The 72,089-nt window shown below is 40.3% G+C and overlaps 1 protein-coding gene and 1 pseudogene across 6 annotated transcripts; one reads left to right on the top strand and one right to left on the bottom strand.

The window, feature by feature from the left end:
* The first annotated feature begins 2,091 nt into the window (after positions 1–2,091).
* On the top strand, positions 2,092–2,331 carry LOC112415070 (transmembrane protein 258 pseudogene; annotated as a pseudogene).
* Positions 2,332–29,577: 27,246 nt separating this feature from the next.
* SSX2IP (SSX family member 2 interacting protein) lies at positions 29,578–54,761 on the bottom strand. 6 transcript variants are annotated; one of them, XM_024767873.1, is made up of 13 exons: positions 54,630–54,757; positions 53,868–54,037; positions 53,189–53,401; positions 52,157–52,267; positions 50,424–50,559; positions 47,844–47,919; positions 47,585–47,774; positions 44,353–44,503; positions 42,350–42,486; positions 41,825–41,998; positions 38,333–38,447; positions 37,697–37,862; positions 29,578–33,482 (listed from the first exon to the last, which is right to left on the bottom strand). In XM_024767873.1, the coding sequence occupies exons 1-13, from the start codon at positions 54,670–54,672 to the stop codon at positions 33,308–33,310; spliced, it is 1,857 nt and encodes a 618-aa protein (XP_024623641.1). In that variant the 5' UTR covers positions 54,673–54,757; the 3' UTR covers positions 29,578–33,307. The 6 variants fall into 6 exon arrangements, with proteins under 6 accessions (XP_024623641.1, XP_024623642.1, XP_024623646.1 ...); XM_024767874.1 differs by having other exon boundaries at positions 41,825–41,995; XM_024767878.1 differs by having other exon boundaries at positions 41,825–41,995; positions 47,585–47,762.
* Positions 54,762–72,089: the final 17,328 nt, after the last annotated feature.

The raw sequence follows: 72,089 nt of genomic DNA, 5'->3' as shown, positions 1-72,089 counted from the left end.
AATTTTGTAAGCTAGTAACTGTTGGTAGCTCAAAATTGGCCACAACAGAAGTATTTATATTATGGAAGATCGCAAATCAATCAGCATTGTTTTTGTGTTTTGTTTTATGTATTTTTTGAGAACCATTTATCACTGATACTGAGGTACAGGAAATAATAACCTGAAATTCTTTGTTTGCATGTTTATCTTGGCATCAAATTCTATGCGCAAAGTTATTTGCATTTTTTAATGGAGTTCAAGGTCATTTTGTTGACAGACATGATTACAATGGTGTGCCAATGTCATCTTCAAAAGAGAAAAAAGACGGCATGTTAAAATATCATATGAACATCATTTACATTTCACTGGCATTTTGACCCAATTTAAACTGAACAACGAGATCCCTACGTTGTATCTCAAATATACATAACATCTTCTATCTCAGTAGCTTAAGCTAATCTAGCCCTCTCAAATTATAAAACCCCTCTTGTTGTCATGATGCATAGATAATAACAATTTTTACATCCAGATTAGATGTAGAGTCTATGCATAAGCACAATGATCTTAAAACTCTTAGGAAATCATTTAGGGCAAGGAGGAAAATGCCCCCAATTCTCCTCACCATGAAGTAACATTAAAATGCACATCCAAGGCAGATGCAAGCAGCCCTGAGAGGAAGAAGCTTTTGCTGATCAAGAGCAATGTTTTAAGTTTAACTGAGGAAAAAAAACACTGTCTAAAAGTGGCAACATTCAGTAGCAAAGAAATGCTGTGTTTCTCGTGAATATCTCTGTTCACCCATTGCTGAGACCTAGAATATGACAAGGGGGTGTAAGCTTTGCGTCAGGGGAAACCCTGAAACGTAGAAATCATATCATCAAGCATGACGAATGGCTGGGTCCAGAGCAAGGAGAAGCTTCTACCGAGAAGGGAGATCACTTTTTTCTGCTTTTCTGTGGCTTCCATGCTTTTCCCTGGGTCTGCAGCGAGTTCATACACCAGGTTATTTATGTGTTCATATATTTATTCAGACTTTTAAAAATTGCTGTGCAAATCCTCCACTCAAAGTTTCCAGAAATACATTTATAGATTTTAAAAACAACTCACTGAAAGACAACATTTTTTGGCGGTATAGTTGATTTACAACATTATATAAGTTTTAGGTATACAATATAGTAATTCAGCATTTTTATAGATTATACTTCATTTATAATTATTATAAAATATTGGCTGTATTTCCTGTGCTATACATTATCCTTGTAGTTTATTTATTTTATACATATTAGTTGTACCTCTTAACCCTCTACCCCTATCTTGCCCCTCCCCCTTGCCTCTTATCACTAGTAACCACTAGTGAGTTACTAGTTATAAGTCTGTCTGACTTATTTCACTTAGTATAATACCCTCCAGGTCCATCCATATTGTTACAAATGGCAAAATTTCATTCTTTTATATGGCTAAGTAGTATTCCATTGTGTATGTGTGTGTGTGCGTGTGTGTGTGTGTATACCATGTCTTCTTTATCCATTTATCTGTTGATGGACATGGGTTGCTTCCATATCTTGGCTATTGTAAATAGTGCTGCTGTGAACATTGGGGTGCCTATACCTTTTGGAATTAGTGTTTTTGTTTTCTCCAGATATATACCCAAGAGTGGAATTGCTGGATCATATGGTAGGTCTATATTTAGTTGTTTGAGGAACCTCCATACTGTTTTCTAGAGTGACTGTACCAATTTACATTCCCTCCAACAATGTACAAGGGTTCCCTTTTCTTTACCTCCTTGCCAACATTTGTTATTTGTGGTCTTTTTGATGATGGCCATTCTGACATGTGTGAGGTGATATCGTCATTTTGATTTGCATTTCTCTGATGATTAGTGATGTTCAGTATCTTTTCACATGGCTGTTGGCCATCTGTATGCTGAAAGACAACTTTTGTCTTGTCTACCATCTTTACCATTCAGAGCTCACTTTTTTTTTTTTACAGGATCATTCTGGGTAGTCTTCCTGATGCCATCACAGCCTCTGCCTGAACCCCAACAGGAAGGTCCAAAGCAGCAGATGCAAACCCAGACGGGGCAAACTGGTGAATTACTCTGTGTCCAGAAAAATGGAGCTCAAGGCCGCGAACAGATACACCATCCCAGGGAACCTGGCTGTCTTCCCCTATCTGACCATGGGGCTGCTGGCTGTTGGCTGGTTCTTCACTCGCTAGTACTTTGTTTATGAAGCCACCTCCACCAAGCACACTCATGATATGTACAAAAAGCTTCTCATCTCCTTGGTGGCCTTGCTATCCATTGACTTTGGAGTTCTCTTCCTGTTACTCTGGGTTGGCATCTACGTATGAGCTCCTAAGGGATCCAACCAGGTGGATTCGTTGAATCTTGGTTTTTGTAAATTAATTTTTTTTAACTGTTGCTGGAAGTGTCCCACCTGCTGCTCAGAGTAAAGGCAGATGTGGAAAGAGAAAGAAAAAAGAAAGAAAGAAAGAAAGAAAGAAAGAAAGAAAGAAAGAAAGAAAGAAAGAAAGAAAGAAAGAAAGAAAGAAAGAAAGAAAGAAAGAAAGAAAGAAAGAAAGAAAGAGAAAGAAAGAAAAGAAGAAGAAGAAGGAGAAGAAAGAAAGAAAGAAAGAAACAGAGAAAGAGAGAGAGAAAGAAAGAAGAAAGAAAGAAGAGGAAGGGAGGGAGGGAAGGAGGAAAGAAGGAAGGAAGGAATTAGGAAGGAAAGAAAGAAATCCTGAATAGGAACTTCAGAATAAGTTTGATGCTGGTAAGCTGCCCAGCATTGCCCCTGACCTTCACAACTAGGACCACATCATCCTCATAGCATTTACTCAGGGCCACAGCTGCAAAGTTATGGAAACCTGCAAAGCAAGCCCATCATCAGGCAATAAAAATCATAATAGCACTTACGATGTGCCAGACACTGTTGGTTTAGTCATTAAAAAAAAACAAAAAAGCAAAACTACCTTTTGTGGTAATGCTATTATTATCCCCCATTAGAATTCTCTAAAAAGGCCCCCCAAATACCCATAAGTAATACATGGATCAGAGTTTATCCAAAATAAATGTCATAAGCTTCCGGCTAGCCCTACTCTGCACTCCATTAAATATGGCTTTGCCTGTGCTGATGACACTAGTTGTTAGTTAATTCTAAGGGAAGGAAACCGAGTCAGTGTTTAGGGTATGAACTGACAGATGGGTTAGCGAGTCAAATCTTTCTCAAGTCAGGGGTTTTTATTTTATCTCCACAGCCACAGCCTAGGTACAGCACCCCACCTCTCAGTCCCCCATTTCTAGAGCTCTTCTGTGGCTTAATTTTGAATGACTTGTCTTGGGTCATCTGTCTTGAGTAGTATTTGTATAGTATCAGCATCTACCAGCAGGTGTCTCTAGGTCGCTGAAGGAGCTTGATTAGATTTTGGAGAAGGAAGGAATAAAAAGGGTATTTGGGACACAACGAGGCATGAAGCAAATACTGAGTGATGCCCTACTCCAGGACCAACCCCAAACCTCCAGGTGGCAATTATAAGTGAGTGAGTGTGTGTGTGTGTGTGTGTGTGTGTACACACACATCCACCCTTCCCCTTCAATGCACATATAAGGAAAAAATATAACTTGGAACATTAGGAAACATTTAGAGCAGCCATAGAACAAATTGCAGAAATATGGATAGATGTAATACAAGTCATCTTAAAGCCTTCAAATGCCCTGCTTTTGTCTGATGTCTGTAGAAATTTTCATTTATAAACAAGAGAGTCTTTGAATGAGTATGTTAGGCTAAATCTCGCTTTCTCTGATCTTCTTGGCATGGACAGCTAAAGACAGACTCCAAAATTAGTTAAAAATCAGGGACTGTGCCTTGGCTACACTGGGTGTGCACTGTACAGATTTGGTAGGACAGAGATCATTCTGTGAGCGTCCAGTTTCTGGAAACTCAGAGTAAAGACCCTGGAGATGAAGCAGGTTCTGGACTCTACATCTGGATTTCCAAAGACTCACAACCACTTTTAAAAATCTATGATTGATATCTGAATGATACCAATCACCCAAAGAATAGTGTTAGGACAGGATGAAGTCACCTTACAATACTTGAACATAGAGGATCCATATCCTACAAGAGCCAGTGTGTGAAATGGAGTCTTTCCAAATGAGTGGGGTAGTCACCAGTTCCCACCAAAGAGAGAGTGGGGTGGTTGAAAGAAGGGCCTTGAGTGGCTCACTCATGGTCACTCTTAACTAGATAACACAGATAATTTGATTGAAACACTGGCTTTTCCGACCAATACTTAACAATGATGGCTATGAACAGATACTATTTTATTGTTGCATGGTAGTTAGTAATGTACAGTCAGAACCAGAAGAACTCGGTTGAATTGCAGATGGCTCATTTGGTAAAGCACAAATGACAAGAAGGTGGGTCTTAGAAGACAACTGAATGGACGTGTTTCTAAGGAAATTCACTGGTACATCCATCAGGAAGGCTTCACACCAAACTTCAGGTGGAGGGAAAGAAAGCTGGACAAGCAGGTACAGTGGAGGAGGTGATATGACAGAAGTCAAGGGCCAAACAATTGCCCCAGGTTTCTGAACAGTGTAGTGTAAAGGTTCACCTTATAGGATCCAGCACCAGATTGCCTGGGTTCAAATATTTGCTTTACTTATTATTGATACCTGTGTGCTTTTGGGCAAGTTTCATATACTATGTGCTTCATACACTATGTGACTCATCTATAAAATGAGGACAATAATAGTACCTAGTTCACAGGGTTAAATATGTTAATAGTGTATTAAGCTTTTAGAACAGTACTCGGCTTATATTAAGAACTCAATATGCGCTAAGCTGTTGTTAGTGATCTTATGTAAAGGATGACGAACCACTGTTGGTGAGCTTTCAAGAAATCACGGGAGCATAAGCTGTGCCAGAGGCAGCAAATATCACAAATATTTTTCAGTAATAAAAGATAGAGTTTGGGAGATTTAACAGATCAATGAAAAATTAATCAACAGTCAATCTAAAACACAAATGGAAAATTTTATTCACATCAACCTGGGGATTATAACCAAGGAGACAATCTTTCAGAAAGCTCTGAGGACTGTTCCAAAGATGTAAAGGGGGAGGCCAGTATATATGTGATTTCAGAGAAGGGGTATGTACGATCAAGCACACGTCTTGGTAGAAGGTTACTGCTATTCGCAAGTTTTAGTGCTTTTCTAAGTATGGGAAGGTTTTAGTGCTTTTCTAAGTATGGGAAGATGCAAGAAACTGGGTTCATAAAATTTTCTCCTGAATATATCTATGTGAGGCCCAGTTCTTCCGTTTTTCCCAGAACACAAATTACCTCATCCTGATCTTTGCTCTGAATTCTTTCAGGGTGTACTGTAGGTCAGTGACTGCAGTGGCTAATGACTTGATTCTTGTAGAACTGGATGGTGGACAATAGTCTTTATGTTACAGTTTCTTCCTTTTTGGTCTTAATTTCAATCAAGGTTTGGGAAACATTTTATGACAGGTTTGTCCCACGGTGCTAAGAATGCTTATTCCCAGATCAGGCAAGGATTTCATTGATAGATCATTCAATGTACTGTTACTGGACTCGGCTCTATTAACAGTAACTAAAAGCCCCTGGAGAGCCTGTTTTGGTCCAGGAAATGTTTCCCTCTTGTTGCTTCTTCCCATAACTAGAGGTACACTGTTAAAGTCATTGCTCTTATAGAACCCTATATTTGGTCAATCGTTTCAAGTCCTCTAGTCATTATTTTTTTTATCGGTGGTTCAGTCACACAGCTGATAATGCAAGGAGCAATAATCTTGCAAAATAGGCAGAATACAAGTAATATAGCTAGTGACATCAATAAGGTCATAAGTAAGTATTTAAGCTAAGACCATCCAAAAGATGTGGCCCCGTGTCTCCCCAGGTCATCTGACCCATCTGTTCTGCACCAATCACTATCTTTAAGGGAAGTGAGATGTTGGCATTATACATAAAGTTCACCAAAGAGTCTGCACGCACAAGGTGAGTGGTGGGTCATCATGACCCCTTACAGGATTGAGAAAGGAATGTTATCTTCTAAGGAGTTACATGGCTGGAGAAAGGAGAAAATGATCTTTGTGGCAGGGCAGGTATTTCTGCCATTGGGGAAGTCTGGTTAATGAATAATGCAGATGAACAATGCACACTGTAGGGAAGAGAGGAGGCCCAAATGGGCTGAGAAAAAATTTTCTGTTTAGATTTCTCTTGTCTTGTTTTAAAATATGAATTTTATTTCATCAAGCACAATATCCATCCCTCACAAAAAATCTGGGGTAGATTTTGAAGCTGATGGTTTCAGAGCATTTCAGAGTTAATCACTCAAAACCAGCAAGGGTCCACTGGCTGCAGCTGGTCTGAACAGCTCTATAGCTGTCCCCTCTCCCTAGTTCTTCGTAAAATTTTTCAAACAATAATCTTCTCCCAACGTTGCAACCTCAATACCTCCAAAATTCAAAGCACAGCATAACTTATCCTCATAAAGATGTAGTGTCCTTTGGAATAGAGCACGATTTTAAAGAGTTAGCTAGAAAACATATTTTGATCACTTGGCTTTGAACTCTCATTTAAAAACCATTTCAAAGTTAAAGGAACTATTAGTTTCCCTGTTAGTCTATACTTTTTTGAAAAGGTGCCTAATTAGGATTTATCCACTGTGGCCACGTGTAGCAGTTGATCATCAGCCTTGACAAGATCATAGGTCATGGAGAAGAGCAAAGTTGTTTCCATGTTGTTAAGTTCACCACCATGTAGTTTAACTTTCAAAGCTTTGAATGCGTCCCAAATTCCTGCTAGTAGCTGTGCACTTGGCTGTCAATGCCTCCACATCTGTAGAATTCTGTTAATTTATCTCATCATGGTCCATTACAAGAATCCCTGATCAAGTGATATAACCCTAATCTAGTTTTACCTATATTGAATCTTATCCCCAAATTGCTTCTAAATATTATCTAAGGTCTCCCAGGTAGATCTGTGAGTGAGAAGTACCAATTCTAGGTAATTATGTACAACATCTTTATGGATTCCATGGTGATTATTCTCATCTAAATGTTGAAAGGTTTCCACCATCTAATTTTTTAAATGAAGAAAAGTAATTAAATTGCTTTATTGCTCTGGTATCACATGATAACTTTCCATCATCAAAGTAATCACTCAAAGATCTTATGTATCCCAAACTTGTACAGTATTTCAGTATATTTATTAGTTTCATTGGCATCTGGCCAAGTTCTGTATGGACAGAAATATGAAGGCTAGGCCTCCTACCCTGTTTATGGAAATCAGATGTGATTGGTCCATCAATTATTTCCATCAGATTAAGTGATTTCGTGGCCGGAAAAGAGGGTCAAAGAGAATAAGGTCGGGACTTCCCTGGTGGCGCAGTGGTTGAGAGTCCGCCTGCCGATGCAGGGGACATGGGTTCGTGCCCCGGTCCGGGAAGATCCCGCGTGCCATGGAGCGGCTGGGCCCGTGAGCCATGGCCGCTGGGCCTGCGCGTCCGGAGCCTGTGCTCCGCAACGGGAGAGGCCACAACAGTGAGAGGCCTGCGTACCACAAAAAAAAAAAGAGAGAGAGAATAAGGTCTACTGTTTACATGAAGGGGAAGAAAATAAAGTGAATATTCGTTGATCCTACTATGTGATAAACAATTTACCCATCTTCTTTCATTATATCTTCACCATACACTGCAAAATAGGTGGATTTAGGCTCATTTTACATTTGAGGGCAAGTAACTTGTGCAGGATCACACGTCATTCATTTAGTCATTTATCCATTCAACAACATGCATTGAGTGCTTACTATAAGCTAGGTGTTTGGTAAACAACAGGTGTTGATTTGGGTAAACAACAGCAGAAAGACATGGGTGACTTCAGGTTCTTTTCAGTTTTCCTACAGTGAGTCACAGGAATGGAAACTCAGTCCCAAATGTTTCAATTTGGAAATGAAGTTCAGAGAAGGCAGTGCCTCTTCAATTGAATGAGCATGTGTTAAGTGCCTATAGGAAGCAGAGTCCCATGTTAGAACCATTAGAACCCAAATCTTTGGCCTCGTGAGCTATCATTGTTGTTTGAAGAATGGAGCATTACCTTCCCATAAAAGAGCAGAAACCTAACATACAAAATCAATTAAAAAACAAAAAGTGGGGCTGTTCAATGTAGAAGAGGGGATGCTTGAATTTTTGCTCACACACCATCCCTCACCATGGTTCCTGGGCAGAACATCTCAGATTGTGTAGGACAGAGTTTGAAAACCACTGATCAAATCAGTACAACATTGATTAAGGAGAGTGGGTGCTGAGTGCCATGCCCCCTGGGGTGCTGGTCCTGGGAAGCTCTCGTCCTGGGACCCCCGGAGCGTAGACTGAGCAGCCATTCATGTTCCAGTCCCACTGGTCTTCACAGCCTTCTGTTGGCAAGGGCTGAGGTCCTGTCATCTGATCATCTCCATCTCACAGCTGGGAGGAAGGTCAGCAAGTACAGGGAAGCACTCACACCCACCTCTGCAGTTCATAGACTGTTTTCTTGGTGGTCACAAGCAGCAGGTAGAGAGCCCTGAGAATATTATAGTGTTCGACGTATTTTCAGGGGCATAAATATTTCCAACCTTCCCACTGGCGTGCTCAAAGTTAAGGGGGGCAGAGAGATGGGATGCCATCATAGCAGTCAGCTTTGATGGTATGAAGGCGTATGAAGCTTTAATGGTATGAAGGGGTCTTTGGGCCAGTAACCGTCATGTTCATAAACTTGGGGAGATTGAATCTGGAAACAAGATGGGGGAAATGGCTAAGACATTTTTCAAATCAAAACATTTGAAAGAAAATATAAAGAACATCCCTAGTGTTTATGTTTAGTTCATTCTAGCAGTGTGTCTATTCATTCATCCTGTAAGTATTTATCCAGTATCTGTCTGGTACCAGGCCCTAATGTGCTAACCTTGGGACAGCTCTCAGAGAGCTGGAGAACATTTCCATGTTATACCTGAGGACATTCAGTTCATTTTAGGTCTTCACTTACCATAGTTTCCTCCCCAATTCCCTACCAGTGCAGTTCTGAAAAACTATGAGCTTCAGGAACCACCAGGCCCCGGGCAGCAGCCTAATTGCTCTTTGGGATCATCCCCGTGTCCCCGTGGTCACCCTTGCTTTCAGCCAGCCTCCCGAGCTGGACTCGGAGGACAGATCTGGTGCGGACATGGGGCAGGGTTTTATCATCTGTAGGCAGAAGTCCGACGGGGTTCCTCCCAGATGAGAAAGAGAGAACTGAGAAAGCCAATTTCAAGTTGGCAGGAACCAGTGTTAAGGAGAAAATATTCCGGTGGCTTTTAAATGACCACTAAAGATTTTGCACTTGAGAAAGCAACGCAACCGGTAAGATAAAGGCCTGGATTTCACTGAATTGCCTCAAGTGTAAAAATAACACAGCCAATTTTCTCTTTTGGCTTGGGGATGATCGCTGGAGTTGGGGGCACAGAGAGGCCTCCTCTTCTCCTTTTCCTGCCCCTCCCCCAGCTGCATCTCAATGGACATCTTGGGCTCCTTCAGGAATGCGGCACAGGCTCGGCTCTACCTGCACACTGGGAGTTAGTCTCCGGGGGGTCCAGGGGAAGGGGAGCGTGGGAGCTAAGATCACAGGCTTTCTGCTCTGTGCCCCTAATCAAATCAAGTAAATGGACCTGGAACTATGTTTAAAAGAAGAAGTTGTTTGCCTTAAAAAGAGAGAAGCCCTTAACCTCAGAAGATTCTGATCATCGTGGAAGAATTGGTGGTGTTCCCACTGATTAGAAAAATAAAGTTAGTTTCATTCTCAGGGAAGTTGAGAAAGCTATGTATTTTTGCAAAGTCACGGCAGGAATAAAGTGGAGAAAAAACTTTTAAAAAGGAGCAAACTTATTGATAGGAAATGGACCTCTGTTTGCTTCTAGAACTTCCTAGCTCTTCTGACTATTGACATTATAAAAGGCATTCTGCCTGAGTTAGAAATTGATTTTGGAGATACTTCAATTCCCTCACTGTTGGAAGGTACCTGTGAAAAGACTATTTGACATCAAGGATTTGCAGCAGATATATAAATGGTCCAGAAGAGAGGGAAAAGTTCAAACAGAAGTGTGAGATCTCTGGCTCTAAGCAACACTCAGAAAACTGCCTGTTCAGGAAGTAAAACAATCCCTGTTGTACATCCAAGGGCTTGAACTGGGTTCAAGGGCTGTTCCATGTTTGTTTACAACATTTGAATAAAGAACCTTTAAGAGTAGGCTTTGCTTATGCTCCCAATACCCAACAGGCCCCACTTTTATCTCAAACCTTTATTATTTTTTCTTTCTTTCTTTCTTTTTTTTTTTTTTGGCCATGCGCTGGTATGGAACCCGTGCCCCCTGCAGTGGAAATGCAGAGTCCTAACCACTGGACGTCCAGGGAATTCCCCTATCTCAAGCCTTTAAAAAATTTAAAATGTAGAAACAAGTGATGGATAATTCATGGACACTTCTTACAGTAATTAATACAAAGGTGGATAAATCCTGTTTCTAAGGAACATAGCTCTAGACAGACCAGGAAAGCTTAAGACATACGTCTCTATGGAATTATACTTTACATAAGTCTCAAATTTTTTTTGACTCCATCAGTTTAGACAAATTGGATTATGTTGTTCCTAACAGGAAAATAATAATATATTCTGTCACATGGATTTCCTATAAGCTGTCCTGAAGTAGAAAGGTTCATAAAGTCTTGGAGGCTTAAAAATTCAGTTCTGTTTTGGCATTTTCAACATTTATTAACTATGTTTACTGGAGCTCTTGATGTAGGGTTCTCTTAAGAATTTTTGGTAGAAGCAAGGCTGAGGCAAGTAAAGCAAACCAGAAAAGCAAGTTGCTATCTCACTGCTTAGGCTGGTGCAGAATGAGACTCAGAGGGTAGGTACCGGGTGTGAGGAAATGGGGCAGGTGATGACCATTCATTGAAATGTTTTTGGCTTAAAAAAATGTATTAATAGTAGCAGCCGAAAGGAGCTGGGTAGTGTGATTCCTGGAGTGCTGTACGGTTGAAGGTTTGTCTTAAACTATGCCCATCAGGAAGGGGTGTGCAGAAAAAAAGGCTGAAGATATCTGGAAGAGGATGAGTCCAGAGGAGACGGTGATGGCATGGAAGGCAGGAGCAGAAGCCCTAACCCTGGAGATGAGAGAAGCACCTGTTCCTCTGCGTTCAGGAGAAAGGAGCAGCCCAGGGAGAGAGGCTTGCGCTGAGCGGCTGGGGACTGGGCTCTGTGCCAAGCTACTCACAGACTACCCACAGCTCACCTGGATTCTACTCCTCACGAGTCTTCCCTTCTGAAGTCGTAGGCCCTTAACATCCACTCGGGCCACATAGATCTGATTGTGTACTCTTCTCTTTAAGTATTGTTGTCATTGTTTATAGAATCTAAATGCCTGAGCTAGCTTGTGAAGCCCAGCTCTCCTTTTCACTATTCCCTGCTCCCCACTCCCCCATCATGCTCTGGCCCCCCAGTGCTCTCAGAGCGTGGTCCTGGACCAGCAACGCGAATACCCCCTGGGAACTTGTTAGACATGCAAGACCTCAGGCCCAACCCCAGATTTAGTGAAGCAGAAACTCTGGGAGAGGAGCCCAGCAATCTGCATATTTTCCAGGCTTCCTGGGCATTCCGATGGAAGCTCAAGTGTGAGAACCATTGGTCTAGTTTTACTGGTAGTCCTCTAAGCCACACTGTGTGTTGAACATCTCCCTGCCTTTACACACGTTATTCTCTCTGCCCAGAAGTCTCCTCTTCCTCCCACGCCTCTTTTAAAAGCCATCGCAAGAATCACCACCCCACTCTGTAAATCATTTGTCCTCCCCCCACCCCGACCCCCTATCCACAGAGGCGACTGCCTCTCTCCCCTGTGCTTCCATGGAAACTGGTGAAGCCTCCTATCATTCAAGTGCCATGCTTTGCTGGGGCTCATGGTTTGTGTCTGCCTTCCTAAAAGCCAGCAAGATCCCCAAGGCTGTGTTTGTCCTGGCACAGCGCTGGGGCTCGGAAAATGTTCGTTGTGTCGAAATGTTACTGATAAGCAAAGTACAGAGAGAGGAGAAAAAAAGGGAAAGTGAAAAGCACGCAAGAGAGCGACACCCACAAAATGATACTAGCTGATGTTTGAGTTCCATGTGTGTGCTGGGTGCCGTACCACATGCTTCACAGACGCCGTCGTTTAATCCTCCCAACAACCCTGTGGGTGTTATTGAACTCATGTCACAGAGAAGGAAACTAACGCACAGAGATGTCACATAGTATGCCCGGGATGCCCCAGCTGGGACCCGGCAGAGCCGAGATTCACACACAGCTGGTTCTACTCTGGAGTCCACTTTTTTTTCTTTTTAATGTCTTATTTTATATTGGAGTATAGCTGATTAACAATGCTGTGATAGTTTCAGGTGCAGAGCAAAACGACTCAGCCATACATATACATGTTCTGGAATCTACTCTGAACCCTGCAGTCTGAGGGAGGAGGTAGCTTAGTTTGGAGCCATTGTCAATGTTCACTAGTTCAACAAACATTTCCTCAGTGCCTGTGCCAGACTGGGATAGAAGTAGGAGGCAGAAGAGGGCACAGATGCGGCAGTCGCTTATCATTCGGTCCTTGAGAAGCTCACCTTTTAGTGGAGAAGAAGGATCTGTGAGCCAATAATATATTTCACTTAAGGACAGTCAGTGACTGGATTATTCCAAGCACTGCACAGATCCCACAGCAGGCAGGATGGATTTGCTCCGCCAGGGGTTGAGAGAGAAGCGTAAACTCACCGGGGCAGAGGGGTGAGGGAGGGGGAAAGGCAAGATTCAAGGCAGAAGGGATTGCAGAAATGATGTAAAGAAGGCAAGCACGTCCTGGCAAGTCTGCTGAAGAAGAGCTGTCGTGCGGGGCTGGATTGAGGAACACGTGCAAAATGAACAGTCTGGACTGATGCACTCCACGTGCCTTCCCAGGGTGCTGCCTGCACTGCAGAACCGGAAATAAATCCATATTTCCAGAATGCCTTGAAGGTATGGTTCTGGATGTGATTCTGCCAATCAGACGCACTTGCAAAACGTACCAGTGTGCGGTATGCAGCGGCGGAACAGTTACGCAAATTATCCCTGTGCTCACCTGGGGAAAAAAGTATCTATGAAACCAGAATGTTGGAAGGCCAAGTGGCTATGGTAATAAGAGAGTGAAGAATTTAAACACTGGGGGGTTGGCTGGCTCCTTGAGTCCCTCTGGAGCATAAAGAAAGAAAAAGATAAGCGTGTGCTTACCTACAGCATCCCCTCTCCGGTACCAAATTCTAGATCAGCTATGATTAGGTTCAGCAGCAAGGGACAGAGACTCAAAATGACAATGGCTTAACCGCGTTAGAAGTATATTTCTGGCAGAAAGTTCCAGAGCTTGGTAGTCAGGGCTCTGGCAGTCCTGCTCCATGGCACCATCCAGCTTGCTGCTCTTCCTCCCCTGGGGTGTGTCCCTCATCTTCATGGTCCAAGATGGAATCCATCACATCTGAGTTCCGGGCTGGAGGGTGGAGAGGGAGCAAAAGAAATGGAGCAAAAGGTGCTCACCAGCGCCCCCTGGAAAGGTTTTCGGAAATTCTCTCATGATACTTCTGCTAACATTCCGCTATCCAGAACTTGTCACTCGGCCACATCAAACCTCACAAAAGACTTGCAAATATAATTAAGAATTATTATTTTAATCAGGAAGGAGGGGAGAATGTAAATCAGCGGATTATCTATAGTCTCTCCCGCAGGATGCCTGGTAGAGAAGGTCCCAGGAGGACACTAGGGTGGATGGGAGTCAGATGGGAAGGACCTGATCTGACATGGCAAGTATTAACACTTTGGACTTTATCCAACTGACAATGAGGAACTACCAGGTAGGTTTAAGCAGGAGAGAGATGGACACAGAACTGTGTTTTACAGAGATCTTCCTGACATCTATGTGGACAGGTTCTGGTGGGGTGATACCGTGACCCAGAAACCAGTTAGAAAGAAGTTTCCCCGGTCCAGGTGAGAGGGGCTGAGGGCCTGGACAGGGGAATGGAGCAAAGAGGATGGAAGAGCGAGGCACGGTAGCGTAGGAGAGGACAGACCTCGGTGGCCATGGGGAGACTGCAGTGAAGGAAGAAGATGGAGTTTAGGGTGACGCTGAGGTTTTGGCTCGAGCAGTTTGGTAAATGACAGTGCAGCTGCCCAAAGTAAACCAAGTGAGGGAGGATGCTGCTGGGGGGGAGAATGTGGTCCATTTGATCGGGGATCTGCTGAGTTTAAGATGCCTGTTGGGTGGGAGACAAAAATATGTGTCTGGAGCTCTGGAGAGAAGTCAGGGGCTGTAGTGTGTGTGTCTGAGTGACAGTTGCAGACACAAATCTGGGATAACTTGACCAGAAAAGAATGGGGGAACCAAGTCAAGGATAAAGCCTGGGGAAGTGCCAAGGTTGTATGAATTCTCTGCAAAGTCCATTCTGATGGAAGGTTCTTTGGGAATTGCAGCTCAAGAAATTCGAGGCTGCAAATGAATCCCTTTCCCAGACATCCAGGACCTGGCTCAAATCTCTGGGTCTCAAGACAAGATAAAACCGCTAAAGGCTTTTCATTTCCCTGGCTGACATACTTTAACTTTTCAGTTTGAAAAAAAAAAAAGTCATATTCAAGGTTGAGGTTTCCATTACTACTCTGTAATACAGTACAGCCTGTGCCCTGAAAACCTCCTGCCCCCTTATTATCCAGGGAGCTGCCTTGTAGTTATTCCACCAGGCCTGGGGCTGGACAATGTCAGCAGGTTGAGATATATGTCGTAAACACTGACAGATGAGGGAATCCTCTCTGACAAACCGCTTCCAACTTCTGGGTGATTTAATGCCTTTCTGATTGCTTTCAAGAAATAGGAGGTTGATTCTTGGTCCCAGAATCTGCTGCAATTCTAGGAAAGGTTAAAAAAATCTGTTTGTATACAGCACCCTTTTCATCTCAGTTGACTTTTGTTGTCCTTCCCCTTCTCCTCTGCCTCCATCCCTTTTTTCTTTCCTTGCCCTCCCCATCTCCCTGCCTCCCATCGTCTCCTCCTCCCCCATTTCATTTTAAGGCGTTGGCTAGTATAACCCATCTTTGGAGCATTGGTTTCTTGAAATTCAACAATTGTAATTTGGAAAATACTTTAGGCCAAAGAATATGATATCAGAGCGCTCAGTTCTTTGGGTGGTCACTAGCAGAGAGTCTTCAACTGACAAGAATCCAAGTAAAAAGACCTTCAATTATCTAGGAAGTATATAAATCCAAACTCAGCACAAACAACAAAAGCAATCTAAAATTAAAATAAATGGTGGTATGCTTACCCATATTGGAAAGTTTGGGTGCAGGATTAGTATAGGATCCTATGATTAGTATAAATTCAGGATGAGTGTAAATTCGGCCAAATAGCTAATATTTCTCACCTCAGTGTACTATATTGTTCAGTAATAGTCATCATGACGGCCCTAAAACAGTGTAAGAATAGCCCCCGTCAAACAAGATTAAATTACAGTCCTTGTGCTCTTGGAACTAAGACAGGAAAATGGGCAAAAAGTGAAAAGCTAAGGAAAATATGGTAAAATATTTTATTATGCAAAATTAATTTTTAAAACACACTCCTCTATTCTGAGATCATGTCTTTTGTTGTCAATGTGTCCTTTCTTTTATAAAAAACAGTAGTGCCAGTAGAGGACAGGTTCTTTTTCAATGACATTACTTGGCAAAATTAAAAGTTGGCATACTTCACCATCCCTAAATTTATTTTGGAATTTTGTCTGTGCGATGTAAAAGTCTAGGAATCCCTGGACTAACGCATTTCCCACAAGCTTGGAAACACGCTGGGATTTCTGTCAATTCCCTGAGGGTTGGGTGGGTCTGCTTTCCTATCCTCTCTTTCCCTGCCCAGATCATACTGGCTGGTGGTGAAGCAGGTGTTTATTCAATCAGGCTCCGGACGCGCAGGCTCAGCGGCCATGGCTCACGGGCCCAGCCGCTCCGCAGCATGTGGGATCTTCCAGGACTGGGGCATGAACCCGTGTCCCCTGCATCGGCAGGCGGACTCTCAACCACTGTGCCACCAGGGAAGCCCTAAAATTGTGATTTTTAATACACGTATTTTTAATAAATCTATTACACAGGCAAAAGTCAAACTACCCCTGCGTGGCAACGTTGCAGGGGACCCTCTCAGGCTTTGTATGTCTGCCCCTCACAGACATCCCAGAAATGGATGTTGGGTGCCATGTGTTCAGGTTAGAGCACCAAACCCCTTTCTGCTTTTCAAACACTGGGAAGGAAAGGAGGAACCTTGTAATGGTTAAGCTACATAACTCCCAAAGACAATAAAGATTCAGGATTGGTTAGAACAAGCTTTTAAATAAGAACTTGGGTTCTCTGGCCTCCAAAAATCAAAGAAAAATTTCAAAATCACTTTTCAAGAATCACGCACACAAAAAATACCTCTTCGTATAAGTTCTTAATCCACAGATAACACTATCATCGTGATTCTATTGCTATTTCCCAGAAGCCAGCAGCGAACATTTTCCGATTAATCGGCTCTCGAAACTGGTAAAATCGTAGGCAGTAGCCAAGTCCATCATAGTCATTAATCACCGAGACACAAACCTTCAGGTCTGTTACCAGGAGACCAGAGCGCTGCTTGGTGAAGCTGGGAGATGGTGATGACGATGATCTCTCCAGTAAGATGGGGAGACTCAGAGATGCCCCTGAGGGTTAGTTCATTTATTGTAGAGGTGAGGACAGCCTTAAGAGAGGAAATGGATTTAAAAATAGTAACAGCTCCCCCTGCACCCATATTTTCACTGTAGGACATTCAGGAAATAAGAATCGTTTTAATTCTACCACCTAAAAATTACCACCGTTAACGTTTTGATTAATATTCTTCCATGGGTGGATAGATGCATGCATTAAAGTATGGATGGATGGATTGATGGTCGGATGGACAAACACACTAATATCCACAACGGTATACTTATTATATGTATATGAATGCATTTAAGAACCTATCGCTAGTAACTGTTTACGGAAAAGGGAGTTGGTAAGACGGTGGTGAAAGGAGACTGATTTTTTAAAATACACACACGGGTTATTTGGATTTTTCACAACCACGTATTACTATGTGTGTATTACTTCCCTTTTTGTTAAAGTTTGTTTTTGTTTTAGTGTGAAAAGCGATGCAACCACTCTTGGGGGAAGTGGCATCTTGTCATGCACTCCCCTGGGTGTGCCCTGGTGCGCAGAGGTGACCCAGAGTGGCCTCTGGGCGAGGCTGGAGCGCCCGGGAGGGGAATCGGGCGAAGGAGCCTGGCGGGGACGGGTAGGAGGAAGCCTGGGCCGGGATCTGCCTCGAGGGCCACCCGCAGCTGTGGGCATCGCACCCAGGCCGGGCGAGGCTGCCCGCTGCGCTCTCTGCGGGGAGATGGCGGGGCCGTGCGCGCGCCGGGCTGGACGGTGTAGAGCCGCGGTGCTCGGCGGGTGAGTCGCGGGTGCGCTGTGCTGCATCCAGATCCCGCGTCACTGTGCACAGGCGCTTCCCGTTCGCCCGCGGCCCGGGAGCGCTCTCTCCTCACCCAGCGGAGAAGCACCCAGAGAAACGCGAAGGGCGAGGACGCGGCGGGCCGGCCCCAGGGCGCCCTCTGGCGGGGCCGAGGGGAGGGGCGCGCGGGTGCGGGGCGAGGCGGCCGAGGGGCCTCAGACTCCCCAAGCCGGGATGCAGGTGGAGCGAGTCTGAGTGGGCCCGCCCTGGTTTTCCGAGACCAGTTTTGGGTTTTGATTTTCATTTCCCACCTTCTTGCCTCTCCATCCATATCTCCCTCCACTTGTGTTGTTTTGTTTTTTGTGTTTTGCAATACCACTTATTTTTTTCTCCTCTCCAAAGTCATGTTTATTCATTGTAAAAAACTTTGGAAAACACTTAAATATCATAAAGATGAAAATAAATAAAACATCTTTAATCCCATCATTTTAGAAATAAGCACATGATTAAAGTACTTCTTTTCTTCTAGTGTCTTTTGCTATACACGAGATTACATATAAGATAAGCCAAGAGGTAGCCAGGCCTTGTTTCTAAGGGCTGGAGGCCCTTACTCTGCCGTTTGGCCTTTCTGTCTTCTCTTTCACGAGCCCGTTTCCACATCAGGGCTGACTCCTCAAATAGCATTACCCAGTTTGTTGAAATTACCTGACCTCAGTTCGTTCAACTCCGGTAGGGAAGAGTAATATTTGCTTGGAGGTTAGGCTTCCGTGATTGCTATGAGACTCAAATGAATCTCGAAGCTGCATTTGCAAATTGTCTAACCTTGGAAATGCTATACCTCCTTATGATCCTCCTCCATCGGTGTTGAAGCGCCCCCTGCTAGCAGGATGGGGAGCTTCATGGGGGACATGACTCGGCATTGAACTAGTGTGTGGCTGACCAGTTTGTCAGCTCCGTCGCAGGACCCCAGTCCCGCCCCCTCCCTGAGCACTAAACTTTAGCCTAGTCACAAGAATTGTGCCCAAGCTAGGTGAGTTCACTATCACCTTTTACCCTCACCTTCATCTGATATGAAAACTGGAAGAATGCCTTTTGCTAACACAGATGGTTAATGGTCATGAGACTCCCAGGGGGAGGAAAAATCCCCAGTTCCAGTCAGCGCCAACTGTGCTTCTCACTGGGTAGTCAGATTCTATTTTTAGCTTTGGCTCCTTTAAATCCTGCTGTACCCCCCTGGTGGTTCGGAGTGCAACTGCTAATATGTCTGCATCATCTGTCCGCCCCATCCTTCCTGCCTGTGTGTAAGTTACCCATAATAAGCTTCATATTGCACTTTATGGAGTTGCCCGCTTCGTTTTTTCCATCTCAAAATTCCTTCTCAGTTCAGAGGATATTATTCAATATCTTTGCCTCCCAACAACTAGACAGTCCCTCCACCATGTAGTGGCAGAGGCTTGGAGAGACCAAACAACTGGCGCAAAGGCACACAGCTTGACCGTGACAGGACTGGACTGTAGCCCATAAGCTTCTAACCCACCTGTCCATGCATCATCTCCAATAGAAGAAGATAGGGAAGAAGCGTCTCCTTGGAATTGTTCCAGGGCGTGCCTCTCCCCATGCAGGGGACAAGGAGAAAGGGATAGAGGTTCTCAGACTCTGCTCTAAATGTTCAGGAGTGGGAGAATCAGCCCCTTATTCTTCATGCATTTAGAATCTTTTTCTTTTCTTTTTTTTTTTTTTGCGGTACGCGGGCCTCTCCCTGTTGTGGCCTCTCCCGTTGTGGAGCACAGGCTCCAGACGCGCAGGCTCAGTGGCCATGGCTCACGGGCCCAGCCGCTCCCCGGGATGTGGGATCTTCCCGGCCCGGGGCACGAACCCGTGTCCCCTGCATCGGCAGGCGGACTCTCAACCACTGAGCCACCAGGGAAGCCCTAGAATCTTTTTCTTTTCTTTTTTTTTTTTGCGGTACGCGGGCCTCTCCCTGTTGTGGCCTCTCCCGTTGTGGAGCACAGGCTCCAGACGCGCAGGCTCAGTGGCCATGGCTCACGGGCCCAGCCGCTCCCCGGGATGTGGGATCTTCCCGGCCCGGGGCACGAACCCGTGTCCCCTGCATCGGCAGGCGGACTCTCAACCACTGAGCCACCAGGGAAGCCCTAGAATCTTTTTCTTTTCTTTTTTTTTTTTGCGGTACGCGGGCCTCTCCCTGTTGTGGCCTCTCCCGTTGTGGAGCACAGGCTCCAGACGCGCAGGCTCAGTGGCCATGGCTCACGGGCCCAGCCGCTCCCCGGGATGTGGGATCTTCCCGGCCCGGGGCACGAACCCGTGTCCCCTGCATCGGCAGGCGGACTCTCAACCACTGAGCCACCAGGGAAGCCCTAGAATCTTTTTCTTTTTAATAATGTTCTTCATGTTCCATAACAGAGCTGAACATGCATCCTAAATGGCTTCTAAAGCCCTTTGAAAATTTTATATACTGGAATTTCAAAATAGACAACTTAATAATTTGCTTCGATGTTAAATGAGTCACTCAAAATTAACATTCTATTTTTCAGAACTGGTGGGATGATTATCTCTGTCAGGGAGTGTTTGTGGAGATGCTCTGACCTGAGCCATCATAAATATTGAATGGCCAGTTTGACGCTAAATACTTTCCAGTGTACAGACTGCAGCTTTCTTGATCAGTTTCAGAGACTAAGCCCTGAGGTGGGTTAGGACATGGAAGCAATCTGTAAGACCTGAATATTTATACTTGATCCCACAGAAGAGATCACCTAATATTGACCTGCCTGAGCAACCAGTAAGAATTTTTCTATTAAGCCACATAATTTATGTCTTGCCTCATTCTTATTTATGTACATCGTAGCTGTTCCTACAGTACACACTCAAACATACGGGAATCCCACCCCTCCTGTTAGCATGATTGATCGTGTTATCCTAAAGGGCAGTCTGACTGGACCACCAGGGCACCTGTAATCTGCCACCTTCCCCCACACCCACGTTTCTCCTGAGGTGCACATGGACAGGGAGGAGACAGGCCTTCCAAACCTGAAAACAAGAACCGGAAATGTTTTGAGATGACCGTTGGGGAACAGAATAAGGTGAAAATGCAATGCCCTGGGAGCAAAAATAGACGTAAGAGTTCTTTTGTAATCCTGTTGGGGATTTTATTTTTGCCTGTTTATTTCATTAACTCACCTCAAGTGAGAGTTTTCACCTTAGGAGTCTTGTCTGTGAAACAGAAAATGTTAAGTTTGTTCCCAGGTGCAGGGGAGGATAAACGGCTTTCTTACTCCCCTGTCAAGGGCTCCATTGTGTTCAGGGGTGCATCGTGTAGGCTGTGGCTCCTGTCCCGGTGACCACAGGTTCAAGGACCAGTTGGGATACCCAGTCACTGGAAATGGAGCTCAAGCCACCCTGCAAGGTCCCTGGGGGCAGCCCTTCTGCTGCTGGCTTCTGGGAGCAGCCCCTCTCCTGAGCTCCTTCTCTAGCTGTGGTCGGTGACAGTTGGGAGGGAGAACGCTGCCTGCACAAAGACATCATGGAGTACACGACCTACCAAACTGAGCCAATACCACTTCCCCCTATTTCCCCAGATATTAAATGGAGCCAATTCCATAACACAATAATTCATCTTCTGAAAATTCACTTAGCTTTAGGGAGGTGGAGATATCTGATTTCTGCACAGGAGGTTGAGGAGACAGCCCTCCTCTCCCCTCTGCACGTAGGCAGAGCAATAGGTAGAGTTTGAAGGCAGAAGTGCCAAGGCTGCTTCTGTCACTCTTGGCATCAGTATTACCGCCCCCATCCTTGTCACTTTACTTTGCCACAGTGCATTAGGAGAGGTCTACCGGGAGGGCGACACACACAGGCAGCTTCCAGAAAGTAAATCCCAGTATATCCTGGCTTTGGGGACCTCATTTCTGACCCCTTTCCAGGGTCAGGCAGAACATTTTCTGAGGAACTCTAGGAGAAAATGCAGGCAGAAGAAGAGCTTTGGATAACTCCTCCCAGACCTCAGTGGAAAGAATACTTTGTAACCTAGAGGCAGAAGAGATAAACTTCAACCTGTCCGCTGAGAACCATCGAGTTCTGGAGCAAACCTGACCAATACCGGCAGCCCATTGGTAGCCTGAGATCAAGGGCTTTTGGGGGTTAGAGTTTCTTGCATCTCCGTCACCACAGTCTCCGCAGCGGTGGGCTCTGGGCTCCCATGGGATGGATTACCACGGTGGGTCTCCTCTTGAGAGCCATCTTGCTGCCCAGCAGGAACGGTGACATCCACATACACAGCACACACCCTTTGTGCTAGCAGTTAGCCTACACCCTTCTATTGCTCTCAAGACATCTAAGGAAATGCAAGTATGTGGGAATGATAGTAAAGATAAGCTTAAATTTGCTCCAAATAACATTTTTAAAAGGAATTCATTTGCAAGCATTTATACTCTATTGTAACTAATTTCTTGCCACATAGCTGTGGATGAGAACCACTGACCTGTCCCTGGGATTGGGTTTCTGCTCAGATGCCTTGGGAACTGGAGTCTGCCCATAGGTCTGGGGTCCTGACCACATCCATAGGCCTTGCCAACTCCTTCTCCCTGTTGGGTGGACCCCTTGCTCTGTATTTCCAACTACAGGTTGGCATCTTGTTCTGTTGGGACACATTGCTAACACTTTTTCAACGCTTACATGAGTTGCCAAATTGTTTTGCCTAAGTCACTTCCAGCTGGGTTTCCATCATTTGTAGACAGGATCAGACATGACTTTGCCATGATGGAATTGCTGGTTACACCCCTTGAGGACCAGTCTAGCAGCTGGAACGGTGACCCCAAACCTGGTCAAGCCCACTACTGTCTCCCTGAAAAGAATATTTTGAGGCATGTAAAAATTAAATGAAATTCAATTTCAGTGACCATAACCTAAGTTTTATACTAACACCACCATTTTTATTCATTTATGCCCCATTATGACTGCTTCCATGTTAACATGGCAGAGTCAAGGAGATGTGATGGGCCGTATGTGATACCCTCGTCTCTTTGCATGGCTGCTCAGTCATAACTGGGCACAGCAGACTGCAGCCACACCTTGTCCACATTTCAAGTGGCACAGGTTACACTATACAGTGACATTTAAAAATTCCTTTTATTACCTGTGTATACTCATCACGACAAATTGAGACAAGAGGAGTGAACTTTGAATGTTGTATTCTTAATAGAATTTTGCTATCAAATTAGATATCAAAGCACGGTTTTAGACTCGTAGACATAGAAAACAGACTTGTGGTTGCCAAGGGGGAGGGGGGATGGAGGATGGATGGATTGGGAGCTTGGGATTAGCAGATGCAAACTGTTATATATAGAATGGATAAACAACAAGGTCCTACTGTATAGCACAGGGAACTATATTCAATATCCTGTGATAAACCATAATGGAAAAGAATATAAAAAGTAATGCATATATGTGTATTACTGAGTCACTTAGCTGTACAGCAGAAATTAACACAACACTGTACAACTATACTTCAATTTAAAAAAAAATATTTTTTAAAAAACCATGGTTTTATTATGCAAGGATATGATCTGTGCTGAAGGAAATACAATGTATGTTAACATTATTAGATAAACGTTCATCACAGGAAAGCAGTGGTCAGAAAATTTTTTAAGTTTAAAATGGAATCTCTTATTATAGCAGAATTTCTTCACAAAAATAAAAAATGAAAACGAGTCTGCAAGCAAACTAAGTTTCCAAGGAGTTCATTTGTTATCCAAGCAAGAAGTGTTTACCAATGATGAGTTAATCAGATAGTATTTGATTACTGCAGCTGAAGACATGTGTTATTCGGTTTTGGCAAGAAGTTACTTAAAGAACTGAGGACATTATGAGAAACATCGACAGTAAATTTTAAAAACCAAAGCAAGTGATTTTCCTTGGCACTTGATGAGTCAACAGATGTTACAAATACTGCCCAGCTGTTATTTGAGGGGTCAACAGCAGGTTTGAAGTGATGGAAGAATTAGCCTCTGAATAGTTGGCCTGGAACAATTACAGGTGAGGACATTTTCAAAGACATTGAGAAAACACGAATTCAGTACAATTCGAAGTGGACTCTGCTAAGACAAGTGATGGTAACGTGTGAAGAAGCAGGTACTTTGCAGAAAGATGTAAATCTATTTGAATTTATTACACAATGACACAAGAGCTGTTTGTTATAGAACCAGTGGTCCCAGTGGTGAATGTCCTTCATTCACATAGACTTAAACATGGTCAATTCTGTGAATTTTTGTCGGCAATAGGAACTGACTATCCCAACTTTCTTGGCCACACAGCAGTTTGGTGGCTTAGCAGGGATAAGTTTCATTGTGATTATTTGAGCACAGGACCAAGAATGAAACTTGTCAAAGCCGGAGGAACCACCTTCATCCACTGTTGTTGAATACTGAATGGCTTTGTAAATTCACTTTTGCTGAAGACTTGATGTTTCTCAATGAATTCAACCTCTTTGCCTGAACTTCCTTAAAATTCTCTCCTTCCTAGGGACGGTCGATAACCAGACTCCTGGGTCTTCTGCTTACACACGTGCCTTTTAGATGCCAGTGATATCCAAGTCTCTACCTTCTGCCTTTCATTCTTTCTCCTTTTGGACCTCATCTGTGCCTACATGTTTTCTCAGAACTCAGTATCTAGCCCAGACCTCTTTGTTGATATCCAAACCCGTATTTCCAGTTGCCTACTGGACACATGAACTTGGATGCTTCAGACACCTTAAATTCAGCACACCCAGAACAATTCATTATCCCTGCATCAGGGATCCCCAAGACCACTCTCTTAGGTTTGATGATTCACTAGGACTCGCAAGTTGAGAAAAGCTGTTACACTCATGGTTATGATGTATTACAGCAAAAGGATACAGATTAAAATCAGCAGAGGGAAAAGGCACATGGGCAAACTCCAAAGGCCCAGGAGAAATCAAGCACAAGCTTCCAGGTATCCTCTCCCAGTGGAGTCACACTGATGTGTGACAATACCTGTGAAGTGTTGCCGACCAGGGAAGCTCACCCAGGCCTTGGCATCCAGGGGTTTTATTGGGAGTCAGTCACATAGGCGTGGAGCACCCATGTGAATGACCTCAGCTACTCAGATGCCAGCCCCATGGGGCAAAAGCAGGCATTCACCATGAGTCACATTGTGAGAATGAACTTATGTGGTCACACCGTACAGCACGGCCCAAGGCTTCAGGCATATAAAAACATTCTTACTGGGCAGAATATTCCAAGGCCTCAGAGGTTATTTCCCAGGAGCCAGCCAAGGGCCAATCCTAAAGACAGAAGTTTCTTGGGAGTAATGTACAGGTAGCCCAAGGGTACTGAGTTAACTCTTTCCCACATGACCTCCCGAGGCTGTCCTCCTTTACACTCTATCATCTGCCATTACCTGAGTGGGAAATCAGCCTAGAGTGCTTTGTTTAACTCCATCATCCAATCAGATCTACCTGTAAATCCATCCCCTTTCTCAATCACTTCTCGCTTGGGTTACTGCAAACTGGCTTCATCTCCACTTTGCTTTTCCAGCAATTCTCCATGTTGCTTCCATCTGGAAATTAAGATCGCGACAAATCCTGCGACGGAGGTATGCACAATCCAGGCATTTGTAATAAATGCTATAATAGAGGAATGCTCATGGCGCTGTGACAAGGAGAGAGGAGGAACAGTCTGCTTGTGTCACGTTCCTGCTTGATTTATTCAATAGCATCACCAAGCCTTTAGGATAAATTCAGAATCCCTTATATCCAAGACCCTCTTAACCTGGTCCCTGCCTACTCTCCCACTGGTCTCCTTTACTCTGTGCAAACAGAACCACTTGTAGTTTCAATAAAGGTTCTGTGGTTTCACACCCTTGACCTTAACTGTTCTGTTTCCTTTACCTGGAATGTCTACTCTTCAATATTTAGCTCAAACATCCTCTCTGATCTCCTACCTCCCAGTCAAAGCTGCTGCCCCCCTTCTCTGACTTTCTGAGCGCTCTGACACCTCTATTGTAGGGCTTGTCCCACTGCCTTCAATAGTTCACTCACTTGCTTCCCCTGGTAGATTGTTAGTTTCTGACAATGACCAAGTCACCTTCAATGTTACAGCCCCAGCACCTAGCACTGCAATCCTACTAGGAACTCAATAAACATTTGCTGAGAGAATAAAAGAAAGTTCAATTCTGATAGCAGAGAGGTGACTGCCTGCTTATAGAAGCTTATAGGGAAAGCTTTATAGGCATAACATTTAAGTTACTATAAAGGAAAATAGATGTTATCAGATTGAGAGAAAATGCTATAAAATAATTTTAATATGATTCCTATGCTCAACTGTAGCTCTACCATATATTAGCTGTGTGGCAACGGGCAAATTGCTCTCTCCTTGCTTCAGTTTCCTCATCTGTCGAGTGGGTATAACTATAGCTCCTACCTATAAAGTTGCTGGGAGAAATAAAAGAAATTGCTTATTATGGCTTTAGTGTGGTGTCTGGAACACAGCAAGGGCTGTTTAAAATGTAGTAAGTGTCTACCCACAAAAAGCAGTTTGATTGTGTCACAGATGTGTAGATTGAGGGAAGTTGGCATGGAATTTTGAGAGGCTCTCCAGCAGTCTGAGTTATAAATGAGTCGACAGAAGGCTGCTCTTTTCTATCAGCTCTGCTCTCATACAACAAATGCACTCCTAAGACCACCATGTGCAAAATCGCCCAGTAAATAACACAGGGGGTTTGGAGAAAATAGGATTATGGGCACAGCACTCAAAAACTTTATCAGTGACTCAAAAAAAAAAATCCTAATAAAACCAGCAGCAGAGTTTTATACATGTTAAATGGTTAAGAAACACATAAATACCACAACAAATACGGCACTTGACCTTGGAAAAGACTGGAAGTTTGCTTATGGAAGGGGTGTCGGTAGGTTGTAGCTTGTGAGTTATTGTAAAGTGGCGGCAGGAAGTTGCCTGAATTGGAAGAGGAAGTTGTAATGCCAGATAGGGGTGGCTGTTGCTCGTAACACATGTGGTAAACTGAAGTTGCTGGTGGATATTTGAGGTGTCTATGTGTTTTATGTGTCTCTACCCAGCTCAGTTCAGCTGGGGGTAGTTTTCCGTATCCATCTGGTGTTTCTCACAGACAGAATCACGCATTAGCAAATGCAAATTTTGCACTACGCTTAAACCGTCCCCTAATGTATCAATCACACTGGGACAAATCTGATATTTTGCATTGCACTTCTAAACCAAGTGTTTTAGGAGAACTGACTGTACATTAAGACAGACAACAACTTGACTCCATCTTTTATTGATAGAAACCGTACCTGAGGCATGAATTAAAGGGAGTAGTTTTGAAGGGATTAGGGTTCAACAGTCGAAACTCAAGTCAGAGTTCTGGTTACTTGGAAGAGCCTTCAGCCACAAGTAAGGTGACCGTTCATCCCACTTTACACCTCTGGTATGGGCCTCATTATGAACAGCTCCCCTTTCACTACTTAAAACAACTCAGTTTGGACAATAATTTATAGATTTTAAATTAAAAGCATGAACTGAATTTGTCATTTCCTCAAATCTTTGCCTTTGATAAAAATGAGCAATCCCGTGTCAGAAATAAAGGATCAAAGCTGAATTTTCTAATTCCAGTTAAAATCTCCCATGGTTTCTTTAAGATCAAAGTAGTTTCTTAGAACTAACATGTGACATTGTTTTTTATGGCTAGTTGTTGACGGATTTCTCTTTTTCTTTAGGGCATTAAGCCTAGAAGAAATAACTGTTTGGGAAAGTTTGATTTCACTAAATTCAAATAATCTATAGAGATTTTCACTATTTAATTCCTTTTGCTTAAAAAGGGATGAAACTACCAAAAATAATCATCAATTAGTTACTTTTCAAGGTAAAAGCGACTGATAAAGAAAAAGGCTAAAAGAGTTTAGCTGATCCTCCATAAACGCATTGCATTCCTGGGCAACTCTTTCAGAACCGTTTCATTGAAACTTTTCACTGACATAAAATCAGGAAAAAAGGTTATCCTGAAAGAGTTAGAGCCACAGGTATTCGGGGTAAGTTAATTACGATGTTGTAATCAAGTAATGACCACACGTAGGGGCTGGAGAGGACTAGGTGCCGACACTTGTTAGGGTTGAGAACCAGCAGTGTCTGACCCCATCCCTAGCTGGACAACTTCCGCCTCAGCTTAGACACCAGGTATATTAGAGAATTGGGTCCAGAGAACTGGAATGGAGGGCAGGTTCTGGGGTCTCAGTCTGAGGGCTTTAGGGAACGTGCAAAAAAGTCTGCTTTTTTCTAATGAGTACACTGGGCTGGGGCATGGTTTGCTACAATGGAGCACTGTAACCAGGAAACTGTCTTGACAAACCAGAAACAAGAAAACGAAATATCTAAATGCAGACACAGCAGGGAAACTAGAAAATCTCCAGCTGCCCTGCAAGCAGCTGTTCTTTCTAAATTGAGTAAAAATATTCATACACGTTACTTAATTCTACTACTTTAACATTCATTTTTCATGGTGATATCTGCAAAAGATTACTGGACCATTGGACAAAACAATGTTTTGGGTCACCGTGACTGTAGTCACAGAGGGACGTGGTACACACACTACGAGAGAACAAAAGACACGGCAGAAAAAGCAGGCTGTCTAGGTATATCTTGGCATTACTCAGTGACCTTTTGTTAGAGTATTATTTGCTATTAAATTGGCTATCTCAATTAGATCCTTAATGCCCTAAACTTGAAAAGGTAGAGATTCAGTTCTGAATAGGACTGCCATGGTCACCATTAACAAAAACAAGGGTGAGCTTCGTATGGGGATCAAACAATCAATACCTTTGGAGATGACAGGGTGACAGATTATGGGTTAAGAACTGAACAATTTCACTCAGAAAGCCATACCAAAAGGCACTACAGCAGTCTGGAGTAAGTTGAAATTTAGGGATGATAAGATCTGGGTTTTTCAGTTCTGATTTTGTCACTTATAATTATGTGAGCTTGCATTTGTCCCTTGACATCTGAGTCTGTTACCAACTCTCTAAAAATAGGAAGGTTAATATTCTATTTTGCAGGGTTGTTGAATCAAAAGAAAATGTGTTCAGTATACTATATTTTAGTAAACGTGTAAAATTACCACTTAAACATTAAAAAGCTTTGTATTATGAAAAGGTTAGAGAAGGCAAGAGAAGCCTTAAAATACATTCCTTCCAAAAATTAAGACGATTTGAAGCTTTAATAAATAATCAGTAAAAAAATCTCTTGCACAGAGTAATATGTTTTGCTGGTTATTTTTTTTTTTAAAGTAAGTAACACAACAAGCACATTTTGTAGCAGAGCTATCAGTGCTCACCAAATAGCCTCATCTTCTGCATCTCCCAGTCGTTTGTTGTTAGGTTGAGGCTGTACGTCTAGGTTGTGGACAAAGCAATGTGCATGTCTCTTTCAGATCTGGCTCTTAATATCCACCATCACCTGCCAGTCTGCTCTTTCCCCGATTTGACAACATTGCGGGCCATCGAGCAGATCGCCCAATCCACGCTGGTCATTTCATGAGCAAGAATTCAATTTTTGTATTGAACCACACAAGTTTGGTGTTTTTCACTGTAGAATGGCCTACTCTATTCCAATTCTCTGTGCGAGGAACCAAGCTAGATAGGGCTGGAAATCAACCAAAACAAAAGGCTCCTAGCCCTCCGGAGAAAGAAGAGTTTCAGGATTTTGACCTGAAATGTGGTCCATTCATGCCAATGAAGTAATGTGCTACTTGTTTCATTAGTATTTCATCTCTCTCATTAATAAATATTGTGTGCTCACTACGGGTTAAGCGTCATATGAGGTATAAGTATTTCTGAATCTAAAATATAAGAGGGTCTCTACCAGGATCTTTATGTATCACTGGCATTACAGTACCTCCTAAGACCTCTGAAATCAGGTATTTGTAAATGTTAAAAAAACAAAAACAAAAAAACCAACCAGTCAAGTGAAGTATTTTTATATAAATCAAATAATTTAATCAGTCCATTCCACTTTAATCTACATCCAACCTGAAAAAAACATCATATTTAGAGAAATGACTAGAATAACCTATTTCATTACCCTTATCTACATGGCCCAAATCTTTGTAGATTCTTTTTCTATTAGATAATAATACATGTTCTTGTGGGCAGAAATCCTTAATGCTGCTTTGCAGGTATTTTGATTGTAGAAAACAAAAACAAAACCCAACACCCAACAAAAACAAAACAGTAATATATTAATTACATAGTTCTTCCCATAGGAAATAATGCAAAGACTCTTTAACTAGAAGCTCGCCACGTCACTGTTAGGAGACGGATACGTGATCCTGGAGCAGAACAACGAGTCCAAGTTTTATCACCAGACCGAATGTCTGAACAGCATCTCCCATTGTTTATGACAATTTAGGTTTATATAGCTGGTCTTCCACTCAACCCAGAGATTCTCAGTGGTAGGGAGCGTGCTTAGTTGTCTTTCCCTCCCCAGTAACTAGAAGGTAGTAATAAGCCCTGACACACAGCAGCTACTTTTATATGCTTATGAAAAGAATGAAAAAAATTAAGGACAAACATAGGGAGAAGTATATTTACTAGACTTCCAAGACCCATACTTAATTTAAATCCAATCTAGAAATAAGAACATGATTTACATCAGGCAACAGGTGTTCAAGACTTTTACAACAGGGCAATCACATCAGGGGTTTGCTAGCTCACAGCATTCTGTGCATACACACTGCAAAACCTCTCCTGGCATTCCGGGCGTTCTCAAACGCTCCACCAGGGCAGGTCAAAACTGGATTCTAGGGCGCTCTCCTTCTCACCATGTACCATGGAATATGTTTCCCCCAAAAAAGTGTTACCACGGGCCTATGAACAAGTCTGGTCAGCAAAGGTACGAAAAATGCAATTCTAAGTAACGACAGTATTTTAATTATACCATGAGGAAAACAATTTGCCATGGATTGTTCCGTGAATCTACACATTTAATACATTGCTTCTACAAGAAAGTATCTATTTATTAAGCTTAATCTTAATTTTCTGGTAGGATTGTTCTTCTATTAAGTTTCTCATCATAAATTGAAGATATAAAAATTTAAGAGTAGGAAATAAAATCTCTTAAATTTTCTTTGCCACTTTTATGCTTTGAAAATTCAAAATGGATAAAAACAAATAAGGCACAGAATGTTTCAGATCTGCATCCTGATAAAGAAGAAGACACTGAAAATGGTCAGGAAGACTTTCAAGCAAAAGCGAACATGGTTCTCTCTCACCTCATCTTGGCTAAATGCAAGACTGCAGCACGGCTGTATTACTAGTAAACTGCAAACACCTAGAGAGGGAAGGCAAATAAAATCTAGGAGTTTTATGTGTGGAGTCAGGAGTTATCCAGCATGGAAACCGTTTCAACATTCTAGGAAGTTTAGCGTGCCTAGGAATCATCATTGGAGCTGGAATGTAAAGCAAACTCTACGCTGTTAAGTAAAACATACAACTACTGGCAGATCTTTTATCAAAAGCACAATGATCCTGGCTTTCATTTTACTGTTTCTTTCACACCTTAGATTTCAAAGTAAGTCTCAAGGGAATTTCTCTCTCCAATATGAGAATTCAACCAACTTTAAAATGAAAAAAACAAAAAACTGATGCTGCTTTGTAGAACTTCATCATTGTGGAATGCAATATTCCTAAAATAAGAGATTACTCTGAAAATTAGAACACTGTTTCTAGCCAAGTATATCACGGAAAGCCCTGAAAAAAACCCCCCAATTCTTGACAAATGTATCACTGCCTATTTAGAAAATCTGATTGCTTTTCTTTGATCACGTTATTGCTCAATAGCAAAAGAACGATATCACAGCTGTTTCTTCCTTTGGAGTATGGTACTACTTCTGAAATTCTGCATCATTTCTAATATTTTTAAATGGTAAAAAAGGGGCATGCACCAAGCTGAATGCGGTGACTAATTTGCTTTTGCTCAAGAGCCAGCTTTTTGAGACTATAAATGTGGTACTACTTTCTCATGAGCACTTTCACTAATGTCTTACAAGATACTCAATAATATGCTATTAACCCTGAAAAAATGGCTGCTGCTATGCAACTCCAAAGTTATATATATAGTGAGTGAGTGGATGACAAAAGTACTTTCTTTTTTTTTACAGTACATGGGCCTCTCACTGTTGTGGCCTCTCCCGCTGCGGAGCACAGGCTCCGGACGCGCAGGCTCAGCGGCCATGGCTCACGGGCCCAGCCGTGCCGCGGCATGTGGGATCTTCCCAGACCAGGGCACGAACCCGTGTCCCCTGCATCGGCAGGCGGACTCTCAACCACTGCGCCACCAGGGAAGCCCGACAAAAGTACTTTTTAACATGACAAACTTAAACTGAACAGCCACAACCAGGTGAGTGAATACAAACGGTTAAACTGCTAGAAAATGGGAAGGCAGATGGGCCTAAACTACAATACCTATAGCAAGGACTGGATATGTGTAGGCTTCTACATGCAGAGACAAATAGAGTTAGGTACTTAAAGCTTTCTGATGAAAATTCTAGGAAAGTGCTTGGGCCCACACTTACATTATTCTTACTATCAATAATAATAACAATGACAACCATGAAGAATCATGCAATCAGTCCTGAAAGTGAAATGACAAGTTTGTCCAGAGTACCATATCTGGACTATAAAATCTGATGCTTTTATGTTATCAGATTTCCCTATCAGTAAATATCTCATTGAAAAATTATTAAAGAATTATTGGCAACTGTACAAAGCCTTTGCTGGTATAGGTGTTACGGTATGGGTACCCATCTGGTAGAGAAAATATCACCATCCAAACATCTTAAATATCTTAATATCTTCTATCATCCAAATATCCTAAGCCAATATTCTTAAATTGTTTCATCCAAAGGTACTCTTGACTCACCTCTATTACGCTAAAATCAATAATCCTTTGAAAAGTTGTAATATCCTGCATATTAAAAAAACCTAATGCTGTAGAAATCTCCAAAATGTAACATTAGTAACGTTAATGATCTAAAGATCTTGGCTTCGTGGAATACCTTTTCAGTATTTATTGCTCAGATGGGTTCAAAAAATTCTTAAACATAAGGTGGCAATGGCTCTAATACATCTGTAAACAGAATGTCACTAATAAAAATTTTATTGGCATGAAATACTATAATTATGGATGTGTAAAATCTTTAAATCTTAAAGCCTCTTAACATAATCATGTATATCTATGTACAAAACATACATAAATTTCACTTTATTTAAAACATATGAAAGAGGGTATTTCAAATCACACTAAACATAATACATATATAACTTGCTTTGTTAAAAAGCTACAGTATACATTCAAGGAAAGGCTAAACTTCCAATGCCAACTATATATGAGACAAAATTAAACATTTACAATAATCAGTTTCCTAAAAGTGCTATTTTTAATACCTATAAGAGGAAACTCTTTCTAGTGCTTTGTTTGCATCCAAACGTTCATACATTCCTTTATTCACAGAACCAGGTGCTTCTGTTACTAAAAATACATATCCAAAGCTTTTATATCCTTTTAAATAGATTTAACATTTTAGCTCTTTGGGGGAGGAACAGGGAAGTCCAAACAAACAACACAGACCATTTAAAATTATTAGAGATGATTGACTTTATAACACACCCTGTTTCAACTCAGATGTGAAATTTGATGAACATGTTAATGAAGAAAAAAAAAAATCCCAGTTCACAAGTCTAAGGTAAGTCATCCTTCTCTATGTGAGCGTCTGCGTGGGTCGAGGAGCATCCACTACAGCAACCTTCCTGTGAATCAGGCCTTGATGCCACGCTCCACTTCTGATTTGTACATTCTCTTCCAACCTGATTTGGCTTAGATTCTTCAGGGGTTGTATTTAGTACACTGATTGAACTGTTGGAGAAAGAAAAGGGAGATCTTAATCATCATCTCCTCCTCCTTTCAGACCTTAGATATGCCTGAATGTCTGAAATCTGATTACTCCCTTGTCTCATGCTAAGTAAATTTCGAGGACACACTGGTCAAAAACACAGAAGTGTTTCAACATGGTCACTTTTATCTATCCATCTATTTATTTTATTTATCTGTTCAGTCTACTGTGAAGGATGCTACCCAACTAGAGCCTAAGGTAGATAGAGAACATGTGAGTTTTGAAAGCTAATGTTCCCCATACCCCTGTCTTTCTGTCACTAGTTTCTAATCTCTTTATAGTTTCCTTCTTCACTCATCCATTTGTTCATGCATGCTTTCATCCTCCATCCGTTCACTCATGCAGATATTTAATGAGTGCCACAAAGTGGTTGGGCGTCCAGACCCTGAACAGATGGTTTATGTTCATTTGCCAGCTGGACCACTTACTACGTCACTTCTGGCAAGTTAACCCTCCCTGTTCTTCAGCTTCCTCAGCTGTAAAATGGAAATAATAATAGAACCTACACCTCACAGGGTTGGGGTGGGAACCAAATGAGTTAACACACACTAAGCGCTTAACGATGATGCTCAATTAACTTTAAGTGTCGGACAATAACAATCTAAGTGTCTGAACACAGACACAGTCCCTAGCTTCAGAGATACAGTCCGAGGTATGCTCTGCAACCAGCCTCAAAACAAGGAAATTTAGTTAAATGATTACTTGCAAATCATGGGATTGAACCAATACATTTTTATCAACTGAATATCTTATGTAATTTTTTTCACAAAACTTCTTTTGCCTAAATGTTCATTTTTTGGTGTGACTTTGGTTAACTAACTCAACCTTATAATGTGGCAATCCTAAAAAAAATTAAGTTGCTTTAATTCTAAAGCGCTAAACCAAAAACATAATTGACAATTTTACTTACACTTACTTGCTTAAAAAAAAAAGGAACTTGCTTATAATTCAGATTCAGAATCCCTGCCGTCTCAGATGAGATGAGATCAATGATGAACTAAGTTCTCTATGCAACTTAGCACAAGAGGTACTTTGCACGGAATCCAGGCACAGCCCGTATGTAACATTCCACTCTACAGTGAAGGAGCAATGAGGTTGTTGCTGTAGAAATTAGCTACAAATATTCCTAATTATTTTGTCGTAATCTTATTACGAACCCAGATCCAAGGTGCTCTAGGAGCAGGAATCCAAATATACCAAATAATTAAAAATTTCAAGAACGATGTCAAGCTGCACAGCTTCTCTCCTGATAACCAGTTACGTGACTCTTTTGTTTTACCCTCAGTGGCCAGCATCTGTGAATAGCTTAATGAAATTTCTTTAAGCTCCAAAATTCTGTTTCTGTGCCACTGACATTGTTCAGTGCAGCTCTCGAACACAAGAAACAGAAAAGCATTTTTATAATCCACTTATGTTTACATATATTTTTATTTTTATAGCCTGTTACTGAAGGTTTACAATGGACCAAGTACTGTTTTAAGTGCTTTACATATATTGGTACTGAATCTCACAGTACCCTATGATGTAGGTACTAAATGTTGGACTTTTTATTAAACACAAAACAAAGTCTTCAAGGAATATTTATGTTAAATACTTTATAACTAAAGATAATTATGTAAAAATTTTAAATACATAAAAATAATTGAGGCAACTAAGCTATGTTCTCTTTTAGGTACAGAATGCATTACAAGCATACTTCATTTTATGGCATTTCAACTTATTGCACTTTGCAGATACTGAATTTTTTTTACGAACGGAGGAGTATGGCAACCCTGGGTTGTCAGACTGACGAGCATGTTTTAGTGATAAAGTATTTTTAAGTTAAGGTGCGTACGTTGTTTTCTCAGACATAATGCCATTGCACACTTCACAGACTACAGTACAGCGCACACATAACTTTTAAATGCACTGGGAAACCAACAAGTTTGAGTAGCTCGCTTTGTTGCGATACTCGCTTTATTGCAGTGGTCTGGAACTGAATCTGCAACATCTCCGAGGGCTGCCTGTGTTTGTAAATGGTGAGCAGAATGTCTGTCTCAATCTATACACAGAGTTCTGACTGGTCAAATTTGGGGGCTTCAATAACATTCTATGTGAGAACATACCCTGAGCTTATATTATCTTTTGATCGTAAATTAAACAAACTTTAACTTCCCTTATTTCACACATCAACCTATTGGCTCTAACTGCAAAACACAGCCTAAATCCAAGCACAGTTCTGTCTTCATGTAATGACCGTAGGGTGCAAATTACCACATCTCTCACCTCAACTCCACTAATGTTTCTTAACTGGCTCTCCTGGCTTGTGCTCCTACAATCTGTTTCTCATATAATAAAATGAAGTAATCTTTTTGTTTGTTTTTGGTTTTTTTTGCGGTACGTGGGCCTCTCACTTGTCATGGCCTCTCCTGTTGCAGAGCACAGGCTCTGGACGCGCAGGCTCAGCGGCCATGGCTCACGGGCCCAGCCGCTCCGCGGCATGTGGGATCTTCCTGGACCTGGGCACGAACCCGCGTCCCCTGCATCGGCAGGCGGACTCTCAACCACTGCGCCACCAGGGAAGCCCCAAATGAAGTAATCTTTTTAAACCTTGGATTTTTAAAAATATCATTATCTCACTTAATGCTTTTCCATTGCCCTTAGAACGATATCCGACTTACAAGTACAGACTAACATAGTTGACAAATGAAATCTCAGGTGCGTGGTGGGAGCACAAGCAGAGTGGGGCTGTATATAAACAATATTAGTTGTGAGTTGGTAACTGCTGAACTTGGGTGATGGGTACACAGGGTCCCTGACCTCATTCCCTCTACCTGTGTATACATCTGAACTTTTACATAATGTTACCTCCCACCCTCACACCTCCTGGTCGTGCTCACTAACTACACTCGCCATCCACAAACACACCCGTGTCCAGCCTCAGGGTTCCTACACTTGCCTGGAGGACTCTTCCCCCAGCTCCTTTTTTGCCCCCCAGTGTTTACTTAGGAGTCCTAATCCTTTTAAAGGCCAACTACAAATGAGAGTGCCTTGTCCTTTTTTAAAACTTCATATTTTTGTTTAAAAATTTATCTATTTCGGGCTTCCCTGGTGGCGCAGCGGTTGAGGGTCTGCCTGCCGATGCAGGGGACACAGGTTTGTGCCCCGGTCTGGGAAGATCCCACATGCCGCAGAGCGGCTGGGCCGGTGAGCCATGGCCGCTGAGCTTGCGCGTCCGGAGTCTCTGCTCCGCAACGGGAGAGGCCACAACACTGATCACCCCAAAAAAAAAAAAAAAAAAAAAAAAAAAAATCTATTTCACAATTCTTGGTCCAAAGGCTAGCTGGTGTCTTCAGCACTTAGCTCCACACCAGTCTCTCTCTCACTACAACAGGCCAACTGTGCTGCAGCCCTGGCTCCTGCTTTTCTAAGGCGCCTGGGAAGGCCCTCGTGCCACTGTCTCCTACGTTAGTGAAGAGGAGAGCGATCACCACCACACTCTGCGACATGTCCCTTTGCTCTTTGCTACTCCTCTCTATTTCCCTAGGAAGGTTCTATCTGCTTAGTTCAAAATCAATCCTGGAATAGGCTCTGAGGTAGAGTACTGATATTATACCTTAGAAAATGATGTAACAACTTCAGACAGAGGAGAATACCACAATGCATCAGTTAAAAGCAGTATCTGGCTCTCCTGGGGGTGGGGAGCAACTCTGTCTACCCTGTCATCCCTTGGGCACAGATCCTCTTCACCAGTCAAGGGGAGGGGGCTTTTCTCGGGTCTTTGTCCTTCCACACCAATAAAATGGGCACACCACAAGAAACTCTAAAATAGGTACTCTACAGAAACTATCAAAACAATATCCTTCTATTCAATACAATTAAGTTATTAAGTAACTCCTGAAATAAGATTGTATTTTAAATTGTATTTTACATGTGAAATAAAAAGAATCACATTATATGACTTAGCTCCCAGAAGACAGGGACCAGAGCTACCTTGTTCACTGCTGTATTCCCAGCACCTAACAGGTGTCTACACATAATGGATAGCCAATAAATATTTGTACAATGAATGAGTCAATCTACTCAATTCCTCTCCAGAGTCTCTACTGTTGCTCCTCCTAGACACGCCAACTTTTCCTTTGCAACGCAACTCTAGCACTTTAACAAGTATGTAAGAAGATCACCTATAGACCAGTACCTATATTCAGATACACAGGAACGCGTCTGGCAAAAGTCTGAAGTAGAAGGAGAAGCAGGAAGAGATTTAGTAAGTTTAGACGTGCAAACTGGAGACCCACTAGGTGCACCGTGAGGCTTCTTTTGCCGTGGCCTCGAGTGTACTGTAGGGTTGTCCCAATCAGAACCTGTTTAAAAAAGAAAAAAAAAGGAAGGAAAAAAGGCACTACATATGGAAAAGCATTAAACATAGTGAAGGTAATTAACTAGGGTCCTAGACTAGATTCATTTGCAGTTCTAAGTGAGGTGTGAGAGAACAAATTAAATATCCACTGTAGCCCTTTGAGTCTAGTCTAGGTAATCCGGTGATCTTTGTTATGCACAGTCCACAAACATTTAGAAGGATCTAGCTTAAAAAATATTTCTAGACTGTGAATTTTCAAAACTTGACATTATTACATTCACAACAAAAGTTGCTCTGGGCATGCAAAGTCCTCCTGTCATTTCTATTTTGACTCCAGCAAATAAAATATCAAAGTTAATTTTTAGTTCCAATTAGAGAGTTCTTACTGGTGACTGCTAAAGTTATATATTAATAATAATCTACAGTACTTTATTTACATGCATTTTCAGATTAAAGAGTTTATGAAGTACTCACTTCCTGAGAAGGCACTGAAAAGTTTCACATTTTCTGAGTTCTGGTGGTCAAAGGTAGTCATATTTAGAAACTGTTGCTTTAACCAACTGGCTCTTTCTTCTTCAAATGCCTTTCTCTACCATCACAAGCAAACCAAAGAAATACCGATCAATACTTCAACGTTCACACAATTGCCATTTCACACGATTTCTCTAGCTATTTGTGTCTGGCTCTCTGATTATCTCTATAGATTTAGTCAAAGGAATTAACCCTAGAAAACTAAGAAAAATTTCAGTTAAGAAAATTATGTTTAAAAAATAAAAATTCACCTGTGTCTGCTGACAAGCCAACTACTATTTTCACATCAATTCTGAATAAATTCAAGTGTATAACACAAAATGATAAGCATGTTAGCATAACTTTAAACATATGGAATATGAGCATAACTTTTGAACACACAAAACATGGTAAATATAAGATTACAAACAACAGAAAAATTGACATTTACCCCACTGTAAACTAATCACTTGAAAAACAAAAAGAGATATGACTTCATCAAGCACTGATCTCATCCTCCAACCATCTCCCAGTACTAGCAGCTTTCGGGCCTGTGTCAAACCTCCTCCTCCTGAATAGCTAATTAGCAATCCTGAATTCTCCCTATCCCCTCGGGTCTCTCATACTTCCTTCCCATCCTTCACTGGCCCCACTGTCCTCGGTGACCAGAGGCAGACAGAGTCTCGGGCAGAGAATGGGGAGTGGTAATGCAAAGCAGCAAGAGTATCTCTTGGAGTAGCATCAGGGGTGGTGGGGGGATATGGGCTCAGAAACACAGGTGAGCCCATAAGACAGGAGGAAATGCTGGTGCAAACTGTTTTTGCCTCCTGAGGAAGATAGCTATTGATGACACAGGCTTTTGTAATTACAGAGGAAGGTCATGTCAGCTACTTAAGATAACGTATAGTCTTTCATTCATAAATATTAATACAAAATCATGGATCACCAGACATCTGAAGAAAACTAACAGCATAAAAGAAACACGGCCAAGATAAATAAAGAGAACTGGCCAAGAGAAACAGTTCAAGACAAACTTTTTTTTCAAATAACAAAAATTATCAGACAGATTTATGAATATCTGTAAAATATAATGGTATACCCAAAAAAAAAGCAGAAAATAAGGACACTAGAAAACTTAAAAGATAAATTCTGAAATAAAAACTCAGTGGATGAAGTGAATAATAAAACTGACCTTTGCTGAATACCAGGTTGGCGATGCCCAAGATAAGAGTGAGAAAATATTCCTGAATTCAGGACATAAAGTCAATCTATAGATGTAGTCAGAAGGCAAAACATTTGTCTAACAGAAGTTCCAGAATGCAAGAGAAGAAGGAAAAAATACAGAATTGAAGAAAATATCCCTAAGCTGAAGAAATATAGTGTCTTCAGGCCGAAAGGAGCTACCCAGACTTTTCCTGGTAAAATTGCAGAACTCTTAAGAACATAAAATTCCAAAAGCTTCCAGAGAGGGGGAAAAACAAAACACAGGTATCTACAAAGTAATACAGGTTATATAACAGCCAGGCTTCTCGTGAGCAAAACAAAACGCTGGAAGAAATGGAATAACTCAAAAGTTGTGAGGGGAAAAGTTGGAAAACTAAATTCTATATCCAGCCAAACCAATCAAGTAAGAATGTATTTTTCGGATATTCCAGAATTCAGAATATTTTTCACTCACACGCTACTTATGAGAAAATGACTCAAGAAAGTAATACAGCAAATTGGAAAAGGAACCGAAGAAAGAGACTATAACATGAGATATAAGTTGAATCTGATGCAGGAAATCATAAAGGAAGCTACAAAGAAAGTCAAAGTATTTACTACATAGTGATACATGGAAGATTTTCCTCCGTGTGGCAAAATCTTAATAACAGAATATTTTTTATGTGTCCAAAAAAATTACTTGGCTATAGAATGAATAACATTTACATAATCACTACGTTACCAACGTTCTGTCTGGTTTTTAATTCTTAAGTCTCCATCTTAGACAAAGTACTTACACCTGAATTGTATTAAAAGACAGAATATAAACGTGATAATCCTTGACAATGAAAACTAATATCACAGACAAAACCTGGGGAGCCGAAGGGTAAGAGCAGTGCAACAAGGGATAAACCTGTACTGTCTGAAGTTGAGCAAACCTGAAATGGAAGCATTAAACAAATTGACTTAAAGCAAGAAAGTCAACCAGGAGAAATAATTCTTTAAAAAGTAGCTTCAAAAAGTAAAAATATTATGAAGAAATCATATGTAAATGAGAAAGTGTAGATGGGAGGTATGATAAAGACACTAAACTCCTTATCTTTCATAGTGGGGGAGCGATAGGCTTATATCGATCAAAATAGTACTTCTGGGAAGGTTGAACTTTATTTCAAGTTAAAATAGTACTTCCCAGAAGAATCACAAACTTTTAACAGTGGTTACTTCTGAGGAATGAAACTGGCAATAAGAATGGAGGATACTGTCTTACCTTGTAGCTTTTTGTATGGATTGAATTTCTTTTTTTAAACCATTTTCAGACATTACTTCTCTAATTTTTGAAAAGGAAATATGTAGGTAATACACTGCTAAATAAAAAAGCGACCTGTCGAAGTGTACACACACACAGTTCAAACTGTTAACTGTTAATGCATTCATCCCTGGGTAAGGGGATGGAGAGAGAGAGAACTTTATTTTTACTGTATTCTACCCCTAACCCCCTTTTTTAAAAACAAAAGACATGTTCTTGGTTGCACTCTCTTCTGACTCTACACCTACTGACAGTGGAGACATGACAGATGCCCAAAAGAAACCTCTTGTGTGAAGCTAAACCCTTAACAGTAGAAAGCCACCCAATGGACTTTCCTGGCAGCGCAGCGGTTAAGAATCCACCTGCCAATGCAGGGGACACGGGTTCGATCCCTGGTCCAGAAGGATCCCACACGCCACAGAGCAACTCAGCCCGTACACCACAACTACTGAGCCTGTGCTCTAGAGCCCATGAGCCACAACTACTGAGCCCACACACCTCAACTACTGAAGCCTGTGCCCCCAGAGTCCATGCTCTGCAACAAGAGAAGCCACTGCACTGAGAAGCCCATGCACCGCAATGAAGAGTAGCCCCTGCTTGCCGCAATTAGAGAAAGCCTGCGTGCAGCAACGTGGACCCAATGCAGCCAAAAAAATAACATAAAACAAAACAAAACAAAATAAAATAAAGCCACCCAAAAAGGATGATAAATGCTTATAGTTTTTTCAATAAAAAATTTTTTTTTTCAATTCCCAAATCTGGTAAAGGCAAAATGATATCCTTCTGTTATAGCTTCCATTTCAAGCTATTTGTGAAATCACTAGTAAAATACTTGAGGAAAAAAAATGGATAGCAAAGAAACAAGAAAAAGCGGAACTTAGATGCGTTCTACTGACCTCTCCAGGACCTTCAAACGCTCTACAAGGAAAGCCAATTGCTTAAAATACCTCCAATCCTAGGCGAATAGCTGCTTCTGTAAAGCTTCGTCTTTCTTTCTCGAAATTCTTCTTTTGCTCCTTAAATAGGGACCATTCTTCTTTGAGGCGTTCCTTCTCTTCCAACAAGTAACAGTCTCGGAGCAGTGAAGCGGTGTCATCATCACACGCAGTAGCGAGCTGCTGCTATTCAATTTTAAAACATAGAAAGTTCCAGAGGGTCCCTGCAACACTCCAACAAGTTGAAATGAACACAAGGGAAAAGCAGCTCAAACTTCAGGGCAAGGAGAGAAATGATAAAGAATCAGAAAGTCAGCTGAAATGAGGAGTCTCATTTCCCAAATGCTTCTAACTGGCAAAGCCCCTACTAAGGAGTGCTACGGGGTCTATCTCCGGGCAAGTACAGAACTTAGTTTAGACTGAAAAATGTCAAATACTACAGAGCTTATGAAATAAAGGAGTAAAAATATAGTAAGATTAAGTAAAATTCTGACCCTTCACAGGGGAGACCAGCTTTAAAAGGTGCCTCGCATTTACCTGTAAAAGTTGCTGCTGAGTTTTAATCATTTCTTTACACTGTTGAATTTCTAACTCAAGTTTTTCAGTTTCTTGTTCATGGTCTTGACGTGAGATTACATCTTCATCATTAAAACCTTCTAGGTGTACCTTTGAAACTAACACAAAACCAGTAATTTGACATAAACATTACAGTCATCATTTTAGTTTATGGTGTTTGGACACATACGTTTAAAAATCAAGGCTCGCAGAACTTTTCCCTTTCTGGAATCTTGTAGGTTTCCTAAAAGGTAGGTATTTCCTTTGCCCTTTAAAAATTCTATAAGCTATAATAAAATAAAACAAAATGTATATTATTTTAACACTAAAAAATTTTAAAAAGCACAAAGCAGCTCTAAGGAGTTCATGGCAACTATAAATTCATGCTATTTCTGGACTAAATGATATCCTTACTTACAGAGCTCTATTGTCAACATTTAATCTGTAATTCATATTTATTCACGATTATGTCCTAATTAAAAATGTACAACGTATATTCACAGAAAAATTAACATTCATAAACTATGTTCTTTTGACACTTCCTCAAAGATCAGTGCAGTGCTACAAACCTTGCTGTTCTTAAATTCAACAAATATGAAGTCCGAAAATACTTGCTATTTACTAATAGACAATGATGACTGAAATCAATAAAATCTCATGTAAAGTAATTTTGATACTATAATTTTGCTGACTGCTCTTTACTTTTGGAGACAATTAGCACTGAGTTTGTCATTTTTGACCATTTAGAATAAATTTTCTTTAAATAGACTTCATTTACTTAGCGGAAATCTTAATTTTCTTGATTTAAAAGCATGCAAATCTTAACAAATATAAAATAAGGATATATTCATCTACATATATCTATTTATACTATCTATAATGACAAGAAGTGGTATCTAAAATAATAGACTGTTAAGTGAAAAAAGCACAGTGTAGGAAAAAAAAACATGTAATATTCAATTTTTGGTTTGTATACACTTAAAATAAATATTTTGCGAGCACACAGGGAAAGGTCTAGAAAGGTATGCACCAAACTATTAGGTGTTACACATAGGGAATAGAGACCTGAATATTCTACTTTATATATTGGGTTGGCCAAAAAGTTCGTTCGGTTTTTTAAGTAAAAATAAAAGACATTTTTTCATTTCCACCAAGAACAATATATTTACTAACCGAACGAACTTTTTTTTTTTTTGGCGGTATGCGGGCCTCTCACTGTTGTGGCCTCTCCCCTTGCAGAGCACAGGCTCCGGACGTGCAGGCTCAGCGGCCATGGCTCACGGGCCCAGCCACTCCGCGGCATGTGGGATCCTCCCAGACCGGGGCACGAACCCGTGTCCCCTGCATCAGCAGGCGGACTCCCAACCACTGCGCCACCAGGGAAGCCCCCGAACGAACTTTCTGGCCGACCCAATACCTAATTGATATTTTGCATCAAATGTCTATTGTTTTGTTTTTTTTAAAGAATTTTCTTTTTTTTTTTTTAATTAGTTATCTATTTTATACATATCAGCATATACAGTCAATCCCAATCTCCCAATTCATCCCACCACCATTGTCCGCCCCCTGCTTTCCCCGCTTGGTGTCCATATGTTCGTTCTCTACATCTGTGTCTCTGTGTTTCTGCCTTGCAAACCAGTTCATCTGTACCATTTTTCTAGATTCCACATATATGAGTTAATATACAATATTTTTCTCTTTCTGACTTACTTCACTCTGTATGACAGTCTCTAGGTCCATCCACATGTCTACAAGTGACCCAAGAACTTTACTGAACAAGGTATTCATTCACTCTGAGACCAAAGCATTTTTTCTCAGTGAGGTTCAAACCACATGTCTGGAAGTAGGCAGAGTCTTGCTTTTCAAACCACCAGACTGAGCTAAGGACTTCAGTCTGAGCCTGTAACTTGCCTTTCTAGGTGACTGACTGAAGTCAGCTTACTGAGTGTCACAGCTCAATCTACCTGTAGTCAGGCAGTACTTACCTTGGTTATCAAGTTTTTCTACATGACTTTTCAAAATTCTCCACTGTTTTCTGATGCTGTTGGTAAGCTGCTCTCTCACAGTTTCACAGGAAAGGTCCCACGTACTCTCTCTACTCAGTTCCCCAGCATCTTCTTCAATATCAGAGATAACCTGCAAGTGGCCAGAGATGAGAGGGAAAGACCAGAATCTTAAAATGGCTTTAGACACTCAGGCAGTAGTCATCAGACTGGGTCAGAGACACATATCAAAATCATTTCTGTGCTGTATCTGAAGCATAAATGACCCAGTCCTTAACATAAATGTCTTGAGAAAAAGCAATTAATACTGAAGATAGAAATTCCCCAACTCAGGTCTCTTCAAAGCTGAATTTGAAGCCCAACATAGTTAGTGACAAAAGTCATGGAACTGTGTGAGGAAGAGGAACCTGCCTCATGCTATTAGGTGCTTTCACATGTTAATTAGTCCTCAAATCATGTTACCACGTGGGGAAACTGAAGCTTAGAGAAGCAGACTAACTTTCCTGATGTCACAGAGCTCCAGTCCAACTTGCCTCCAATTTTTGGTTGCTTTGACAAATAAACCTGTGAAATAATCTCCAAAGTAAAAGCAACTGTTAATCCTATTTTTCTCATATAATTTTTATTTTATAAAACTGGAGATATTTTTCTCTGTACTCTATTTACATGCATTTTCAGATTAAATCACAGGAAAATGTAGCAACCTTCACTGATATGATCAAATAAAGTCAAAAGCAGGATAAAGAACATAGGGAAGCAATACAAAATGTATTCATAATACATTTAGTCATAATAACCTGCATCTACATAAAATGGTCCTAATTTGTTATTAACATCCAGGATAGTAGATACATATATTTAACTAATTTGAACAATATATCTTGCTGGGGAAAAAAAAAAAAAAAAAAAAGAAGAGATGCTGAAAAGAAAGAAGGGCTGATTAGACTGTTCCCACATGTACTGATAGATGCAGCAGGAGTGAGGGAGTGACTGAGTCTGAAGAACTATATCAACAGTCCGAGGTCAGCAACGGGTTGGTAGAGGTCTAGGTCTCCCAGGGGGCGTAGGTGGGGAAAAAGCCAGGGTGTGGCTCACTGTGACTCTGGTTCTTGCCAATCAACACTCTGGAGCTACCTGACAGTAATTCTTCCAAGGGGCTACACCTTCTCTGCTATACATTTCAAGGCACACCAGGATACTACAAATTCATTATTAAAATTAACTGCTGTACATTAATAATTGCCAGATGGAGTGAAACTCTAAAACCACAAAAAAATTAAAAATGCATTTAACGTGAATTTTGGGTATATATTTTGGCTACAATTAAGCAAAATAATAAATGAAAATTTGGATGCTACCTAGGCATTCCAAGGTTATGTCTTACCCTTCTTGCTATAATGGGCCAAAATCTTTCCTTACAAGTAAGGAATGGGTGAATTACTTAAATTTTAAGAGATAATGTATCTAGAAAAAAAGGATCTTTTAAAAAACAGAAAATACACTTAAGATATTATTGTTTCTCCAAACTTCAACACTTGAATTATGAGAAATTATACAGGATACTATCATCTGAAAAAGATCTCCTTGATTTACTACCTACTTTTGCTGACTAAAAGCTGGTAATGAAACATTAGTAAAGGTTGGGTCCAAAACTGAAGAAACCACAGGAGTTACAGAAACCATGCTAACCCTGGCAAGGTATTAGTGAGTGTTAAGAACTGACCCAAAGTGATAGACTTTGAGAGAAAAGGTTAGTTAACTGAATATAAGATATGTCAAGCAGACCCCAAATTGGAGAGTCTAAAAAGAACATTCAGGTTCTTTTTTTAAAGAAGAAAAAAAAAGGAGATGAGCTTATCAGTTGGACTGATTTGTGAAACCACAAAATAATCCTCAAATATAGGTTAATAAAACATGTTGGGTGACCTACTGGTAATTACTACTCTTCATCAACATTGTTATTTTCAGGTTTTAGTTACTAATGTGAACTTGCTTGAGTCCAGAATTTAAATTTATATGTAAAGAACTAAGTTTAAAAACATTTTCACCATTACGTGACTTTTTTTTCTGACCTCTACATGTTATGCCCTCATCCAATGATTTCCCCAGGCTTTCTACCTCAAAAAACACCTACTAAGGGCCAATTCAAATGTGACTTCCCCTGTGATGCCTTTCTTGATTGCCATAATTGTTTTATTTTACACACTGTACCACCCTATTAGAGCTGTTAATGTGTGTAATAATTACTTCTCTATATGCCTGTCTCTCTCAAAAAAGGTTCCTGTGGGATGCAATGGTCTGAATGTTTGTGTTCTCTCAAAATTCTCATGTTGAAATCCTAATCTCCAATGTGATGGCATTCGGAGGTGGGTGATCTTAGGGAAGTGATGAGGTCATGAGGGTGAAGCCCTCATAAATGGGGCCCCAGTGAGCTCTCTCACCTTTTCCCACCATGTGAGGATGAAAGAAGTCAGCAATCCAACCATGAAAAGGACCCTCACAGACACCAACCCTGCTGGCATCCTGATTGCCTCCAGAATTGCGAGAAATAAATTTTTGTTTGTTTATAAGCCAACCAGTCTATGGTACTTTGCTTTAGCAGCCTGAACTAAGGCAAAGGAAACAGTCAAAATCTTCTCAGCTTTTTCTCTCCAGGGACTAGAACACATAATGAACATTCAATAAATTTATGGACTAAGCGATTCTTTGGTTCCCAAAGTTAATAAAAGTTTCACTCTCTGAAAAGTAGAGCCTGCTAAGGTTACTCAACATTTAAGCTACTTAAAGGATATTTGGCACAGTGGTTAAAAGCATGAGCTCTGGAGTGAGACAGACTTGGATTCAAATCCTAGTTCTGTCATGCGTGATACTGAGATAGCTTTTGTGCCTCAATTTCCTCACCTATAAAATAGGGATAATCATAGGACCCAAAGCATCAATTATTATAAGACTAAAATGAGACAATGCTTATAAAGTGCTTTTCATGGTGCTTGGCACAGATTAAGTCCCCAGAAAATCACCTCCATCATTTCCTAGGGCATGTCTGGAAACTTACAGGGACATTTTTTTGGTTGTCAGAGTGACTGGGGGTAGCACAGCAGTGAGTGTCCTGCGCAAAATATCAACAGCGTCCCCACTGAGAATCCCTATCTACTGTTTTAATTGTTCTAATCAGCGATCTGAAGACTGTATTAGAGAGGAAAGAGCCACTTACAGTTCCTGTACTATCATCTGCTCTTTCTCTAGGTTTCTGCTTTTGGGGAGAAAGAAGAGAAATCATTTCCTTTTTCATTTGCTGAAGAACCTTCTTAAGTTCAGCATTTTCCATTAGGATTTGTTTCTGACGATATTCATAATCATTCAAGAGAATTTTATACATTTCATCTTCGTTCCTGAGAAAGAAACTGTCAGTATGAAAATGCAGTATAGAAAGGGAAGTCTGATTAAATGTGTCAGTTTCATTCGTGCCTTACCTGGCTTCAGTTTTACCCGTCCTCCAGGAGCCTCTTTTTCCATCGGCTCTCCCCACGTAATTTAAAACTTCCATAGCTACAAACATGAACACACAGAACAAAACCAATTCTTACCATACAAGTTTAAGTGTTTAAAACCCTAACGGTCTACATGCATTAGAGACGTAAGTCAACTGGTATACAAATTAGGATTTAGGCTCAAACAGCCCAGATTTTAAGTTCCAGTTCCATCACTCATAAGCCTGAGATCTTGGCAAGTTACTTAACTGCTAAGCCTGTTTCTTCATCAGTCGGGTGGGAATAAAGAAAGTATCTATCAAAGAGTTGTGAAGAGTGAAAGAAATGTTAAAGTACTTAACACAGTAAGCACTTAATAAGTGTTCATTTAATTATCATTATTAATTTTATCATCGGGGTTAGTAAACTATGGCCTGTGGGCAGCTGCCTGATTTTGTAAATAAAGTTTTATTAGAACATAGGCACACCATTTGTTCATCTCTTTTCTATAGCTACATTTGCACTACAGTGGCAGAGTGACAAAAGACCACAGAACCCACAAACCTCAAAATATTTACTATTTGGATCACTACAGAAAAAGTTTGCCATGCCCTGTATCATGACCACCATCATCCTCATCATCAAAGGGAGACAAGGCTCCTGACAGTATTAATGTCTCTTCTGCCCCAGGTAGAGATGAAAGCAGTTGGCATAAGAAGGAAAAAAGATGAGAGTAAGTTATTATAATTTTAGAGCTGATAAAAATCATTACAGAACTGCCACTTCCAGTTGGGTCTGGACCAGGAAAAGAGCCAGACGACCACAATATAAGGGCTCCGCTATAGGGTTAAGTATTTAATAAACTTCTCTGTTACATTTTATACTTCTAGCATTTCATCCTGCTCTTTAATTTTGCTATTCCCTTTATGAATGAACACAAGGTTAACCAATCTTAAAAACCAATAAGTGTCCAAGTTTAAGACTTATAATCTCAGAATACTTCGATTTCTAACCTTGTCTTAACTGCTACTTATCATACTTAAATTTTTCAATAATTTTAAAATAAAATGTTCAAAAAACTGCAACAGCGCTGCTGTACAGAATGACAGTGACACAGTGAACACTGAACTGCTTGCTGGTAACAGGCTTAGCCCACCATGTGACAGCTTGAAACATCTGCTCATCAGCTGTTGTATGCAAGTCCAAGTTCAGAATAATGTATAATGTAGGTTAGATGACAGCCTATAGCCCACTTGGAAACCACTCTTCAATAAATCAGCGCACATATTTCCTGTTCCCTGAATCTTGGCAGGCCAGCAACACTTTATCTGTGCAGTTCTACTTTTGTGTGTGTGTAGTTCTATTTTTTTTTATTGAATTACAGTTAATTTACAGTGTTGTGCTAGTTTCTACTGTACAGCTAAATGACTCAGTTATTACACATATATACATTCTTCATTTATATTCTTTCCCACTATGGTTTATCCCAGATTGGATATAGTTCCCTTTGCCATACAGTAGGACCTTGTTGTTTATCCATTCTAAATGTAATAGTTTGCATCTATTAACCCCAAACTCCCAGTCCACCCCTCCTCCTTCCTCCCCTCCCCCATGGCAACCATAAGTCTGTTCTCTATGTCTGTGAGTCTGTTTCTGTTTTGTAGATAGGATCATTTGTGCCATATTTTAGATTCCACATATAAGTGATATCATATGGTATTTGTCTTTCTCCTTCTGACTTACTTCACTTAGTATGATAATCTCTAGTTGCATCCATGTTGCTGCAAATGGCATTAATCTCATTCTTTTCTACGGCTGAATAGTGTAGTTCTACTTTTTAATCTACACTATTTACTTGGAATTATGCACAAACTTGAATGAAATAAGTTGTAAATTAAGTTTCAAACGAATAATAGAAAAAAAGTATACTTTAACAAACAAAACTTTCACAGTCGGCTGTACTTCAAATATGCACAGCTAGGGTTTCCCTGGTGGCGCAGTGGTTGAGAGTCCGCCTGCTGATGCAGGGGACACGGGGTCGTGCCCCGGTCCAGGAAGATCCCACATGCCGCAGAGCAGCTGGGCCCGTGAGCCACGGCTCCCCGGAAACCCAAAAAAAAAAAAAAAAAAAAAAAAAAAAAGCACTGCTAAACTAATTTAAAAGAACTCAAACTGACATGAATGATTTGGCCTGATGAACCATTTTATGAAGTTAACTCAAAAATCACACTTTTGGTACTCAGAAACTGATCCTGATTTTTAATATAATCAGTTCTTTGCTATGAAAGGTTAGAGCGTCCTCTGGCTTAGCTTTTCTCTGTGGATTAATCCTACATCTGTCATGTTAACAAATATATATGCAATTCTTATATACAACTAATGGAGCAAAGCAAAATACTATTTTTCAACTAACCAGTTGTCTCAATTTCTAGTTTACATGGATATATACCATCTAAAATCAATTGTATAAAGCATGAAAAGGACACTTCATGAATTATTGAGCTCAATCCCTCTACATTTATTTCTTAGTGTAATACTAGCTTATTTGTTCCCTTTGCTTTATCTTAGCCAGCTGCTCCTTACCTATTTTTTTATCCTTCTTGTTCATAACAAGTTGATGTAGACGTTCCTTTAGTTTATTATATTCACGCTCTTTTCTCTTCATATCATGATTATATTGAGTAGCTCGACTTGCAATAATGTTTTGTAATTTCTGCACCTAAAAAAAGCATTTTCTATTAAGTGAGTCCCTTTAGGACTGGTAAACCCAGTTAAAATTTACAAATTCAGTAGAGAAAAGAAGTCCTAGAATTCAGCTCCTCATATAATAGTTTAAGAATTCTAGGATTATTCTTCCTTCTCTGTAACCACTGGAAATCACTCTTTAAAATATCATTAAATGAAGCATATAAGGTTTTTACGTTTTAACTATGAAATTTCCAGAGCTGCTAACTCTCTAAATTATCGTCTACACCTTTCACGCTACATACAGATTCTGATCATTTAGAAACCACAGACTCTTATGGAAGTATTAATGTGATTAAAGCTTCATTTGAAGCAAGTAGATTTCATCTGATCATTTGTAATGACTTCCTTTTACTAATGACTTGAATCACTTTATCCTTTATCAATCTGTGACAAGGCCAATTAGTCACGACACGTGGCAGTAGATAAACAGGTTCATTTTTCTCTGATCAAAAACAGTTCTCAAATTAGAGTGAGACAAACAGCAGAGAGAATCCAGTTCAGACATTTGCTGAGTACATATTATGTGCCAAGCACTACTGGCTAATGTTTATGTCTACTAAGACTTCTCATGCAGCCCTGGAAAGGAAGTAAGTTCTATACCGACATTCTTTATCTCTGCTAGAGATGATCATGTTCAACTTAATCCTCAATGAGGAAGAACTATAGTCAAAACATTTCAAGTATAATCAACAGATTAAGTCAAAATTTTCTGTGAAATAACTCAAGGAAAAGTATAAGTAACTTTGTGGTTTAGTTAAGATACTTCTTACCCACTTACTAAATATACTACTAAATAATCAAATATGGTAAAACAAATCTGTCTAAATCACTACGAGGTCCTTAAAGAAATACGCTCCCTTAAAAGTCTTTAATTATAGTGAGCAACATATACAACACTGAAAATGTTATGGTTTTATAGTTATCACGTGGTCAGAAATCAAACTGCAGAGCAATAAAAACATAATGACTTCTTCTTACATAAATTGAAAGATAATTTAAAATGCATTAACTCTATAGGTCCAAATACTAAGTAATCACTAAAGCAAAAATGAGATTAGAATTATGATGTCTTCAGCCTAAAAATGAGATTTTTAATCTGAATTGCTTTTTTTAAACAGTAACTTGAGTGTCCATTTAGTCAAGTAATTGCCTGACTGGATGAACAATGTTGACATTTAAGACACTGCAAGAAGAGGCATTCCAGATATAAGTAAAGGTATAGCAGAGAATAAAAGATCTGCATTTAAAGCGCCCTTGTGTCTGACAAAAAGTTAACAGTGCTTGTGAGTCCACGACAGATGGTATAGGACACTGGGATGTCACGAGCTCTGGACTAACCTACTAGGGCAAAGGGATGCGCTTGGGGGAGAGGGTGGTGGGGAGGGCTCCTGGCCTCTCAGTTAAATGTGATACGACACTATACACACAGTTTCTCCAGGCCAGTGTGACACAGGGTGAACAAATGGTTCTTTCTTGTTTTAAAGTCGTGACCATTATGGTCACCTCAAATTCCAAAAGAAAAAAAAAAAAATTCACTTAAACTTTATCTGCAATAACTGACAACTCACCTCATCTTTCTCATTTTTCAGTAGCTGATGCAAATTCCTATTCTTGCATTGTAACTGTCTGTCTCTTTCCTGAAGACCAATCATTTCTCTCCTGGAGGTTTCCAGCTGCTCCTAAAACATTCATATGCAATTTTGACTAAAATTAACATAGGATGCAGAGCAACTGAATCCTTAAAAGATTAGTAAAAACAAGTTACATAAACTAGGGTTTGTTACCTAAAATTGAAGTTTAGCACCACACAAAATGTTTATTTAAAACAATTACTATAAAGCTTGATACTATAGTGTTACAAAATTTACCTAAATTTGAATATCAAATTTCATTTAATTTAAATACCGATTTTTAATGTATATACAAAAGACCTTCAAAGTGGATCTCCTGAAAGACTCTTTACCTATTCCAGTGATGTTGCCACTGAACATTTTCATAATTTCTTTTTTAATACTTTTTAACACTTCTACGGCACACTCTGAGAAAGAGCCAAAAATGACTTGGAGCTAAGTATGAAGAAGACAGGCGGCCAAGCAAAGCAGAACACTTCAGGTCAAAAAGGGTGGGACTACAGCATGACACCAGTTCTGCCTTGCAAGCGGTAAGCTCAAGATTTTTCCTAGAGGGTGTAGATGCTCTCAAGAATATTCTTGAAATTTGATGCAATCAAATTGATGCAATCTCTCACAATAAGACTATTTTAAGTTAAGCATCTACTTTATTAAGCAAGACTGGATAGGGTGGGAGAATCCTTATTTTATTTTCCTCAGATATAAGTACTTCCTAATCTAACTTTCTACAGTTTCAGCAAGACACTAAACAGTTCATAAAATCATCGCCTTCGATATAGACAGTATTAGGAAGCAGCACAACTGATTTGTACAAATTACATTCAGTTTTACTTTCCAGTTTAAAAAAAATCCTAAAACTTAAAAAAAACAAAACCCTAAAATGTGTTTGCTAAATAAATCCAATGAAAATTTATAGTTTCAAACTACATAACAATGGCATTGAAATACAGATTGAGATGTAATTTCTACCTTAAGTTTTGCATAGCAGTTCTGCAAATGGTCCATATCGCTTCCCAGTTTCAGATTCTGTGTTTCCACATTTTCCTGAGCTAGAAGGTTCTTCCGCTGAAGTACAAGTAGCTCATTCATACAATTTAAAACAGCAACTATATTTAATCCTCTCTTTGTCTCTTTACCTTTGGATTCTTCATATAATGAAGGAAAACCGAAAGTAGTCAATTCCTAGTAGGAGAAAATGTTTTCCTAAAAGTTGGTTACCGGACAACTTAATAAATAAACAAAAGACAGAAATCTTTTCTGAGAAAGAAAACTAACCTGAGATAGTTAAGAAAGTAGCACCTATGCCAAAGGACAAAGAATTAAGAGAACTGCGCTCTTTTAGCCTCTGCTCTACAATCACCTGTGATCTGGAGAAGGCACTTAGGTTTCTGCATCAGTAAAATAAGGGTAAGACTCCCCGTGGAGGAGCCCCTGGGGTGATGGGGGATCCAACCTAATCCAGACAAAAACGTTTACCTCGTGTATCTAGACTAGATGGTCACCAAGGTTCTCTGCAAATCTAATATAAGTCCCGGGCCAATATGTAACGTACTTGTGCTTGACAAGTTTTTCTCATACCTTTGATATGTTCTATTATATAACATGATTTACGTTATTTATTGCTTCTTACAAAAACAAAACATGTTACCTGATCAAGATATGAAATACTTTGCTCAATATTCTCTTCTGTGCAGAAGGCACTAAAAAAACTGTGCACATTTTTTGATAAAGGTATTGAAGAGCATAGCACTTGCTGTGAGTATAAACTTGATGGAGACATCTTTGTTTCTGAGGTATATTGAGAGATATATTTGCTTTCTGAAAGAATCAGTAAAAGGCATTTATGTAAATAATTTGTAAAAATGCATGCAAAGCTAACAACATAATCTCCATTACCAAAGATTTTGAATTATAGAAATATTTTTAAGTTTTTTCAAATTAGGACAAAGCCGGTTTTTGTATGAAAACTATATAATTTTTTCCAAAAAGATACAACTAATAAAGTGGTGCTCCTAGAAAAGGCATGTTAAGCTACAATATACTATCTTACTTTACAATACTTTAGATTTATGAAACTGATAGATAAAACCCACTTGTCTATGCACTCAAAGTTTATGTGATTAAAGGAATAAATCAGAGAAATGTACTGGAGTAGCCAATGAATTTATTTCAAATGCAGAAAAGTCTCCTCCTCAAGTAATCAACTAGTCAGCCAAAGCACTTAACCCCACTGACCAGGCACGATACTTAGCTCTCCGTGATAATTTTACTGAAGATGAAAATTATATATTTTACAACTATTTATATCTCTCTCTAGTTACATCTTCAATATTTTTGGTAATTACAGTGTCATTGAAAATTAACCTTTATAATTACTGCTTTTGCTTACAACTATTCTAAACTCAGTTACCTGAAGACAGACCTGGATCTGTAACAGTCATCCAATCTCCCATAGCAATCGCCAGAGCCAGGATACCTGAGGAACCAGTTCAGCAGTGAAACATTCAGCCCAGCTGCTGTCACTCTTCTATGTAGGCATCTCCTTAGGAAACAAATCACAGAATAACAGCATCTAATTAAAAATATGAAAGCAAATATAAAGCCAATGTGTAAGAATTAGTTGTATGTACTTCAAGACAGATGGATTCTGCATTATTTACTCTCCTGTACTCTCATACAGAACATGGTAGAGATTAATAATAATAATTGTGTGTGTGTGTGTGTGTGCAAGAATCAAGGTAAATGGCTTCTCGAGTTATACTAAGGTATTCGCATTACTTCATACACAAAGTACATGGTACATGATCTGACTCACAATATAAGGTACAGAATTGTACTAACTAATAAATACTTCCAAACTATACCCTTTAAAGTACAATTCCTACTTACGTAGATGAAAAGATGAAAAATTTCTTGGCCAGCATTCCCATTTTTTGTTGTTTTTACTAACTATACTAACAAAACTTTTAATTACAATTCCTAGTGTTGGCATAGACGTAGTGAAATGAATACTCCCGTACACTGCTCTCCAGAAAAATTAGATCAATTTGTACTACTATCAAGCAATCTGGCAATATGTATCAAAAATCTTAATAATGAAAATATATTTTGATCCAGGAATTCCTCTTTTAAAATTTTATCCTAATAAAATAACAATTTTCACAAAGATTCACCTACATATTGTTCTTTACAATACCAAAAAAAAAAAAAAAAACCCAGAAATAACATATATGTTCCACAGTAGGAGACTAGTTACATAAATAATACATTTATACGCTCGAATACCGTGTAACCTTTAAACACAGCCATGTAGAATTAGGGTGGCTAACACATACACAAAAGTTAAGATATGAATAAAGTAGACTAAGAAACACATAACCGTTTTAGTCTATCATTGATGCCTCTACTTTTTTTTTTTTTTTTTCCGGTACGCGGGCCTCCCACCGCTGTGGCCTCTCCCGTTGTGGAGCACAGGCTCCGGACGCGCAGGCTCTGCGGCCATGGCTCACGCGCCCAGCTGCTCCGCGGCATGTGGGATCTTCCCGGACCGGGGCACGAACCCGTGTCCCCTGCATCGGCAGGCGGACTCTCAACCACTGCGCCGCCAGGGAAGCCTGATGCCTCTACTTTTTTACAGAGATAATGGAAGTAGTAACTATTTCTCCACCATAAAAAAAAATTCAAATGAAATTATAAACAGCAACTGGAAATTGATTTCAAGGTCAGGGATAGGAAGAGGAGAGGTGAAGACTGCAGGCAAACTGGAGAACACATGTCAACACTTTGGATAGCTGCTTCCCAGCCACAATAAATTGTGGCCAAAAAAGAAAGCAATTCCCGTGCTGATACATCTTTCCATTTTTTAAGAAATGTTGAAATTCTGGATTTCTATGTGAAATCTCCCAATTTTAAAATATTAGACACTAATTAAAAAGAGTAACTATGCAAGTTATCCAGTGGAAGGGGGAACAGCTGGAAGGGGGAGATCAGAGCACCACCTACGCTTTGATCTGAGAGGTGGCTACTTAGGCACACACAACAGGACGATTCATGAAGCTGTACACTTGACTGAATGGCAGTTATACCTCAAACACCACTACTGTTTAATAAGCCAAATAAAATGTGTCTTTAGGCCAGATCTGGACTGTAGATCAAGAGTTTACCACCGCTCTTCTGAATAGTTAAGACTGTGGGGAAATATTCACAATATAATGTTAAAGTGACATGAAATTTTTCATTCATTCAATAAAATTTTAATTGTGCTGCTATGTGCCAGGCACGCTTTTCTAGGCATAGGAGAAGCCCTGCTCTCAGGAAGTCCACATTCAGGTAGGGAAGAAACAGGTAAGAAGTAAGCAATAAGTTACAGTAACATCACACTCAGAGTGATGACAATAAAGAAAATATAACACAGTAACAAGAGTATTAGGGTGGGGGTGTATCTAGATGCGTCAAGGAAGGCTGCGTAGAGATGCTGATATTTGAACTGAGAACTAAATGATACGGAATCAACTACAAGACGGTCAATGACCAGAGGAGTCCAGGTGGAGGAAACAGCATGTATAAAAACCCAAGATGGAAAGAGCTTGGTACATATTAAAAATCTACAAGTGACCAGTACGCCTGAAACACAGTAAGCAAGAATAGATGTATAAAGCTGGATTTTCTCTAAACTGCAATGAAAAGCTCTTAAAGCAGTTTAGGCAGGAAAGCAACGTGATCTCTTTTTAGGCTTTAAAAAAGATCATTACGGCCACTCTATCTACCCTGTGAGATTATAGGTGGGCAATAGTGGGCGCTGACGAAATCAGGCGACTGCAACTTCTTGTTCGGGCAAGAAGACCAGTGTTGCACTATGTCTCCGACAGTGGAAGCAGAGACACATAGATAAATTAGGGATGTGTCCTGGAGATAGAACCTTCAGGACTTGCAGATGGATTGAAACAAGGACAAAAGAGAGATGACAAATAAGTCCTAGATTACACAGCAACATAAAATGTATACTCGTGCAAATGATTGTATGTGTCATATAATACATTATGATGTCACACACACATACACACAGAAGGTTATCTAGTTTGGCACTGATCTTTTGCTATTTTGCTACTCATGTGCCTTGAGAAGAGCACCTTGAACTCTTTGGCGCTTCCCAGTGACCTTAAATGGGTACCTTCAGCAACAGGAAGAGCAGGATGAAGGTTGAATCTGCACCCAGAAAGACAAATGATCTTACTTTTGGTTTTCAGAGATATTAGCTATAAGCAAAACAGGACCCAAGGGACAATAAATCCAACTATTCTAACCCGGCTCTGCTTTGGGTAAGTTACTTAACCTCTCCAAGCCCTAGCTTCCTCACTGGTAAATTGCCATTATCCCCTAAAGATTAAGCGAGATAATGCACATAAAGTATTTAGCACATTGCCTGGCGTATGGGACACATGTAATTAATATCAGTTGTTATCATCATCACTTAGACACAGATCTGACGGTTTGGTATAAATGACAGGATTCTAAAACCTGTAACAAAATGCATTGTTGCTCTTAATAGGGATTGAACATAAATCCTTAGAAGACCTGAGACAGACATCACTAGAAAATACAACAGTGTGCCTAAGTGCCTTTTCTCCTCATACAGAAAGATTATTAAACACAATATGTGTCTACTACGTATCCATACTTTAAAACTGTAATTTAAGTCAGTTACTCTCAGTCTGTGAATTTAGTTCTCCAGCGTCTACACGTTTCACCAGTAAGTTGTTCCCTGTCCTGTAAAAAACAAAAACAAAAAAAACCTTGCAAAATATCCAGGTCTAGTTAAATGCTCAAAGTGAAAACCAAAACTCCATTCTGAAGTGCTATGAAACAAAACTTAGGAAGAGTATATAATTTCACACCATTTAAAAAGTTTCTATGTATCCTCTTCTGTTCAATGAGGCACCAAATTACACACAATGAGGCTTGTGATAAAAGAAAAGTTACCCAACCAGTCTTTCTAAGAACAGAGACTTAAGACTCATCAATATGCATCCCAAAACCAAGAGACTAATTTAAGCAAAGTATTCTATTCTAGCTCAATCATAGCTAAAATTTCATTGATGAAGGTTACAAACTATTGTTATATTAAAATAAGTCAATATTAATTTCAAAAGCAAAATAAGAAAGATAACAGAAGTATCTCTGCTTTGCATAAACCTAATACCATCACAAGTCCCTTTCAACTTGAAAGCTTTAAAAGCAGCCAGGGAGGACTCCATTAAAGCTTGGTGCTGGCACACGGAATTAAGTTCCATATTTTATATAAAAATTATTATTATTACATATTACTCATGTCATAGCAAACCATTATATAGTGGACATGATTATCCACGACAAGTCATGTAAAAAACAAGGTTGGTTATGCTAGCACTGTTACTATAGGTTCATCACAGAAGAAGAAAGGAAAACAGTTAACAGTTAATTGTGCTTTGGTTCAAGTAATCTGTAACCCCCAATTCTCTCTATATACCATGAATTAGAGTAGCTGCCCAAATTCCCAAAATAATGAGTGAACTTTATGAGCGAAACCTGAAGATTAAAGGATTTAAACAACCTGTAAAAGTCATTTCATTCATCCAAGATTGAAGGGGAACAATCTTGAAATAAATTAAAGGAAAAAAATCTATAAAGTAATCCATAAGTAAGAATTTTATCTCCTATTCGACACATCAGAAAGACACAGTTTTTTCCCCTCCTAGTGGATAACATGTATATAAGCATATAATAAACTTCCCTGTTCCAAGTATTTCTCTCAAGTACATTCCAGTAAATCTTCATAACAGAAAATCGTACTAATTCAGTAAAATGGCAATTACTTCAGTAAAAATGTTATCTCACTATTTCTGAAGAACTACTTTGGCATGCCTCTATGTTGCTATAGGCCCCAAGTACAACGTCACATACTTGAGTGTAAAATAAGCAAGGGTACTCTCGTCTTTTCTGAGTAAAATGATTATGCTGAACTTAAGAATTACCGAGTAGCATTTTCTAGGTTAGGATCCTGACAGAAAATTGGGAAGCAGTATGACATTTGAACATAATTATACTGTTTCTGAAAGAAAATGAAGATTTTAGTAAGTTTCAAAAAAAAAAAAACTATCACTCTTCATGTCAAAGTATTTTCTTTCATATGTATTTATCTATATTACAGACAGTAAACTTGAGCTCAGGGAAGTCAACAGGATTGCCTGAGGTCACACTTCTAATTGGTTGTGAAGCCTGGACACAAATCACAGTCTTCAAAACTGTGCTTCTTTTCTCTCTACCATTCAACCTTTCAACACCGTACACACAATCAATTAATCTAGCTATGTTAAAAGTAGAATACAATAAAAGATTTCCATCAAGGTTCTTTAAAAGACTGAGTTCCTATAATTCATTCTAAATGATTCCACTAAGAACACACAATTCTTAAAGGACCTTACCTACTACTTAAATTGAGGTACACTTGTAAACTTCTCTGCTATGCCACAAACAATAGCTTTTTTCTCATCTATGATTACTTCGTTTTAAAAAGGCATAAAAACAACTCCCAGAAATGAGATCACTTCCACAGAAAGTTTAATGAGGGTGGAATTAACTCATTTTACCATTTATTCCTAGAATAAATATTAAGACAACATCAAAACTAAGTTTACGGATCTTTAGCAAGAACATTTGTGATTCAGGTTAATTATACGTTTTTTTTCCAACAGAAAAGTTCCTTGCCTGGTTCTTCTTCTTCCTTCTACCCCAAAGATTCAGGGTTGCTCAATATATATTAACTGCTTATAGAATTTTGGGGCAGGCAGCCTTTAGGATGGCCCCCAGTTAGTCCTGTACACACCTTTAGGTTATTCTGCTCCTTGAGTGTGGGCTGCATTTCGTGACTAGCTTCTAACAAACAGAATAAAGCAGAAGGGACTGGATTTCACTTCCAAATTAGGTTATAAAAATGGCATGCCTTCCATTTGGGGTCATTTCTCACTCACTGTATCTTAGATCCCTCTTTCCAGGGAAAGCAAGCTGTCACAGCTGTCATGTTGTGAGCAGCCCCACGAAAGGCTGATGTGGCAAGGAACCAATGTCTCCAGCCAGCAGCCAGTGAGGACCTGAGGCCGGCCAGGAGCCAGACGAGTGAGTCTGGAAGCAGATCCTTCCCAGTCAAGCCTTGAGATGCCTGCAGTCTCGGTCAACACCTACAGGCAGCCTAGTGAGAGACCCTGAGCCACAGGCACCCAGCAAAGTGGCACCCAGATTCCCAATGGACAAAAATTGGGAGATAAAGGCCAGTTGTTTTAAGCTGCTAAACTCTGGAGTAATTTGTTATGCAGCAATAGATAACGTAAGTTTTTATATATATTTACATATATATATATTACATTTCTGAGTCCCTTCCATAATTACATGTTTCTTGCTGAAACATAACTAAAGTGATACCATGCACTACAAAAACAAACCATCAGGTATATGACAATGATATCATGCAGTATTACAACAACTCCCTCCATATTATTATAGCTGGATGTCTCCCAAACTAGTTTATGAACTTCTACAGGGTGGGGAATGTATTCATCTTTGTACACACAGCTCCTGAAACACAGCAGGCGCTCAGCAGATGTTTATAAAATGAACTGAGTCCCACATACGGCACACTCACTCCAGCCTGTGTGCTCCACACGTGCTTTCTTCTTTCACCTGCCCCTAAACTAACGCTTCTTCAAAGCACAGCTCACCCACCATCATCCCCTCCACACAGGCCATTAAACTCTATTCTCTAGGTCCTCCTTAGTTTATTTCATCTTTCCTAGTTAGACTCTTTAGTCACATTCTCCATTTCTATACCCGCCGCACATCTTAGAATAATCAACAAATACCCAAGTAAATAACTGATGATAAATTAGCACATTCATTCCAGCAAGCAGAAGTGGATAAATGAAACAGCAATGGAAAAGATGCACAAGATGTGAGTCCTTTAGAGAAAAGTACTACTCTTCATCATCCCCCAAATCTCTCCTAACACTTCTACCCACGGAAAGAGAGCTTGGCAGAAACGTAATGATGTCTTGATTACAAGATTTCCTTCATACAGTACACTATTTTAAGTGTTCTTTTCAAGTTCACTTGAAGTTCAAACTTGAGAAGGCACAACTGCCTATCTAATCAGAATTCTAAAACAAACTTCAATCAAGTATCAGAAAATAATAGTTTTTACATTATACAGGAAGGTAGTAACATGATACCATCTGGACTTCTAAATATTACACAGGATTTTTCACAAATAACCAACTAAAGTCTTTGCTAAACTCTCACAAAGTTAGAGTTACCCAACTGTTGGGTTAAGAAAATAAAATTGTTAAAACTTAGTCTTTAAACATTAGTCCTTACAAATTCAGTCATAAAACTTAAGAATTTAGTTATCTGCGTACTTTAATAGATGTTATTATTCTCAAAAACCAAATACATTATGATTACTTAAAAAATTACCACCTTCTACTATAATTTTGTTCCAAAGGAGACTATAGCTTTCAATTCCATTACAAATACCTCTGCCATCTAATACAAAACCATTCGTCTATGCATATCAGTACAGATAAATACTAAATTCAACCTCTTAGAACCTACTTTTTACACAAATTTAAAATCCAAATGATTTCATCTGAGTGGCATAATAGTACAGATTCTTTTCCACAGAAATAAATTCTTCTTCATAAATTAAATTTTAATATATATCTGAATGGCTGAAACTGAAAACCTGGTATCCCTTTAATCATCTGCCTCCTTGCTGAGGCTGTGGCTCTGAGGAGGATTTACAGTTTGGGGAGCACAGTGCAAACCATGTGAGCCTCACAGGCCTGGGTCGGACAGGTCGTATCCTGACCGAGCTGGTCATATCCTGTCCGAGCTGGTTTCCTCACCTGGAAAACAGGGTGATACTATCTACTCTGTAGGGTGGTTATAGGTATTTAATGGGGTAAGGGGTGAAAAACTAAGTACAGAATACCTAGGGGGCTGATCTAACAAACACGTGCCAGGTGCTGTTCTAAACGCTTTACATACTTACATACATACTTCATGAAGGCAACCTTCACAACAACCCTACATGTTATCACATCATTTCCTTTTCAGAGATAAGGGAACTGAGGCACAGAAAGGTTAGATAATTTGCCCAAGGTCACGCAGCTGGCAAGTGGCAGAGCCAGGGGATATTCCCCATCCCACACTCCAGAGTCCATTCTCTTAACTATCGTGTGTTGCTGCTTCATGGATGAGAGGCCCAGGAACAGTATCTCCTGCCACCACTCATGAGATCGTATCTCCCAGTTGGGCAAAATAGTGTGAAGACGCAAATTGCGGCAAAATATTTCATGCGTTTCCCTTTGGGCTGAGGGATACAATCTCAGTGAAGCAGACCTGCACGTATAGCATGAAAAAAAATGTTATGAAAAACAAGAATAGTTTGATCACCACCTTTTGCTAAATCAAACTATCTAAATATATTTAGGAGAAAGGTGTGGAAAGGTTACAAACTGTTCCCAAGGACATTCCTGGGGAATGGGACGTTCGGGCGTAGTGAGAGGTGGGCCAGCGTTTTCACTTCTTCTACAGCACACCTTTATACCGCTGGAATGTTCTAGGGCACTTATTATTTTGTAAAACTTTTAGAGGCAGTGGATTCAGGCACAGTTACTAAGACAGTGTGTATGGATGCACTGCCACCTCCATCCCAGACAGTAGCACCCCTGCCCTCTAAAAGTGGAAATATCAGTGTAGACAAATAATAAACATGCCCCCCATCGATCAATCACACTTCTAGCACCTAGCCCGCCCCCGCCCTGTGTTCACACATACGAGTGGGCAAGGGTGCTGCAGCCTTCACACTGACCCTGGCCATGTCAGAGCATGTCTGTGGGGAGTCAGCCCATCAGGGAGGCTTCCCCCCCACTGATGCAAAGAGTGAAGATACAAGAGTACTGGCTGGCCTGGCAAAGGTGGACCCTTCCTCCAGCTCAGTTACAATCTAAACACAGTGCGAAGAAAGAAGAGGGAGGCTGACTTTGATTTATAACTATTAACATTCTTTTCAAAAAAGAATGCTCTCAATCTAGCAACCTTCTGTGACTCAAGCAGCTACTAAAGTGTGTTTCTCTGCTTCAGGAGCGCAGCTGGTGAAGTGAGACATTATGTTCTTAGAGCCTACGCCACACCGTCCGGCATTTCATTACACAATGACTTCTTCCTGCTCATGTTTTCATCTGTTCTGGTCTTGGCTCTCCAATTAAACTCATTTTTTCAGGGCACTGCCACCTCAGGGAAGCTGCACGAGGCTCTGAAAGAGCCCCAGACAAGAGCCAGGGACCACGGTTCCCACAGCCACTTCCATCATACACTGAGCAACCTTGAGCAGGCCATGATTTCTTTGGTTTTCAGTTTCCACATCTGTAAATTCAGGAGGTCGAGCTACATGATCTTTAAAGAATCTTCAGTTCTATTAATTACGATTTTTACATTTCTCATGGGACCTAATATGAGAATTGAATACAGCTATTTATATTAAAATTTTCTTCACATTTTTATAGCAGAATGTACACACACTGTCTTCACAACCACGTTTATCAAATGAGATTCTACCTAATTTTAAGAATAATTAAGCATAAACGGTTTACTTGAAACAAGTAAATTTAAAGCATTTTACACGTATTAACTGATTCAATAACTCAAATAATCATTTCACCCCACTACAGATGAGGAAACTGAAGTCCAGACAGCTTTCTTGCCCAAGGTCACATAGCTAGAATATGACAAAGTCAAGAATCAAACCATAAGAGTCCAGCACATTTAACTACACACCCTACTATCTTTATTGTACGAGAGGAAGGAATACACAATACGTGAGCTGCTTTCTCAAACCCAGCACACACACAGGTTCTTGCCTCTCTCCGACCTCGCCTTGAGACTAAAGGATAATCCAATAGTATTATTCCAATTGCATCACTGGAATGTGAACTGTATAAAAGCAGACAAAATATTAAATGTTACAGAAATTCAAAAAATTTTTTGAAAAATCTAGTCAATATATATATAGAGCCCAAATTGTCAGGCTGTCCCCAAACTGCCATCCCTTCTCTTTGTGCTTCCAGAACACTTTGCATTAACCCTGTAGTACAGATCTAACTGTAATGAAACTTCTCTCCCACTACCTAAGCTGCATTCCTGGTCAGCAAGCCTGTCAGCATATTGTTTGTACCCTGCTTTGGTGTGAGGTGTCAGTATGGAACCCAGTAACGTTTGCTGAATGAATGTCAACTAAGTTCAATGATGTATTAGTGTGAGGTATTCTACTGTAATATTATGACAGACAAGAATCAACACTTTAGCCATGCTGTGACTTAGAAAGGCTTTCAAATGAGTCTTGAGTGATGCCAGCTTAGAGAAGCAGGAAGGCAATTAGATGTATCAATCAAGAGCATGATAATTTAGAGACAGTATACCAGCTTCAAATTCTTCCAGGGCAGAGGGAGGAATTGCAGCAATCATTCTTAAAAGAGGATTAAGGAAAAAAAAAAAAAAAAAAAAAAGCACATTAAGCTAACTTTGTAAAGTTGAAAGTCAGCTAAGAAGTCCAAATAAAATTTAAAAAACAATTGTCATTTATTGGTATTTCATTCTCAAAATTAGGTGAAAGGTAATGACATTTACTAAAGGCAATGGAAATAACAAAGAAACTAAACATAATTCATGAATCTGTTCTGTGATAATGTAATCATGTATCTGTAACAGTTTTTTCAATGATTTAGCCCAAATTCAATCACTGGTTATAGGCCTCAACAATAGCACCTGAGAACTTGTTAAAAATGCAAATTTTCAAGTCCCATTTCAGACCTACAGATTCAGAAACTTGGGGTGGGACCAAGAAATCACACACAGACACACACACACACACACACACACACACACACACACACACACACAGTTCCTTAAATATTTCAAGCAATTCTAAATTCTACCCAGTCTGGCTATGAGGCATCAAGAGCCCTGGGGTTCTAGGCCTGATGACAGCCAACCCAGAGGTTAAGTTGTTTTGGGTCACAGAGTTCAAAGCCTCTGAGCCTCCCACTTAAAAGTACAAAAACAGGCAGTTTTGGCCACAGTTTCAGAGGATCCGTGAAGCCATCCACAGATTTGCCAAGGATCAAGGACAGGGAATTAAGAACTTCTGTTCTAGCTAATTATGTGAAGCTGGTAGGAGAGAAGAACTGCTGCTCTGAGCCTTTACTACCTGCCAGATGTATTCACCAGCCACGTCACTCACCCCTACAACAGCCCTAGGAAGGAGTAGATATAACACTACTTTACTGATGGAAAAACATGAAGCTCAGGGAGGTTAGATACCTTACCCAGTTGCAAACCTGGAAGATAGAAAGGAAAACCCAGCTGTTTTTCCTGCAAGGTAAGAATAAAGATTAGGTACAGCCATACCTTGGAGATACTGTGGTTTGGTTCCAGATCACCACAATAGAGCAAGTCACACAAATTTTTTGGTTTCCCACTGCATATAAAAGTTATGTTTACATTACACTGTAGTTTATTACATGTACAATAACATTATGCCTGAAAAAAACGATGTACATGCCTTACTTAAAAAATACTTCACTGCTAAAACATGTTAACCATCATCTGACAACACAGGGTTGCCCAAGACCTTCTATTTATAAAAAACAGAATAAAGTGAAGCATAATAAAAAGAGGTATGTCTGTATTTGATTCCAAAGCCTAACAAACCCCGAGCTCCTCTTGATACTCAAAAAGTGCCTGGAGGGACTTCCCTGGTGGCACAGTGGTTAAGAATCCGCCTGCCAATGCAGGGGACACGGGTTGATCCCTGGTCCAGGAAGATCCCACGTGCCGCGGAGCAACTAAGCCCGCGTGCCACAACTGCTGAGCCCGCACTCTAGAGCCCCCAAACTACAACTACTGAGCCTGCGAGCCACAACTGCTGAGCCCACATGCCACAACTACTGAAGCCCGTGTGCCTAGAGCTTGAGCTCCGCAACAAGAGAAGCCACCACAATTAGAAGCCCGCTCACCGCAACTAGAGAAACTAGAGAAAGCCCATGTGCAGCAGTGAAGACCCAATGCAGCCAGAAATAAATAAGTAAATAAATAAATAAATAATTTTTTTTAAGTGCCTGGAACAAATGATATAAATCCTCTGAGCCCATCTCCTCATTATAAAATAACACAGCTGATGATAGACTGTATTTATTGATGATTTCTAAAAAGTTTTCTTGCTTTCACATGCTAGATCCTACATAGGAGGAGATTTCTAAAACTTGGATACAGAATACAAGCATACCACATTCACTGTACTTTGCTTTACTGTGCTTTGCAGATATTGTGTTTACAAATTGAAGGTTTGTGGCAACTCTGCAACAAAAAAGTCTATCTGCACCGTTTTTCACAACAGTATTTGCTCACTTCATGTCTCTGTCCACATTTTGGTAATTCCTACAATATGTCAAACTTTTTCATTATTGTACTTGTATGGCGAACTGCAGTCAGTGATCCTTGATGTTACTACTGCAAAAGTTTAGGATTCGCTGAAGACTCAGATAATAGCATTTTTTAGCAATAAATTATTTTTTAATTAAGGTATGTACATGGTTTTTTAGCCATAATGCTACTGCATACTTAACAGACTATAATATAGTGTAAACATAACTTTTATATGCACTGGGAAACCAAAAAATTCATGTGACTCACTTTATTGCAATATTCACAAAACTGTAGTGGTCTGGAACCAAGCCCACTATTTCTCCGAGGGCACCTGTAGAAAGAATCATGCTGAAGGTGCCATCTTTTAGATAGGAAGCACAAACAACCAGACTAAAATCAACTACACACACACACACACACACACACACACACACACACACACACAGTTCCTTAAATATTTCAAGCAATTCTAAATTCTACCCAGTCTGGCTATGAGGCATCAAGAGCCCTGGGGTTCTAGGCCTGATGACAGCCAACCCAGAGGTTAAGTTGTTTTGGGTCACAGAGTTCAAAGCCTCTGAGCCTCCCACTTAAAAGTACAAAAACAGGCAGTTTTGGCCACAGTTTCAGAGGATCCGTGAAGCCATCCACAGATTTGCCAAGGATCAAGGACAGGGAATTAAGAACTTCTGTTCTAGCTAATTATGTGAAGCTGGTAGGAGAGAAGAACTGCTGCTCTGAGCCTTTACTACCTGCCAGATGTATTCACCAGCCACGTCACTCACCCCTACAACAGCCCTAGGAAGGAGTAGATATAACACTACTTTACTGATGGAAAAACATGAAGCTCAGGGAGGTTAGATACCTTACCCAGTTGCAAACCTGGAAGATAGAAAGGAAAACCCAGCTGTTTTTCCTGCAAGGTAAGAATAAAGATTAGGTACAGCCATACCTTGGAGATACTGTGGTTTGGTTCCAGATCACCACAATAGAGCAAGTCACACAAATTTTTTGGTTTCCCACTGCATATAAAAGTTATGTTTACATTACACTGTAGTTTATTACATGTACAATAACATTATGCCTGAAAAAAACGATGTACATGCCTTACTTAAAAAATACTTCACTGCTAAAACATGTTAACCATCATCTGACAACACAGGGTTGCCCAAGACCTTCTATTTATAAAAAACAGAATAAAGTGAAGCATAATAAAAAGAGGTATGTCTGTATTTGATTCCAAAGCCTAACAAACCCCGAGCTCCTCTTGATACTCAAAAAGTGCCTGGAGGGACTTCCCTGGTGGCACAGTGGTTAAGAATCCGCCTGCCAATGCAGGGGACACGGGTTGATCCCTGGTCCAGGAAGATCCCACGTGCCGCGGAGCAACTAAGCCCGCGTGCCACAACTGCTGAGCCCGCGCTCTAGAGCCCCCAAACTACAACTACTGAGCCTGCGAGCCACAACTGCTGAGCCCACATGCCACAACTACTGAAGCCCGTGTGCCTAGAGCTTGAGCTCCGCAACAAGAGAAGCCACCACAATTAGAAGCCCGCTCACCGCAACTAGAGAAACTAGAGAAAGCCCATGTGCAGCAGTGAAGACCCAATGCAGCCAGAAATAAATAAGTAAATAAATAAATAAATAATTTTTTTAAGTGCCTGGAACAAATGATATAAATCCTCTGAGCCCATCTCCTCATTATAAAATAACACAGCTGATGATAGACTGTATTTATTGATGATTTCTAAAAAGTTTTCTTGCTTTCACATGCTAGATCCTACATAGGAGGAGATTTCTAAAACTTGGATACAGAATACAAGCATACCACATTCACTGTACTTTGCTTTACTGTGCTTTGCAGATATTGTGTTTACAAATTGAAGGTTTGTGGCAACTCTGCAACAAAAAAGTCTATCTGCACCGTTTTTCACAACAGTATTTGCTCACTTCATGTCTCTGTCCACATTTTGGTAATTCCTACAATATGTCAAACTTTTTCATTATTGTACTTGTATGGCGAACTGCAGTCAGTGATCCTTGATGTTACTACTGCAAAAGTTTAGGATTCGCTGAAGACTCAGATAATAGCATTTTTTAGCAATAAATTATTTTTTAATTAAGGTATGTACATGGTTTTTTAGCCATAATGCTACTGCATACTTAACAGACTATAATATAGTGTAAACATAACTTTTATATGCACTGGGAAACCAAAAAATTCATGTGACTCACTTTATTGCAATATTCACAAAACTGTAGTGGTCTGGAACCAAGCCCACTATTTCTCCGAGGGCACCTGTAGAAAGAATCATGCTGAAGGTGCCATCTTTTAGATAGGAAGCACAAACAACCAGACTAAAATCAACTGGCAAAAGACTGACAAACTCAAGACTGTGTCCTCTATAACCTAAACTACTTTATAACCTAAACAATACGAACTCTCAGGTAAAAAGTGCAGTCATCCCTCAGTTTCCAAAACGGATTGGTTTCAGGAGCCCCCGTGAATACCAACATCTGAGGCGGCTCAAGTCTCTTATATAAAATGACAGTACAGTACAATGAATACAGTCAGCCCTCCTTATCCACAGGTTTCACAGCCAAGGGTTCAACCAATCTGGGTTCAATTCAAATGACTGAATTCAATCCACGGTTGGTTGAATCTGTGGATATGGAGGGCCGAGTGTATATGCAATGGCGGGTTACAAATATCTACTAGCCACTCATTAAACTCAATTCTTTTAGAACAATATTATTCTAGAAATCTCCTCCCACATTATGTTTCCAAAATAGGTCCCGTTTTCAGCAGGTCTGGCCCAAAAATATTACGGCACAGAGCAATTAATGGTCAGGGGTTGGCTGGCTAACTTAGCCAGTGACAATGAGGACAATGAAGGATGGATATGGAATACTTCAGAAGTGGGGCCGACAAACATGGTGACAAGTATACAAAAGGGAGGCATTTATTCTCTCATATAAAAATCTGTCTTTGGTACTAGACAGATAACAGTGTCACACAGGTAAAGAGAACAGAGGATTAAGGTTACCAGTGGGTTTGGTTAAGTGAGTGGAGCTATAAAGCTCCATGTAGAACCCATTGGGCTTATATATGCCCTTATGAGACATTCAAATGGAGATAAACTCTAGGGCCTGGAGATCAAGACATCAGGGCAGATTTAGGAGTCATCAGCATACATGTGATAGCTGAATCTACACAGAAAAAGAGGGGCAGCAGAAAGAACCCTAAAGAACATCAACATGTAACAGGTGAGTGCAGGTGACCTAGATGTAGGAGATAAAAATCCAGGGGCGGGGGGAGTTTTAGGAAAGCCAAGGAAAATAGTTTTAAAGAGGAGGAAGTGATGAACAGCAACAAATGCCATAAAAAGGGCAAGAGCTAAATAGAACATTACATTGGATTTGGTAATTAGTGACTGTATGACAAAGCTGAGGGGTAAAAATGGAAATCGGATTTCAGAAAAGTGATCAGCAAATAAGAAAAGGAGATAATAAACAAAGGTCACTTGTTCGAGAAGCAGAGTTTAACAGAATATATTTAGCTTTTCTGAATGTAGAGGCTTTGCCTGATACTCAGGGATAGATCCATGAGTGATTCTTAAAAAAAAGAAAAAATCCTGTCTTTAAGTTAGTTCTTATTCAATTACAGCATTTTTATGTCAAATAGAAATATTAAGTGCTCAAAAGATGTAAAGTGTTTTTCCATGCACTGTTCTGGATATTAACATGTTTTCTTATTCAATCCTTGCAAACCTATGAAGTAGGTATTACTATTCCTAATTTACAAATGAGACAACTAAGGCACAGAGAAGATAACGGTACTTGCTGAGGTCTCAGCTAGCAGTATGGTAGTCAAGCCCAAAATTTCACACAAAAGAGTAAGAGGGAGGGTGGGCAATGTGTGAAGTGAGGGTTAATAGATGAGAACTGTAAATGTTATAGTTAAGACTGTACTGACTGTTTAACCGGCCAAAGTTTAATATCTGTTCAAGAACTTATTTTCAATTTGAAAGAATTTGTGTCTTCTCTCATCTCAGAATCATACATTGCTAAGATCTGACATTTTTATGTCTCTTATGACACTCAGATTCAGCACTGCATTACAACTGTGTCGTTTCTCCTACTGAACTGCAAGTTACTTGAAAATGGGAGTGTATCTTATTTGTCTTTGTATCTCTATTCCCTCAATCGTAAAAGTAGAAGATACTAGACTTACTGCAGTAACCATTTCGCAGTATACACAAATATCAAATTATGTTGTACACCTGAAACTAATACACCGTTACATGTCAATTATACCACAATTATAAAAAGAAAGATTCTCAGTAAAGGTTGGTTGTATGAATAATCATTTTTACTTTTCTGAAGTTTCTGGGGGCTTCAATAACATATTATTAAAGTTTTTAATCGCTGTGTAGGACTGTTCTGCCTCAGATATTACTTGGATCGTCTATGGACCACGCAATTTACTGATTTTGGTGGAAATACCCTTCTGAAGTAAAAATGAAATATAATTCCCCTGGATAAAACCCTTTAAAGATTCCCTATCACCTACTAGTCAAAGGTCATAGCCCTGCTCTCCAACCTTAACCTTAACCCACTCTACCTGGTCCCAACTACCAAACCACCTATACTTCTTCAATGGTCCATTGCAACATATGTGTTCATCGGGTGAACGTCTCCTCCTCCCATCAAGACAACTGAAATTCTTTTTTTTAATCATCATTACTTTAAAAAAAAATAAATTTATTTATTTATTTTGGCTGTGTCGGGTCTTCATTGCTGCACACAGGTTTTCTCTAGTTGCGGTTAGCAGGGGCTACTCTTTGTTGCGGTGTGCGGGCTTCTCATTGCGGTGGCTTCTCTTGTTGTGGAGCACGGACTCTAGGCGCACGGGCTTCACTAGCTGTGGCACAAGGGCTCAGTAGTTGTGGCGCACGGGCTTAGTTGCTCCACGGCATGTGGGATCCTCCCGGACCAGGGCTCAAACCCGTGTCCCCTGCATTGGCATGCGGATTCTTAACCACTGCGCCACCAGGGAAGTCCTGAAATTCTTTTTTAAAGCCTTCTCATATTCGCAATTTTCATTTTCGCTCTCTCCCTTACTATACTGTACGTTTCCTAAAAACAAACTTCACAAGGCAACACTGATATTTTTCATCCTCAGATCTGGCAAGTAGAGGGTCAGTAAGTGTTTAATAAATGTTTATTAAAAGAGTAAATCATTGAAGCATAATTCAGTAAATCTGCAGGAACTATATAATACTGGTCATAATACTGATCAATTATCAAAAGTAAAGATTTTAGGTAGCTTTCCACTACTGACAATGAATGGTGCACT

This window comes from Neophocaena asiaeorientalis, unplaced genomic scaffold (genome assembly GCF_003031525.2).
Source record: "Neophocaena asiaeorientalis asiaeorientalis breed wild unplaced genomic scaffold, Neophocaena_asiaeorientalis_V1.1 scaffold546, whole genome shotgun sequence".
Classification (NCBI taxonomy): domain Eukaryota; kingdom Metazoa; phylum Chordata; class Mammalia; order Artiodactyla; family Phocoenidae; genus Neophocaena; species Neophocaena asiaeorientalis.
Note: the sequence above shows the minus strand (reverse complement) of the source record. Positions and strands in the feature narration are given on the sequence as shown.

Bases quoted from the DNA above. Each gene is read 5' to 3' on its own strand.
- SSX2IP (XM_024767873.1), bottom strand. From the start codon at position 54,672: ATGGGAGATTGGATGACTGTTACAGATCCAGGTCTGTCTTCAG. The intron at 47,920-50,423 runs GTAAGGAGCAGC...TCATGTTTGTAG, and splicing joins CAAGAAGGATAAAAAAATAG to CTATGGAAGTTTTAAATTAC. The intron at 38,448-41,824 runs GTATTTTAAGCA...TTGTGATGGTAG, and splicing joins CTATTCGCCTAGGATTGGAG to AGAAAGGCATTTGAAGAAGA.